At 43.5% G+C, this 71,361-nt stretch overlaps 3 protein-coding genes across 5 annotated transcripts in view; all 3 read left to right on the top strand.

The window, feature by feature from the left end:
* Positions 1 to 999, top strand: part of LOC121456355 (ly6/PLAUR domain-containing protein 8-like) — an 18,101-nt gene extending 17,102 nt beyond the window's left edge. Inside the window, exon 7 of the mRNA XM_041664438.1 lies at positions 602 to 999. Within this exon, the coding sequence (XP_041520372.1) occupies positions 602 to 840 (239 nt within the window). The 3' untranslated portion in view covers positions 841 to 999. The remainder of the gene's footprint in view (positions 1 to 601) is intronic.
* Positions 1,000 to 26,524: 25,525 nt separating this feature from the next.
* On the top strand, positions 26,525 to 32,593 carry LOC121456622 (protein RoBo-1-like). Of its 3 annotated transcripts, none has more exons than XM_041664942.1 (6): positions 26,525 to 26,646; positions 27,814 to 27,903; positions 28,093 to 28,206; positions 28,605 to 28,757; positions 29,904 to 30,035; positions 31,781 to 32,593. In XM_041664942.1, the coding sequence occupies exons 2-6, from the start codon at positions 27,831 to 27,833 to the stop codon at positions 32,020 to 32,022; spliced, it is 714 nt and encodes a 237-aa protein (XP_041520876.1). In that variant the 5' UTR covers positions 26,525 to 26,646; positions 27,814 to 27,830; the 3' UTR covers positions 32,023 to 32,593. The 3 variants fall into 3 exon arrangements, with proteins under 3 accessions (XP_041520876.1, XP_041520875.1, XP_041520874.1); XM_041664941.1 differs by lacking the exon at positions 26,525 to 26,646 and adding an exon at positions 27,159 to 27,284; XM_041664940.1 differs by lacking the exon at positions 26,525 to 26,646 and adding an exon at positions 27,323 to 27,595.
* A 20,187-nt stretch (positions 32,594 to 52,780) lies between these two features.
* On the top strand, positions 52,781 to 57,478 carry LOC121457001 (protein RoBo-1-like). The gene is made up of 6 exons (XM_041665611.1): positions 52,781 to 52,845; positions 53,091 to 53,180; positions 53,369 to 53,482; positions 53,881 to 54,033; positions 55,196 to 55,327; positions 57,234 to 57,478. Exons 2-6 carry the CDS (start codon positions 53,108 to 53,110, stop codon positions 57,461 to 57,463), a joined length of 702 nt encoding a protein of 233 aa, XP_041521545.1. The 5' UTR covers positions 52,781 to 52,845; positions 53,091 to 53,107; the 3' UTR covers positions 57,464 to 57,478.
* Positions 57,479 to 71,361: the final 13,883 nt, after the last annotated feature.

Here is a 71,361-nt window from a genome sequence, read left to right as displayed (position 1 = left end):
AAGCACTGGGCTTGCAGGTGTGCACTACCATGCCCCGTTTGTTCTTGGTTTTTTCATCTGTCACCTCCACAGAAACACAAGATATGGGGCATCCAAGATCCAGCTCCTATTCTTTCTTTAAGCCTAGGTTTGCAACCCAACCCACCTCTCACTGTCTCAGTTGCTTTTGAGGTTGGGCAAGGAGGGGTCTGCCCCCTGACCTCCATAATTCTTGTACTGTTACTGTCTGGTATTTTTTTTAAATATTTATTATGTATACAATATTCTGTCTGCGTGTATGCCTGAGGGCCAGAAGAGCACACCAGACCTTATCACAGATGGTTGTGAGCCACCATGTGGCTGCTGGGAATTGAACTCAGGACCTTTGGAAGAGCAGGCAATGCTCTTAACTGCTGAGCCATCTCTCCAGCCCTGTCTAGTATTCTTAACTCTGGACTTCTTCTTTGAAGGTGACTGATAGAAGAGGGGCTGCTGCATGCTGCTCAACTGCTTACAGATAAACAACACTGCATGGGCTGGGGCTTGGACAGTAGGGTTGTATAGAGTTAAAGAGTTTTGACTGTCTCATTTGTATCTTCAGGCAATGATCTTGTTACGGAAGAGTTGAAAGGCTGTTCTGATATCAGCAATGCTACTTGTGAAGCCCTGGGTGGGAAAGAAATTGGAGGATTCACTTTCCAGACAGTTAACTGCACAAATGCGGCAATAATCCCAGTCACCACCACCACCACCACGACTCCAACCATAGTCACCACGACCCCTAGTACCAGCACAAGCCTCAAAGCTTCCTTCATCTCCTCTGTCTTCGGCAGCCTCCTTCTTCTGAAGCTGCTATTCTGAGGTCCCTGGGCTCTGCCCCACCCAGTGTCCCATGGGTGTCAACGCTCTTTCTGTTCACATACCTTCCAGTTTAGTTGCTCTGTGGGTTGGAAGTCACAGGACTCCAGGCAATGCTAGCAGCCACATTATGTCCTTTATTAAAGTGTTGTTTGACTTCTAGACAGTCTGTCCTGATATGTTTGGTGCTGGGTGTAGTTCAAGACCCCGCCCACCTCTTCTTATCTTGCCTGGAGGTAGGGTCTTTGCTCTGGAGATAGAATCTTCTTTGCCTCAGGACTCAATGATATCCCTGCTCCCGGTCCATATTGTTTCTGAGAAGCGGAACCTGTGGCCTTGCTGGCAGCTTCTGTTAGCATCCCTGTACTCCAGCATTCTACTTGCTACTTCTTGGGCAGTCACATGCAGGAGGGGCCCCAGCTGAGCCTTGTTGTGCCCTGTGCTGCTCCTAGTACCAGCACAGAAGTTCAGCAGCCTTTCAGTCTGGTGCGGCATCATGACATCTGGTTATTCAGCAGTTGTCCAGAGACCCACAGCAGATGAAGAAAAAATGTCATCCCAAAGGCCTGTCACTATGAAGACCCAAGAAAGACAAGCCAAAGGACTGTGGAGGACCAGACTGCTCCCGCTGGCTGCATGATCAAATCTCCAGGAAGACAGAGGACAGAGGAGCTCAGAGCCTGGGATTAGGAGGTCTCCTGCAGTACTGTGCAGGACGGAGTGGGCTGCAGAGCCCTGGTTCCTTCACTCAGAGAGTTAAACCTGATCCTCCATTCCACATCAGACACCCAGGGGGCCAGACAACCACCCAGACCCAGGCTTGCAGGGTTCAGGTTTAATAGTAAGGTGGGCGTTGAGGTAATTTTGGATAAATGGGGTTTTCTGTAATAAAGAAATCAAAATTTTGGTGTAAGTCATCAAGGGTCTTTATTGTAAAGAGTATCTGACAATGACGCAAGAGCAAGCCACCATGAGGGCTATGAAGGTACACATCGCTGCGTCCACTCTGATTTACCTTAGCTCTTTAAAAAACGATTTATTTTTACTATTTCTGTGCACATGGTGTGTGCTCACAAGTGTGCAGTGCTCTCAGAGGCTGGAAGTGGTGCCGGATCCTCTGAAGCTGGAGTTATAGGTGATGTTACAGCCTGATGTGGCTGCTGGGAAGGGAATCCAGGTCCCCCACAAGAGAAGCAAGTACCCTCTCTTACACGCTTAGGACTCTCTCCAGCCCACCTTAGCTCTTTATTTTCAGTTTCATGTTTACCTAAAAGTTACAAGACCAGGAGGGTTTGAGAATGCCTTCACCTGGTGCTCCAGTTTGCTGTCTGCTGCTGTGATAACATAATCTCACATAAAGAGCTTAGGAGACGAAGGGCTTAGTTCAGCTCACAGTTCCAGGCTACAGTTCATCACCCAGGAGAAGCCACAGCCTCAGGAGTCTGATACAGCTAGTCACACGGTGTCCACAGTTAAGGGCAGAGAGAAACACAAGCACACAGCATCCCTTGCTGACCTTGATTTCCTCTCAGACAGTTCAGGACTCTGTGCCCAGGGAATGGCACCACCCACAGTGGGATGTGTTTTCCCATATACTTAATGAAGACAATCTCCCCCACTACGGGACATGTCTCCAGGTTAACCTAATATAGACAAGCCCAATTGAGACTCTCTTTCTAGGTGGTCCTAAGTCAAATTGATAAAGCCAATCATTCTACTTCACCTCTTGCCAACTGGTCATACAACACAACACTTTTAAACCATAATCTTCCACTTCTAAAGATTTTTACTTTTATGTTTTGCCTGCAAGCATGCCTGTGCATCTTGTGAATGCCCTCAGCATCTCCCGAAGCCAGGAGAAGGCGCTGGATTCTCTGGGACAGGACTTACAGACAGCTGTGTACTATCACAGGAGCAGCAGCTACTCTGGACCCAGGATAGCTCATTTTGTCTTCCATTTTAGATCTGTTTCTCCAACCAACAGAAGTGACAGAAACACACAGAGGGAAACACAGAGAGACACAGAGTTAGGACAACCCAGGTGGCCACCACACCGTCTTGAGCCAGGGGGCTCTGGTGACATCTCATGCAGAGCCCAGACACTAGGGCTGGGTCCACCCTATGCAGAAGGTATCATAAACACGCACCTCCAGAAAGGACAGATCCAGGTGACTGTTTAGGGTAGAGGCATCTGGAGCAGAGGTGGGAGAAGTTTCTGGGGCCCTGGAATGTCTCAGGGTGCACACGCCCTAGGAACTGTCAGTTCATGTGCAATGGGTCCAGAGGTTCTGAGGCCTTAGTGTCTCTGGGAAGTTCACTGGGGTCTCTAGAATGTTGCTCCCTTTTAAAGAACGCAGACTCTTTATTTTTTAAAATTATATTTAAACATTTTTTCATTTATTTTGCATACTAACCACAGTTTCCCTTCCTTCCTCTCCTCCCATTCCCTCCCTCTGACTCTCCCTCCCCATCATCCACCCATCCTCAGTCTCTATTCAGAAAGGGGCAGGCCTCCCATGGGCTTGAACATATCACAGCACATGAAGTTGAGGTAGGACCAAGCTCCTCCCCAAGCATCAAGGCTGGGAGAAGCAATCCAGCATGGGGAACAGGTTCCTCAAAGCCAGCTAAGTGCCAGAGACAGCCCCTGATCTCACTAGGAGCCTTACAAACAGACCAAGCTACACAATTGTCACACACATGCAGAGGTCCTAGATCGGTTCCATGCAGGCCCCCTAATCGTTGGTCCAGAGTTCATGTGCTTTCACAAGATCAGGTCAGCTGTCTCTGAGAACATGGACTCTTAAAGCCAATAGGAAGTCTTTATTTGCTGGCTGGAGGGCTACAGGGTAGCTTTCCCAAATTGTGCAACCCTAAGCCTCACCGTTCTTTGTCTTTTAAGCCCCAAAGCTACATCCTCTTTGACACACTTTGGTTAGCAAGAACAGTTAGCAAGAAGTAAAACTACAGAAGCCAAAAATCAAAGTTAGAACATTTGGGGACTTTTCCAGACCTGGGACTATGGACAAGGTCTTTGATGGATTAGGAATTTGTTCCCATTTTGGCAGGTGTGGGGGCCTGCATGCTTGTTTCTAAGATTAGAATGATGCCTATAACATGACATCAGTTGTGCTAAGTTCTTGGGGGTCTAGTAAGGTCTAAGTCCTGTTACACAATCAGATCAAAATAACCCCAAATTCCAGAAGGGCACATACCAAATTTTGTGGTTCCTTTGCACAGTATCTGAAGCTCCTAATGGATTTTTTGCTCCAAATGACTTAAGAAGCCTCACCCCTCCGGCTCTGCCACCTGCAACACATACAGCTTCTCTCTTGGGTTTAGGGAGGCTCCACTCCAGACCTGCAGGTTTATGTGGTCTTAGCATCTTCACTACTCTGGGGTCTCCATGGCAACTGAGACCACCTTCACAGTTCCACACAGGGACTGAATATGTCACACAATGTCAGCCCTAAGATCCTCTCCATGACCCCCTAAATCTTGCGTTTTTTAATGCTTTCCAAACTAGTACCATGTGGATAGCACTTACATCCACAAGCTCTGCTGCCCGTTTAAAATGTAGCCTGCCTCTCTTGGACCACAGCTGTATCAGGATCTGTGTGCTGACTTGAGGAAATGCTTCTATTTTGCCTCACTGAAGCTTCATTTCAGTGGTGTGGATTTCTCTGACAGTCACAGCTGCATCTTCAGTCCCAGCCCAATCAGCACACAGAGATTCTCAGCCCAAAACACCAGAATGACCCGTTTCCTTTCCTAATAAAGTCTTTGATATTCTCTAAAGCCCCGTGTGTTGATTCTTAATTATCTACATTCCTTATAGAATTTTTATCTTCCAAGTTCCCATTGAAATGCCCCACCCCTCCATTTCCAGCATCCAGTGGCTTTTCTAGCCCAGTGTGTCAAATTCTCTCTCATCCTCCTTAGAATATAGTCTGGAGTATAAAAGCCACATGGTCAGGTCTACCACAGCAACGATATCATTTCCTCAGCATCAACTTTTGTTCTGGTTTAATTTCTGTTTCTGTGATAAAATACCCTGACAAAAAGCCACTCGGGAGAAAAGATTTGTTTTAGATCACAACACTAGGTTACAGTCCATCACTACAGGGCAGGAGCTCGAGACAGCTGGTCACACCATGTCCACAATCAAGAGCAGAGAGAAATGTATACATACACTTCACTTTCTTGTTTGCAGGGTCTCTATGGTGGCTTGATAGGTATGACCCCCATAGACTCATGTGTTTGAATGCTTAGGCCATGGGGAGTGGCACTATTAGGAGGTGTGGCCTTTTTGGAGTAGGTGTGGCCCTGTTGGGAGAAGTGTGTCACTGGGGGGGGGGGGCTTTGAGGTCTTATATGCTCAAGCTACCCTCAGTGTGGTATGCAGCCTCCTTCTGCTGATTGTGGATCAAGATGTAGAACTCTCAACTCCTTCTCCAGCACCCTGTCTGCTGGCATGTGGCTGTGCTTCTTGCCATAATGATAATGGACTAAACCTCTGAAATTGTAAGCCAGCCCCAATTAAGTGTTTTCCTTTATAAGAGTTGCTGTGGTCATAGTGTCTCTTCACAGCAATAGAAACCCTAACTAAGGCAACCACTAAAATCTGAAAGTATGGTTCCCAATTCCAAGCCTGGATTTAGGCGAGTGCCTCTTCATGTCTTAGCTTTGCTACCTATGCAGTGGGGACAATGATCTTACCTGCTGTACTGGGTTAGGAGAGATGTAGATGGTTTTGTGACATGTTGTACCCAGGCTATGGCAAAGAATCAGTGTTAGTGGTTAGCAGAGGATGCAGTTTGGAAGCTGGTCCTCCCAGGGACTTCCTTAGCATTCATGATTATAAAATCAAAATATCAACTCTGAAAAATGTTGAAGATGATTTGTGTCCTTCAGTACCAAATATTCAGCCAAAATTTAATTCTTTATGTGAAAATTCTCAAGCACGTTCACTTTCTTAGTATGCAAACCTGCTTTCCTCATTGAGAGACAGCAAACGTTGCTTGGTGTTTTGACAGCAGAGGGGGTCTTTGCCGTTAATAAGGGAGAGTGCCGTGTGTGTACCTCTGACAACTTGGGGATGTATCATCTGTTCTAGACTTTTACACCCAGGTCAAATCTTCCAGATTTTCACTTCAATGATGACTCATAAGTATCATCTGCAGGTCTTCATGGTAGAAAAAAAGTCCCATTTTTAATGTTAATCTTGGATTAAACATGAAAATCTGCTTTACAGCTTCTATGATTTAATGTCTCACTGATAAAATACTTTTTAAATTCTCATGTAGTTATCATGACCCTTTGCTCTCTAAGCTCAGGCCTTCTTGTGTCTCTTTACAAGATGGACTTTCAGTCTCTGCATAGGCAGGGTCCATGTCTCTGTAAGGCCTGAAGAAGCCTTGGTGGGCACAACAGTTAAGAGCACTTGCTGATCTTGTAAACAACTGGAGGAGGTTCCTGGTACTCCCGTGTAGGGGCTCACAACTGTTTGTGACTCCAGTTCCAGGATCTGGTCTCTTCTCCTGGACTCTGTGGGTACCTGCATAAATGTGACACACACACACACACACACACACACACACACACACACACACACACGTATATACACACAAAAACTTACATACACACTTATATATGCACATACACTTATATACACACATATACACATGCAGATACACACATTCACATGCATGCACACACACATACACACATACATTCTTGGGTACACACATACATACATTCATACACATTTATGCATGTACACAGAGGTAATTTTTTTTTGTGTGGCTTTTTGAGACAGGGTTTCTCTGTGTAACAGCTCTGGCTGACCTCAAACTCATTGAGATCCTCCTGCCTCTGCCTCAAAAGCGCTAGGATTAAAGGTGTGCGCCACCACCACTCAACTAGGTAAATCTTTTTTAGAAAGACTCAGAACAAGGGAGTTTCTGTCATTACCAACCCTTAAGATTAAGGGATTCATGTCCCAGAAGGAGAAACTGAGACAGGATAGAAAGACAGGAAAAAGGAAAATTAGATACAAACCATGCTTCTCCTGAAGACATGTATCTTCACTTCCTTGTGACCCGTGCACAGTAACAATGCTGTTGTTGACCTATGTCTTTATATCACCAGTCTATAAACCCACAGAATGCACCTCATAAATGTTATGAGCTCTTATGAGCTCATTTACTAACGAAATGTTCCACAGCTAAGAACAAGCCTAGCAACCCATTTAACAATCTGAGTCCTACAAACAGTGTACTTGAGAACCCACTATGTCATATGTGTATAACCATTATGACGGTGAGTCAATATGACTTCCTTAGCACTCGCATCTATTATAGAGTCACCGTCCTTGTGTGTCTCCATCTGGGTCCTAATGACCTCAAATCTACATTAAAACCTTTTTTAAAAAAATAAACTCTTTGCTTCAAAATTCCAAGTAAGTGGGTGGGGAGTGTGTAAAAACCATTCTTGGTCTGTTGGAGATGCTGAAGGTGAGTATTCCTCTCTCCCTCCCTTCCTCCCTTCCTCTCTCTTTTCCTCCCTTCCTTCGTCCCTTCCTTCCTCCCTTCCTCTCTCTTTTTCTCCCTCCATCCCTCTCTACTTTTCTCCCTCTTTTTTCCCCTCTTCCCTCTCTCCCTTCGTCCCTTCCTTCCTTCCTCCCCCTACTCTTCCCTCCCTTCCTTCCTCTCTTCATCTCTCCCTTCCTTATTCTCTCCCCTTGCCTCTCTTTTTTTCTGGATTAAGTGTTTTTCAGAACACATCCATAATTAGACCTATTATTTTTAAATCTTTCTTAGGCAGCAAACTCTTCTCTCTGGTCACACTGAGTGAGACATCAATACGAGATCCAACAAACCTACCTGGACTCTGACCATTTTCGGACTTAGGAATGACTGGGTCATTTTTGGCAGTGGCTTCAGCTCAATCCCAGTCTTCCTTGCACCCACGCCCCACCGCGCCCAGTTTTGCCTGTCACAAAGCCCTGTCAGCGGGGAGTGACTCAGGGACAAGGCACTAGGAGATAATCTTGAGATGTGATGGTTTTCTATTTTAGTTTACTGTTGTCTGAAGCCCTGACTCCTTCTGCCTTTGAGTCACGCTGCTGTTATCACCCTGTAAACGCCATTTTTCTTTGTTCTTACATTGGTGTGGAAGAGTCACGGGGAGTCAAGCCTCTAGGGGGCGCTATTGAACTTATCAGGGCCACGATGCAGTTTTGTTCTGTTTCCTTTTTTCTCCCATTTGGTTTTTAGTCAACAGTAAAGCCATATTTTCCATACGAGAAATCAAACTATTCAGTTCCTTGGGGGACTTTCTGGGACAAGGTCTCATATAGCTCAGGCTAGCCTCAGACTTGCTATGTAGATCAGGAGGATAAACTTGAACTCTTGATTCTCCTGTCGTTACTTCCTGAGTGCTGGGATTACAGATGTGCTCAGTGGGAGTCTGAATTCTCTATCAAGATGTAAAGTATCTCTGGACAGTTTTGATAAGTTTTCGTATTCCTTTCTGTGAACAAGCCACTAAGATAGTCTTGATTTTCTTGTGGAGACTGGAGGACCCAGCCTTGTGCTATTGACACTGGAGGCTGGATACATCCCTGAGGTGTACACTTCCTGGTGTGTCTCAGGACATGAGTAGCATCCCAGACCTTTTCTCTCTAGGTGCCAGACACTGCCGTGGATCTGACAACCAAAGACAAAAGCATTACCACAAGAAGAAAGATTACGTAAGGGTTATTGGCCGTTGTTCTAATTTGCTTTTTGTTCTTGTGATGAACCCCTTGACCAACAGCAACTTGGGGAGAAAAGGGTTTATTTCCTCTCACAGGTTTGAGTCTATTATTGAGGGCGGTCAGGCTGGAGCTACAGCAGCACATGGCTTGGAGCAGAACTCACGGAGGAATGTGGCTCACTGGCTAACTCCTCATGGGTGACTCAAAGGCATCATGACTCCACAGCTTGCTCTGCCTGCTTTTGTATGTAATCCAGGACCACCTCCCCGGGTGGCATTGCTCACAGTGGCTGGGCCCTCCCATACAAATCGTGTATCAAGAAAATGCGCCACAGACTTGCCTACTGGTGACTCTCATGGAAGTATTTATCAGCTGAGGTCCCCTCTTCTTTGATGGCTCCAGTTTGTGTAGATTCCTTCCTGCAGAACAAAGTACCAATGTGCCCCTATAAAACAGAGCATGCAGGACCCCTGCCATCACTCCATGTAATTTCTAGCAGATCACACGTATGCACTGAGATGTGCTTCTTGCAAATACCAGCTGGAGGCACTGGGACTGTGTCTCTTTTCCCGAGGAGACCTGAACAGTGTCTGTTCGTTTAGAGAGTGCACTGACCACAGACCGAAGGAACAGACCCACCCAAGTCTACCTGGGTGAACCAGTGAGTGTGCTGGGGTTGCTCAGTGAGGAGCACGGTGACTCAAAGGCACTGAAAACTTCACTGCAGTAGTCACAGAGCAAGAGCAAAGCAGAGGTGTCCTCATTGAAGATGCCTGCTGTGGGTTCAGAGGGCGACGAAGAGGCCCACAGTGTGTGTGTGTGTGTGTGTGTGTGAGAGAGAGAGAGAGAGAGAGAGAGAGAGAGAGAGAGAGAGACAGAGAGAGAGACAGAGAGAGAGAGAGACAGAGAGAGAGAGACAGACACAGAGAGAGAGACAGAGAGAGAGAGACAGAGAGAGAGAGACAGAGAGAGACAGAGAGAGAGAGAGAGAGAGACAGAGAGAGAGAGAGAGAGAGAGAGAGAGAGAGAGAGAAAGAGAGAGAGAATATGCAGGCACATGTGCCGTACTGCTACAAGCCGCACATTACATAGCAATCGCTCAGCCATCTTTCCGCGAGCCACTTATCAGAACCAAGGGATCGGATAAAGACTAAAGCAAAAGGCAAGGGTTTTTGGCGTTACTGCTTTGTGAATAAAGTGGCTGCCTTTGCTGTAGATTTTCCATTGTAGCTGACCTCCCTTTCTGTTACATATTTGGAAATGAATTCCCACAATTCTGAACTGTTTCGGGAAAACAGTTTTTCGCTGCCAGGCCTTGTTCCTCTCTCCCAGGTAAGCACAGAGATCTGTCTTCCTGCAATTATCTTTATCAGCAGGCATTTGATTAATATTTAGGGTTCAGGCAAGAGCATGCTGTTTAAGATATTCACGGATCTCCAAGGACATAGAATTACTACCTGCCTCAAGCTGCTGTTCTGGTTTTACCCCACTTAAAAGATTCTTAACCTCTTATGCTCTCTTTCACCTCACTTTACCGATCACTTTAGTTTAGGAAATTCACTTCTTGTGTTTTACTCTCAAGGACCACAGAAGAGATAATTAACTGTAACCCAGAGAAAGACCCACAACACCCACGATCAGAAGGGCCGATAACAGCATAGCTCGGAACTGATAATTTAGAGGCCTGGGTCTCTTTGTTTAGAGCAGTAAGTCTAATTCTATGCCCATAGAAACTACAGTGTTTGGTGTGTATGTTCTCTGATCAGGAGCCATAAGCTTCTCCCTGACTGTTTACGTAGGTTGCCTGGTTACCTGGTAGCCACTATACTTATGGGAAAAAAGAAGAGGTGTGCTGATTTAAACAATCCATGCCCTATTCATAATTTTACTGAAAATAAGCCTTTTAGCTCTTTTATCTACCACCTAATAGTGTAGTGTAGTGCACTAACCCTCCCCTCTAGAATTCCCTGGTGATTTAATTCCTTTCTTAACTAACTTTCTCCATTAAGAAGTTCACCAGTCTTGTACTCCCCCCCCCCCCCCAGTGTGTGTGTATTACAATCCTTATCTGATTTCCTATGGGGCAAAAGAATTCTGGCCCTGGAACCTGCTAGGGCTAGGGAATTGCAGGTTTTAAGGATATATACGACTGGAAACGTTTGTAACAGGTAGAACAATGTAGAACTAAGAACAATGTAGAACAAGGAAGAACAAGAAGGAACAATGAGAAATGATGGATTGAAGAGAGAAGAATAAAGAATTATAGATAGACAGAACCTGTTGTGAGTAGATTTATTTATCCTCAGATCTTTAGCCTACCTTTAGTTCTTCGTGACATCTTTAATTGAACTCTGAAAGGGAGTCTCAAAGTCTGGAGACCTTCAACGGCTCCCTATACCATACATGTCCAGCTTTTATATGGGTTCTGGGGATTCAGACTCAGGTCCTTATGCTTGTGCAGCAAATACTTTACCAACAAGCCATTTCCTCAACCCCAGATCCGGTCTACTTAACCAGAGGCAAATAGATAAGATGCCTTCTGATTGTGTGTGTGTATATGTAGTGTATGTATCTCTCTCTCTCTCTCTCTCTCTCTCTCTCTCTCACAACATATATAAGCATATATATGCATATATACACACATATATGTCTTCATATATATTAGTATACACACATATATGTTTTGTGTTTTGAGACAGGGTTTTCCTGTGTAGCCTTGACTGTCCTAGAACTCGCTCTATAGACCAGGCTGGCCTTGAACTGAGAGATCCACCAGCCTTTGCTTCTCAAGAACTGGAATTAAAGGTGTGCACCTTTAATTAAATAACTATTGCCTGTCTAAATATATATTTTAATGCAATCAAAAAGATTTAATTACTGCACTGAAAGCCAATGATAAACAATATCACTGATTCTGAATTTTATTGTCTACAAACATGCTCACACATAACACGCATCATCACTATCATCCAAGAAAAAGGAAAGTATTTCTCAAAACACAATATGAAGAAGAGATTCCGTGGAATCCATTTTTCTTACTTCAAATTCCATTGCTAAATTGTAAAAACATTTAGCATGGAATCTCTCTCCTCAACAGATTCTTGATGGGGAGGGGGGGCGAGATCAACAATAGGCACCTCATTCATTGCCTATCAGAGCTCCAGAATGCATTCATCTCATAAAAGATTCAAATTCAGGATTTCAGAGAGAAATCTTCACTCCTGTGTTCAGTCAAGACTGTTCACAACAGTCAGGTGCCGTCTGACTTTTCCTGGGGAGACGGGAACAATTCATGTCTAGGGAGTCCATTTATCCTGCACGGAGAACAATGACAGATGAAGGAAATGATTCCACACAAGCATGCCTTGGCAAACCGTGAGTTTATTTTGGTTGCTTCCAGGCACCTGGATGAGGGATCACTTATGCCACTGGTTCTCAACCTTCCTAATGCTGTGACCCTATAATACAGTTCCTCATGTTGTGGGGACCCCCAACCATAAATTATTTAGTTACTACTTTGTAACTGTAATTTTGCTGCTGTTATGAATTGTAATGTAAATATCTCATATGCAGAATGTCTAATATATGTCCCTCAAAGGGATTGCGACCCCTATATTGAGAACCACTGGTTTACATCAGTACAGTTGACTTGAAGGCAGATGCATGGCTGGAAAGTCCATCCTTGCATGGGTAGGGCAGAATTGATATTGTGAAGAGGGCTAGATTACTGAATACAACATACAGATTCAATGCAATCCCCATCAAAATTTCAGCATTCTTCATAGACCTAAAAAAGAGCCACAACATTCACATGGAAGCACAAGGGACCCTGAACAGCCAAAGCATCCTGAGTACAAGGAGCTATATTGAATATAAGAATATCCAATCTCCATAGACATGGAGTTGACATGGCACTGCCACTAAACAGAAATGTCACTAATGGAATAGAACAGAGGGCCTGGAGTAAACCCACGCAGTTACAACCACAGTATTTGTTTTTCGAAACAGAGTCTCTCTGTCTTACAGGCTTGGCTGTCCTGAAACTAGCTTTGTAGACCAGGCTGGTTTTGAACTCATAGAGATCCTCCTGCCTCTGCCTTTCGAGTGCTGGGATTAAAGGTATGCACCACCACAGCCTGACTCAACCACATAATTTTTTGACAAAGCCTCAAAAGCACATATTGGAGAAAGACAGACTCTTTGGCTCTTTTGGGGGAACATGGATTTCCATGCTGTCTCAGTCAATGTTCTAATGCTGTGAAGAGATGCTATGACCACAGCAAAGCATTTAACTAGAGCTTGCTTTCATTCAGAGGTTTAATTCATTATCATCATGGAAGGAAGCATGGAGGCACACAGGTAAACATGGTGCTGGAGAGGTAGCTGAGAGTTCTACATCCTAATCTACAGGCTATAGAAAGAGAGAGAAAGTCACTGATCCCAGCTTGGGCTTCTAAAACCTCAAAGCCCTCCCACAGTAACACACTTCTGACAAGGCTACACCCACTCCAACAAGGCCACACCTCCTAATGGCATCACTGCTTGGGGACCAAGCATTCAAATCTATGAGTCTGTGGGGGCCATTCTTAATCAAACCACCACACATGTGTAGATGGAAGAAACTAGATCCATATCCCTGACCACATACACACAAAACCAATGCAAAATTGGTAAAAACAAAAACAACTTAATGCAAAAACCCGAAACTTTGAAACTGCTAGAGAAAAACACAGGGAAAACTTTCCAAGATACAAACATAGGCAGAGTTTCTGGGAAAAACTTCAACAGCTCAGAAAAGAACTCAAAGATTTAACAAGTGGGGAAGCAGGACATTAGGAGGCTTCCGCACAACAAGGAAATGTGTGGAATATTACTTTAACTATGTGTTACCTTTTTAAAATGTTGCATTTGTTTTAATTATGTAAAACTGTGTTGCATGTGCTTCACCTTACCTGCCCAAGGCACCTGATTAGTCTAATAAAAAGCTGAATGACCAATAGCTATGCAGGGCCGTCAGGCAGAGAGCATAAGTAGGAGAGGAGGAGAAGAAGGGGGAGAAGGACACAAGAGGCCATTCATTGAGTCACCCAATTACCCAGTCAAACAGCAATGGGGGGAGCAGAAAAGTAAGACATACAAAAGGGAAAAAAGAAAGGTAAAAAGCCCCGAGGCAAAATGTAGATGAAGATAAACAGGTTAATTTAAGTTAGAAAAGCTGGATAGAGACAAGCTTAAGCTAAGGCTGAACATTCATAACTAATAATGTCTCCGTGTGATGATTTGGGAGCTGGTGTGTGGCCCAAAAGAAAGCCTGTTACAGGAAACAATCTCCAGAGTGAAGAGATGGCTGCAGGGTTGGGGGAACTTTGCCAGCTACAAATCAGACAGGAAATTACTACTTAGGAAATGTAAAAACTGCACAAGACAGAAACCCATCTAATCAACAAGTGGGCTAACAATACAATAGTTCTAGAATTAGAGATGTCCAATACGTACTTTAGAAAGTATTCAACATCCTTCGCCATCAGGAAAATAAAAACTCAAGCTGCTTTGAGGGCCATCTTACCCCAGTCAGAGTGGCCAGCCCTTATAGCGACAAATACTGGTGAGGGTGTACAGAAAGGAGATTCATTACTCTCTGTTGGTGGGAATGGAAGCTGGTGTAGACCTTAGGGAAACCAACATGGAGGCCCTCAAAAAATGAAAATAGTGCCACTACATGAGCCAGCTATACTAAACCTGGGTATTTATCTGAAGGACTCTAAGTCAACTTACTACAGAAACATTTGTACCTGTGTTTATCCATGTTCCAGACACAATAGCCATGAAATGGAGACAGCCCATATGGCCATAAACAGATCAGTAGCCAATGAGAATGAGGTACATATACGGAATGAAGTTTTATTCAGGCATTGGGCAAGGACATTTGCAGGGACATGGTTATGGCTGGAAAACTGTGTTAAGAGAAATAAGCCAGATTCAGGCAAACACAAGTCATTTCTTCTATGTAAAGCATGGAATCAACGTTATGTGTGTGTGTGTGTGTGTGTGTGTGTGTGTGCATGTTTTTATATGTGTGTGACTATGTAGGTCATCAGAAACAGGATTTTGAAAGGGAATGAAGAGATTTTAAGAAGGTGGGAAATAGCTGGGCAGTGGTGGCGCACGCCTTTAATCCCAGCACTCGGGAGGCAGAGGCAGGCGGATCTCTGGGAGTTCGAGGCCAGCCTGGTCTACAAGAGCTAGTTCCAGGACAGGCACCAAAGCTACAGAGAAACCCTGTCTCGAAAAAACCAAAAAAAAAAAAAAAACCCAAAAAACAAACAAACAAAAAAAAAAAAGAAGGTGGGAAATAGAGATGGCAATGGGATGCATTTATTAGGAAAGTAGATGAGAAGACTAGCCAGAAAAAAAGGGAGCTGTTAGCTGGAGAGAGTGAGAGGGTCACAGACAAGGCAATAGAGAGGGAAAAGAATGAGAACTAAGTCGACTTATGACATCAGTATAAAGATGCCTCGATGGAATCCATTATCTTGTCTGTTGACCTAAAAATAATTTTTAAATAATCTGTATAATTAAAAGAACATAGCCTTGGTCCGGTTGGAATTTTTTATATAATAATGTAGGAGAAAGTTTCCTACCTATAGTGTCAGCTTTAGCCTAAATGCAATTAACAGAAGCACCTGCATGTTCTCCCAGGGGAAGATGACCTTGGTTAGTGATGGAATTACTCTGCTCACAGAAGAATGGTGTGTGGAAAACCCACAGTGTGCAGCGATGCTCAGGGAACAAAGTTAGGAACCAGCATGAAACTATATGAAGTAGATTCCAAGTCAATTGAAAAGGGCTAGAAAAGAGATTTTAAGTTTTAGTAAAGAGATTAGATAGTTTATAATAGTTATTTTCTTTGTTAATGCCTATAAACTTGCTTTTGCATCTACCTGGGCCAGGAAGGTGTTGTGGTTGGTTTATTTTTGGCCTTACCATATGTGCCATTTTCTGTTTTCAGCATCTGTTGGGCTGTACTCTTAATGTTTATGTGGACTTTGGCTCACATCCAACCATAGGACAGATATGACATGAACTGTTGGGAACAATTTGGAAATTTACAGAGCTGGTGAATGAGTGTCCTTATTGTTCACTCCAAGTTCTCTCAGAGCCCTTCTTAGACAGTAGCTGGAACAGATATCCAAATGTAATTGCCATCATCATCATCCTATCTCTCTCTCTCTCTCTCTCTCTCTCTCTCTCTCTCTCTCTCTCTGTCTTTCTGTCTCTGTCTCTCTGTCTCTGTCTGTCTCTGTCTCTCTTTCTCTCACACACATACTGGATTAAAGAAAGACTCTAACACAAATGCTTGTGGGAATCTCTGTTACCCCCTGGGTCTGTAGGATGAATTTTTGGAGAGAACATGCTTTGCTTCTGTGCTGAGTTTCAGTTTCAGTTTTCCCTTTAACATTCTGATACTGTGCTTTAAAATATTTTACTAATGTGTGTGTGTATTTTCTACCCCTAGCTGACTTAAAACTCACTATGTAGCCCAGGCTGGTCTCTCATCATGTGGTAATTGTTTTGGGTCACTCAGAGATTCATTACGACCATGAATAAATTTTAATAAGAATAAGTTTTAATGTAGGTACTGGTACTGGGTATCTGGCACCAGGTCTGCACCTGAGAACATCCCCAAGATACATCATCTAGCCATATCCGTTCAGGGTTTATAAAAGCAAAACCCATAAAGTTACAATTTTGGGTATTGCAATTGTCTTTTTGAGCAGAGTAAGACAAGTTTGATTACAAAAGCAGATATAGCAGTTAGTTTTATGACCTAATAATATCTTGGAAGAACAACAAATTTTACAAGATCAGTCAATTTAAGAAGAATCTTCAAAGTCTGGGAAAAATGTGTGTGGACTGGTAGGGTACAGCCTGTATAAATTAGGTGATTGCAAGTTAGGGGATAACATGTTAGAGGCCTATCTATCTATCTATCTATCTATCTATCTATCTATCTATCTATCTTCCTTCTACCCATCTATCTGTTTTCTATCTATCTAAAAAATCTATGCTTTACTGCAGTAATTAAAACCTTCAAACCTTCAATGTAATGTTAATAACCACATTCTCCCCTTGGAGCTGTATCCTGAGTCAAATCCTTGACTCCCTGCTAGATACTTGTTTGTATTTCTAAAGCCATAGAAATATGGCTTCTGGTAGAGGGGAACTAGTTTCCTTTGGACCTAATATTTCAACTTTTTGTTGACGATAAGGGGTGATGCATTCTCTTCTGTAACAACTTCTCAGCTGAAATTAGGATATCATTGTTAGGACTCAAGAAGGCTGGACTATTGGTCAAAGGCTGGGGGTGGGGGATTCAAGCAATGGGGGATGGGGCACCCATCAGAAGCATCTGGGTTATTGGCCCAGTAGAAGAGACAGAGATTAATCACATAGGCTGGACTGGCTTACATCAGCTTTCATCAAGGTTAGGGCTCTCTGGTTTTAGATCTGTTTGTAGTCTGCAGCTGATTCCTGCTTGGTGTCTGTCAACTAAGTGGAAATTTGGTGGGATAGATATGGACTAGGGGGCAGAAGCTAAAGTTCAGAACCTTAAAAGAAACTTTTTCATTTGGAACTTCCCACTCAGGAATAAGCAGTAGGTGGGAGAAACTTAGGAGTTGGCTGACAGGAGTACTTATCTAGAGTCCATTTGACTGTGATGGGTGTATCCAAGTTGTGATTTCCTGAAGCTTACATGATTTTTTTTTTTTTTGCTGTGTGTGAGACAGGGTATCTTTGTGTAGCTCTGGCTGTCCTGAAACTCACTCTGTAGACCAGGTTGGTATCAAACTCAAAGATCTGTCTGCCTCTGCTTCCCGAGTACTGGGATTAAAAGCATGCATCACCACTACCAAGTTTATAAAAAGATATAAAAGCTTTAGATATATTAGCATTACCATTGTTTGTAATTTGTAATAGAGTTTGTATTGTAGAAAAAGCAGTAGACTCATGTCTTGAGTCATAGTAAAAGCTTGAGGACCCAAAAGATAATTCTAGTTAAAGACCTGAATATGTTTTTCTCTGTCCAGAGGGCTAGACATAATATATACATACATATGAAATACATGTGTGTGTGTGTGTGTGTGTGTGTGTGTGTGTGTTGTGTGTGTGTAGACTGGACAGAGAGTTTTTAGCATAATGAGAAGCATCTTTAAGTCTTTATTTGGAAGACATTTGAAGACAATTCAAATTCTGAGCTTGGGGCTGGAGAGATGGCTCAGTGGTTAAGAGCATTGCCTGCTCTTCTAAAGGTCCTGAGTTCAATTCTCAGCAACCACATGGTGGCTCACAACCATTTGTAATAAGGTCTGGTGCCCTCTTCTGGCCTGCAGGCATACAAGCAGACAAAATAATGTATATATAATAAATAAATATAAAAAATTTCTGAGCTTGTGACTATGATAACAGTAATCAGTGTTTTATCAAGGCTAGATGAATAGTGTATTAGAATGTTATTGATTAATATGTTAAAACTTTGAACTTTGGAAGGTTTAACATTATGTATCGCTTTTAAGTTTTATTTTCAAAACCTTTAATAAATTTACTCCTCAATTAAGTTAATATAAATGAAGTTTTATGTATTATGATCAAAAACTGATCTTTCAATAAAGGACTAAATAACAGGTCTTCTGGATGTCAACTTTATCTCAAATGTCATGAGCTAGAATCTGGCCAGGGTTTTGAACAGACTAAGATGACAGAGATCTGTATTATTCTAAAGGATAACAAAGGCTCAAAAAACAGGTAAATGACTATATATATATAGATATATCTATATATTTATATATCTATATCTGACACACATATATATCTGACATATATATATATATCTGACATATATATCTGACACACACACACACACACACACACACACACACACACATATATATATATATATATCCACAACTATAAGTACCAGAAACTTACGGTATTTTCTTTTTGGTGAAGCATGTAGATCCAACTGTAGACTGTGCTTAGCAAACTCCTCCCTTTCCCTCCTCCCCATGGGTTACTTTCTCTTTTTTATTTTTTAAATGGGAGTGGCTTCTAGGGTACAGCCTGTACAAGTTAAAGACTTGTATATTAGAGGAAATACAAAATTTTATACATCTTAAGCAAGTAATTAAAACAAATATAATGTTAACCATCACAGTACTCTTCTTGCTTCAGCCTCCTGACAACTTGCATGGTAGGCATGTATTTTTGAGACTGACTGCTTTTTATTACTATTACTATTATTATTATTAAATTCTTTCTAAAAGGTAAAATATAATACATGCATATATACGTACATAATAGAATAGAAAATCATCAAGGTCTCTAGACTGGCATGAAATCTGAAGGTGCCTGGCCAGAAGTTGTGTGTCTCAGGTTAAGATGTCCACCGTGGGCTTTGGTGTCTGATCTACTGATGGCTACAGCGGGATAGCAGCCTGGCTTGGGGAGGCAGAGGAGCTGTAGCTGCTTTGCGGTATCTGCATTTAGAAGGGGTTCAGTGAGTAGAGAGCGTTCAGTTTCTTGTTCACTACTGCCAAGACCAGAATGGTGCTTGACCCCACACCCACATCTATTGCCATAGACTAAGTTGATCATGAAGGGCTTCTGAAGAGACTGGAGGTTGAGGTAGTGGCATTCATCTCTAAGGACTGTGTCAAGGGCCTGGAGTCTATGGTGTCACTGGCTCAAGTTGAGGTGTTCTGTTACATCTTGGGAATGAGAGGTAGCATACAGATGTGCAGTTGCAAGAGAGACTGATGGAACCACATCTGCAGTATCTGCCACTATGCTGAGGAATGAAAGTTTCCACTCCGGCTCCAAGGACACCACTTTTGTTGAAGAATCAACCTATGGTGTCCTCATGCTCCCTGCAGGCCCATAAGCTCTCCAGTGCACAGGAAAAGCCTGCCTACTTCTTGGATGATCTTGGGACAGAGTGCTGAGAGGTTGGGAGCAGCTCCAGTCTGCACAACACAGACCTTGTGGTTATTTTTTTCACCACAGTGAGCATCTATTTAGAGCACATAGCCTATTATTAACTACACCATTCTTGTTAATTAAAGCTGAGTTTTATGGGATGATGTGAATTCCTGCTGGGAGATTGGAAATTAGTCTAAACCATAACTTCTTAAGTCATCAGTCATGACCCCAATGAAATTGTGTAATTGAATGTGAGGTTTCTAAAACACACACACACACACGCACGCACGCACACACACACACGCACGCAGGCACGCACGCACGCGCACAACTGTAAAGGCTTCTCATTATATAATGACCAAAAACTAATTCTAAATCTAAAACGCCATGAGTCTGAGTTGTTTGTCCGAGTTCTTACTTGTCCGTGTTGCGCCCCGCATCTTCATTGCCATCTTGGTTCTGAACACACGTGTGTTTTCCTCCTGCTGTCATACCACGTGACGCTAACCAACTCTGCCTGAAACACATCTGCTCAGATTTGAGTTGACTGTATATTATGAATTGTGGTGTTTTCTTTATACACATCAAGGTCCCCACTCCTAGCGAAACAAAATTATTTAATTACAGAGATGAGACTTTTAATATTTTCTACATCATCCACAAGTTTGTAACTATTAAGATAGTCAGTCATTGACTATATTGTGTTATAATACTTAAATTTAAAGAGATTACTGTTTGAGTTTCATAGAAAAAAAGAACATATTTGGTATAGGGCATAATTTCCAATAATTTCTGAAATGACTCTAAACATATGGATTTATGAGAAGCAGTCTTCTCAGAACTTGTGATTATAAAATATTTCTTTATGTATTGAAGATGCTATATGGCCTGCACTATTCATCCAAGATATAAGTCTTAAAAACAAAAAATATTATTGCATGTATGCTCATATGAGTGCATGTATGCCATGATGGTTGTATAGGGTTCTGTGGTGGTTTGAATAAGAACGGCCCCCATAGGCTTCTATATTTGAATGTTTAATCATCAGGGAATGGCACTATTTGAGAAGGATTAGGAAGTACAGCCTTGTTGGAGAAAGTGTGTCGCTTGAGGTGGCTTTCACATGGCTTCTGGGGATTGAACTCAAGTTGTCAGGCTTGTGTAACAGGCACTCTTATCCCATGAACCATCTTGCCAGCCTTATTTAATTTTTATATAAAAATAAATGAATTCAATATTAGAACCCAGACCCTCCAGCTGTAGTCTCTATCTCCTCTCAGAGGGCCAGTGTGACCTCCCCACGAGTCCTTCCAGATAACAAAGCCCTATACGGGGAAAGACTATAGGCAACACAAGTGACCACCGTCGTTTCTCACACTAGCTAGGACACGCTTGTCCAGGAATGTCTTTGGGACTTTTGTACACTGACATTAATCAGAACTACAAGAAGACATAGATGTCTTAGTCTAGTGAACAATGTCTCCTGACTTTGGACCTATTTCTTTATGACATAATATCTTCTCCCTCCCTGGTCGCTTTACAGATTCAGGAAGTTCCTAGTGCCTGATGGTATTTGCAGTAGCAATTTAAACAGTGGGACTTTGTCTTTTCTACATACTCAGAGTCATGCCAACTCAGCCAGAGGTTACTTACCGCTAGATGTGTAAGAGATTTCTTTAGTACACATAACAAAGATGATGCTGGTCCCACCAAAGCTAAGTGCCCACCATAAAAACAGGTGCAATGAGGTAATAGGCAAATCATCGCAGGAGCCACAAACTTAATCTTCAGTTCCTACAGGTCAAACAAAAAAATGCCCTGAAGCATCTGAGGCTGTTGCAATCAAGAACATGTGGCAGGTGACAATGTGCTGGCTGTCCTTTGGCTCCTCAGGCGAACATCTGTCACGTACCTGGAAAAGATTCCGTATCTCAGCTGACCGGAGTTTTCACTCTCCACAGTCCTTTGGAGCCATCTCCATTGCGTGTGTCATTCCAATGACGTCTACCATGGGCAAGAAAGAAATAGAGAAATGGAGGCAGGACCTGAATGTGAAGGAGCAATGGGGTTGCAAAGCCAACTGCTAGCTCCCAGAAGTGACTTCAGGTGGCGTCACAAGCATCAGACGTTCATGCTCTCCAGGCCTTCAGATGTCTTGGATAATTGTCCATTTATCAAATACACACAGTTTGGAACTTCAGTCTGGAGTTCACTTCAGCATCCAAATCCACAAGCACAAGGTTACTGCGGTAGCTTTAGACCTAAATGCTTAGGGTGGGCTGAAATGCTCTTACATGTTTGCACATAGATGCTCTCCTTCCACCTGTTTAAGGGATTGTGGGGAAGTTGAATCTCTAGTCTGCACAATTCTAGGTAGTGGTGGAGCTGGATGGCACCCCAGTTTAATCCCATTCATTGCAGTGAGCCTGTCTACCTTCCCAACCTGGTCCACAGCCTTTTTATCCAACATCTAACCTAGAAATCAGCTTCCAACATTCTGCCCACATCTATCTGTCCATCATCCCATGGCCTGGACCATCATCTAGGAGCTTACAATCCATTAACTGTGATCAACAGCATTAAACCAACCAACAAACTAACCAACCAATCAGCCCAACCAATCAAGTTGAAAACAAACAAAGGAACAATTCTTTCAAATGGAATCTCCACCATTTCCTCTTTAACCTGATCTTTGTAGAGCTCAGCCTGCTGCTGACACAACTACCAGTCCTCAAATAGTATTCAGGCTGTGCTTCATAGTGAACTCAAGTTCTTTAATTTAACTAAAGCTCTTAGATGTTGGGAAGGTGTTGCAGAATCAGTCAGTGCTAGATTTCAGAGTTCCAACTTCCAGAATCATGAGAGTATAAATTCTTTTCTTTTCACCATCCCTTTGAAGGATGTTGTTGATGATAGCCCTTGTAAACTCATGCTTTGATGGACCAGGCAACTAGAACAGACCAGCTGGCAACAAAAGCTAGAGTTCTTAGAAGGATTTCTGGAATGACATCAATGAAAGAGCCATAGGCTAGCCCACAGTCTTCGGATAAGTCCAGTTCTACACCATAAACGCCAATTCTCGGACATGTCTGTCTTGGTTGAAACTGTGTAAGACTCTTCCAGAGCGACAGCTAAGGCTCAGTCAAAGGGAGTTGGCTTTTTCAGATCTGACTGCCACAGTTTTGAGGGAGTTTTATTTTGAGATCGGGTTTTGTTATATAATCCTGTCAGCCCTGGTACTTGGCTATGTGGCATAGTTTGGCCTCACACTTTTGGCAACCCCCTGCTTCAGTCTCCTGCCTTGGATTAAAGATGTATGCCACGAGGCCCATCTAAGTGTCACATTTTAATCCTAATAGCATATTTGAATAATTGGATCTGTTTTTATCTTACTTTCTAGGCTTACATCAGGCCATTTCCATGCACGCGTGTAATGATCTTTCAGCATTCCCTCCATACCATACTACCCTCTCTCACTGGTCCTTTCTTCCTCTACATACTTTATCTTCTGCTCTCATGTCAACTGCACATATGTGATTCTAATTAGTTATAAAATCTGTGGTCTACAATGAAGAAAATATGTGATATTTGTCAATGAGGCTGATATCTCATTGAGTGTGATTATCTCCAGCAAATCTGTTTTCTTGTGGATAATATAACTTCACTCTTCTTAATGGCGGAGAAAGTTCTGGCCACGTTCTCTTTATCCTTTCTTCTGATTTGGGAAATCTAGGTTGGTTCTATGACTTAGCTGTTGTGAACTGTGCTGCAGTGAGCATGATGCACAGATACCTCTGGGTCCCGCAGGAGGGCCACAGCTGGGCCGTATGGTAGATCTAGCTTTAGTTTTTTGAGGAAGATCTACACTGATTTCCCCAGAGACTAGGATATCTTATATTTCCCTCAAACCTCTAGAAGGATTCCCTTTGGTTCACATACATTATTAGTTATTATTTATTTTTTGGATGGCTAGCATTCAGACTGGGGCGTGATGGCATCTCTATGTAGTTCCTTTGTATGGATAGTTTAACGTTTCCTTGCTGGAATCTACCAAGTTAGTCGGGTCTCTACTAGACACTCTGAATCACACTAGGGTGTGTGCAGTCCCAAGGGCGGCGGCTGCTGTTGCACAGACCTGTCTGACTTTTTTTTTTCAGCTAGGCAACCTGCCTCTCCCATTCCAGTTTCTTAAACCTTGGGTGTGTTTCTTGAGAACATATGAGATTTCATGGCTCAAAACATTTACAGAGCTCACAGTGGTTGCTCCTGAGGAGGCAGAACAGATGTGAGAGCTTTTGACAAACTGCACTGGGAGTTCTGCTGTTTGGATGATTTGATCTTGTGTCATAGACTTAGAGACTCACGCTCACTTTGAGTGAGCATGTTGACGCCCAGATTTGAAAAAGACCAGTTTCTTTGACAAGGCCTTAACTGTCAGCTTCTCAGAGATTGTCATGTTTGAGTACTCTGTTTGTGACATAGAATAGGAGTTTATCAAGACCTTGTTTTTTTTTTATTTTTTAAATTTATTTATTTATTAAGGATTTCTGCCTCGTCCCCACAACCGCTTCCCATTTCCCTCCCCCTCCCCCGATCAAGTCCCCCCCCCCTCATCTGCTCGAAGAGCAATCAGGGTTCCCTGACCTGTGGGAAGCCCAAGGACTGCCCACCTCTATCCAGGTCTCGTAAGGTGAGCATTCAAACTGCCTAGGCTCCCACAAAGCCAGTACGTGCAGTAGGATCAAAAACCCACTGCAATTGTTCTTGAATTCTCAGTATTCCTCATTGTCCGCTATGTTCAGCTAGTCCGGATTTATCCCATGCTTTTTCAGACCTAGGCCAGCTGGCCTTGGTGAGATCCCAATAGAACATCCCCATTGTCTTAGTGTGTGGGTGCACCCCTCAAGACCTTGTGAGCTCACCTGTGGTTCTGGATCCCGCACTGTAGCTTGTCTAGAGTTCTCTTTAAGAAAGCCAGTGTTTCTTGGAAGCTATTCTACTCATCTTCTAGTCTGCCTAAGCATGGGCCTGAAAGCCCCGCCACAATGCACCACGTGGGACGACACACAGCACACAGTTCATATGACCCCAGAGGCTGGAAGGGTGGCATCCAGGCTCCACAGGTCTGCTTTCTCCGAGGCTCTGTTCTTAGACTGTAGTGAGCATCTTCCCCTGTCTTTATATGACCTGTACTTGGAATCTGTTGAGTCCTGACCTCTTGTTGGATTAAGGGTCCACAGGAATGACCTTGTCTTGACCCCTTTCTAGGAAGATTGTGGTTTGAAATAAAGTTACATTCTGGGGTGCAGGGATTTTGTCTTCTATGTGTTAGTTTTGGAGACTTGTTTTGTTGCTAACAACAAGCTTAACTCAGTCTTCGTCTCCTGTTCGTTCATTCACAGGAGCCCGTGGGCTGGTGAATATGCCCTGCCCACAGATCAGGGAGGGTCAGAAGGTTTGAAAGGTCAAAACTAGGATATTACCCTTGGGTTAGAACCTGTAATTGAGGAAGAGCTGGAGAGCTCTTGCCTGTTTCCTGACACCAGAGTGGTGACAGTAAGTAGAGGAAAGGTCATAAGACACTCAGATGGATATTTCTATAAAAAGAAGACAATGTGCCAGCATCTGGAGATGAAGCATGTGAGCCGATTTTGCATTATTTGTTCTTCTACTTTATGGATGTAGCTGAGAGCAGAACTTAGAGTTGACTGTGGGACATCCCCTCATTACTGTCTGGGGCCTGGCGGTTGTGTAAACAGTGGGCTGAGTTCTGTGAAGTTCTAGCTGTTGCACAAAGAATAAGTGTTGAGATTGAAAGTCCAGGAAACACCAGCAGAAATGATTCTTTTTATAGAACTTGAAGTTCTCTCTCTCTCTCTCTCTCTCTCTCTCTCTCTCTCTCTCTCTAAGATAGGTTTTATTATGTAGCTCTGCCTGACCTGGAAGTCTTTTTGTAGACCATGTGGGTCTGGAATTCACAAGGCTCTGCCTGCCTCTGCCTCCTGGGTGCTGGGATTAAAGGTGTGAGCCGTTATGTCATACTCACCGCCCCCCCCCCCCCCCCAAGTCTGGCTGAAGTGCTCTGCTAGCCAATGCACACAAAGCCCTGAGCTTTCAGATGGATGAGCTGATGCTTCCTGACCTGGCCATGTGTAGACAAATCGCTTAGATGTGAAAATGCTGGTATTGTTGTCCACTCCTCGATGGTTGGGTTAGATGTAGGAAGAGAACCAGTTTGGGAGGTAGACAGGCTCCTTGGTGTGCATGGGCTTAAACTGAGGCACCAGCCAACACAGCACTGGCTATCGTTGTGTGGACTGGAGAGCAAACCTTCCCACAGCCCATTACACAGGTTGAATGGGAGTATCTCTGTGTGATCATGTAAGGTCATGCCAGCCAGCCAGGGCATTTAGAGTATTGGAGTAGGCCTAATCTGGGCATTTGCTGAGAAGAGCAAGCCGTCCTTGCCTGCCTGTGAATGCCCAGCTGTGGTGTTTAATGGATATTTTGGACAGATGGGTCCCCATCCCAGGCATCTGAAGGCCTGAAGAATATGAACCTCTGATTGCCATGGACCTTGCTGGTGTCACTTGTTAGGTCAGGGTACAGACTGATGCCACTGTCCTCATTGCCCTGCTGTGTTTGTGTTCTGCCTCCATCTCTCTCTCTTTCTTGGGCATGGTGGATAATACTTTTGATCCCCAAGGACAAAGCTCAGCTCTCCTCTCCCCTAGGCTTCCACGTCCCTGTAGAAGTTATAGCCAAGGCTCTACTGATCTCTTTGTCTGGCAAAATGTCTCCTCCTATACCTCCCCACCCTAGCTGCTCCTATAAAAATGATTCATTCCATACTTCCACACCCTAGCCTCAGGGAGTCTGGACAGCCATGTTTTCCCTTTCCTGTAGCCCTAGCATTCTTCAACACTCAACATAGTGGGTTCCTAGGTGGGTTCTCCCTGATCTCCATGCCTGCCACACAGTCCTGGATGTTGAAAAAAAATGCAATCAAGAGCTGGACAATTGCAGAAGGGCAGATGAATTGTGACTCCTTGTTTATCTCTCCTTGCAATCAGGTAGGCTGGTAAAAGCTAGCAAGAGTTTGGCATAAAACCAGGAAGAATGACAAAGAATATGTTGTATAAGGACATACCCAGTTCTTTTCCAGCAGAGAAGCTTGTGGATCCTAAGGTCTGGTTCTGGGTAGGAAGAATGGAGTCTGTGAGAGGGAATGCTGGAAATTTTTACTGAGGAAAAGTGGGGGATGGTGTGGGACCAAGATCCAGCATGCTGCGACTTTCAAATGCCTAGAGTCTCTCTGCAACTCAGTGGAGGTCCAGAACCATTATCGCTTCCTCCTCTTCTGTAATTCAGTGGAGGTCCAGGACCATCCAAACCTTCTCCTCTTCTGCAGCTCATTGGAGGCCCAGGACCCTCATAGCCTCCTCCCGTCCCCACCAGACAGAGGCCAAGAAGAGTTGTCCTCACAGTATCTCTTTGTCTATAAAGAAGATCAGGAAGTATAGTGCACTTGGCTTCATGTCAAGATACTATTTACTATGCCTTAATGACTAGGCAATAGTCCTCTGGACTATAAAAGTCAGAGATAGTGAGGGCAGAGAAAATATTTCTTTCTTCCTATCTCTGGTGAGATCACTGGCCTTCCTCTCCATTTCAAGGCAGTTTTTTTTTCAGAAGAGCAGACTACTTCTTGGTGAGTATTTCCAGTGTGGGCTGTTATACCTGGTGAGGGAGGCCAGCTGTTAGGGAAAAGGTGACTTTGGAGGTGGTGAACCCATGTCCTTAGCTGAGGGGCTGATGGCTCTTGAGCAGCGTGGCCTAGAACTTTCTACCACATAGAGAGAGCCTGCACCTGCTCTCCAGAGGAGCTGTTCTTGACTCAGCCCTGTCAACTGTGGAGAGAGATCTAGTGCCCTCTGGACCTAAGCAAGAAGAATCCTTCCTGAATGAAATTCCTTCCCTGGGAAGACCCTTTCTCTTTCCCATGCCTTGATAGAGGATATGGTATCTTTTCCAGTTTTGCATCCTTCCAAATGGCCACATCTAGCATAAAGCCAGTGTTCAATAATTTTTGTCTTTCTGAAAGAATGAGTGAATGAACAAAAGAATGACTGAATAAATGACTATATAGATAAACAACACAGTGGGGTGTGTGGGTTGCTGGATTACAGGTCTGAGCCCCATAGCTCTGACCCCACTGTCCTCACTTGTATCTCATTCAGTGTTCACAGGAGTCACCATGGCCTGGTCCTCCAGCCCGAAGAGTCTCCTCACAGTCTTTGTCTTTACCAGCTTGGCTGTCAGCTCTGTGGGTAAGACTAAACATGGCATTCCTTTCTCCTTAAAAATGGGAAGGGGGAGGTGAGCAGTCAAGAGCCTTGAGGAAGTAGCCAACCAGATGAGACTCCTATCTAGCCTCTTATGACTTCTTGACTCCAGGAAAACATCAACTGTAAGGCTCTTGGGTTACCCTTAAAATAATGTATATTTCCTTCTTGCAGAGAGTAACCAGTGTATGGTATATACATGTGAAAATGAACAATGTACTGAGGATACAGATGATTGTCTAGACTCTAATGGTTGCTTCAATCAAATACAGAGATTTGACACACCATGTGAGCCAACCCTCACTCCTTGAGCAATCTCCATTTTATCCTTGGTTCCTTTCCAAGATAAGAATGGGGCCTGGGGTTCTGGGAGGTGGTGGAGATGGAGCATGTGCTTGTTGTAGGACCTGGGTTCTACATGATGAGGACCATTCGGGTGTGACTCTTCTTATATTCACACCATCGGGAATCTAACTGAGGGCATCACGCATTCTAAGCAAGTACTCTACCACCAGTCACTCCCTTTCATAGCAAATGGTCCCTCTGTTGGTTCATTCTCTGAAACATATCATTGAGGATGGAGGGACTCTTGGAGAAGTACAGTACTCATGTACAGGGCATGAAGGGACAGGTTCTTTACCACTAACTCAGGAGGAAAATTTACTTAGTGGTTCAATTTTTTGCAGCTCCTGCTACAAACCAAACGATTAAGCAAAAAGGGTGTTCTAAAGACCCATGTAGTGAACTGGAATTCTCAGCCACACTGGGGGAGCAACGGAGATTTAGCTTTGTGAACCGTTGCTGCACATCTGATAGGTGCAATGAAGGTGACTTAACACGTGAGTACAGCTCCGGCTGGGGCCCCACCTGCTCAGGGCTCCTCTGCCCTTCCATGGATGCGTCTCACTTGCCTTCCCTTTTTGCTTGAAGCTTTCCTTTGTAAAGGGTCTGGGTTGGATACGCGCCCCTCTCTTGGGTTTGTGTGCACATAGTTGTGTACACAGACTGGGTGACAGATGGGGAGCAGTAATTGCTCCTGGGTCTATTCTCTAAGTAGGTTCAATGAGTCTCTAGGTTTAAACGCTTTGCTCTGCGCCTCCAGTTGACAGTTCTTCACCTATTTTATTCCTCATCCTGGATTTTTGTATTGTTGAGATGGAGTCTTGCATGTATCCAGGCTTGCATTATATTACTGAGATCAAGCAATCCTCCTTCCTCAGCCTCCAAAGTTGATGCAGCTGGGAGTACAGTGTGTGTGACCAGCTATATAGGCAACTCTGGGGGACCAACTGACATTTAGATAGAACAAGTGATAATATCTATATTGCTATAATACTGATAATCTCAATCAAGAGGACACATGAAAGGAAAGATGCAAACCCCTTGCCCGGGTGGGAGAATGAGTGGCAGTTGAGTGCCATGGATTTGCACTCACTGTTTTCTTTGAGACTATTGATTTAATTGTGTACCCCCAGCCTTCAGCTGAGAGATTTTTCTCACCTATTTAGTCCCTCATCTTTGTTTTTGTTGTGGACATGGAATCTTGCTGTGTTTCCCATGCTTGTTTTGAATTACTCTACTCAAGTAATTCTTCATCCTTAGTCTCCTAAGTAGAAGTATCTAGGAGCACGCACAAGCACACGCACACACACACACCCTCTCTCTCTTGTCACACTGGCACTAATTCCTCACCCTTTTGTCAGCATAGTTTTAGATGGCAGACTGTCTCCTTTCCCAATATCTAGGAATTTTTTTCCTGCCATGTAGACAGGCGAGTGACTGAAGAGAGGCATAGAGAGTTGGGTGCACAACCATCACCACAGGATCTCCGATACCCGTCTCTTGTTTTCTCCTCGTATGGTATTTCAGTTGTATTTTTTGTTGTTCAATCATGAAAGAACTATATGGTTTTGTATTGGGTTAGGTAGTGATATTCTCAGCTATTATTTCCTACATCAGATAAAAACCTATTCCTCTCCATTCAGTACCTCAGGCATCTGAAGAAGCCAATGGTATTCAATGTCTTGCCTACTATGCGGACGCAGGAATGCTGGGTGTCCCAACTCTCCTAAATTGCACGGGAAATGAGACAGAATGCGGTTTCGTTATTGGCACAGGTATGATTTTATTTAGAGGATTTCAGGTTCATATTGTTAAGGGCACAGCACCATTTATCACTACCAATACCACACTTAACAGGGGAAGGCAATAATTATTTATCACCAGTCAGTATCTGAAAGTCTGTACCCTGAGAACAGCATTGCTGTGTGACTATCTTAGGGTGTCTCGTCAAGCTGAGTTCTGCTCTTGGTATAAACTGTAGTCCTTCAGATGCCCAGGGTGTCTTGTAGTTCTTCAGATGGAGAACCAGCTCATTTTTGACATTTGGTGGGTCTCACTTTCACTTCCCATGGCCTCCTTGTAGGTTGCCGGGGTTTTCCTAGCAATCCTCTTGTTTCCCCCTTAGAGAAGTGATGGGAGACAGACACAGATCAATTAGTAAAGCAGAGATTTTTCAAGCCCTCATCTTAGAAGTGACATATCATTTCATCTTGTGCCCTGTTAGTCACATAGATGAACCCAGATGTGACATAGGCGGATTCAATGGATTCAAGGCCTGGGCACCTCTGCCAGGAGATGGGTGTGATGGGAGCAGATTATCTTAGAAACTGTTACTCCTATAGAGCAAGGGCAGCAAGGGGCCGAGTGTTTGGTTGTCCCTCTAAAATCAGATTGAGCCATTTTTTTCAAGTAAAGAGGTGACAGAAAAAGAGGTGAGATAGAGGATGGGAGCTGAGGGAAGCGGGGGTGGGGAATGAACTGCTTCCCATGGAAGAGTCAAATTTGGGCATCTGTGTTGCTGTGATATTCTGGAATAGGACCTTGATCAGAAGTGCACAGAAAGGTGACACTTGAAGCCATCATCAATGTTATGATGACTCAGATCCCATCAATAAGCTGTGAGGTTTTGGTAAAGTCACTGATTTTAGTGAAATATTTATAATTTCCTATGCAAGAGAAAAGTACATGTTTGTTGTGAGGAGCACAGGTACATTTCAGGGATTAACTTCAAAAATAACTGTAGGGCTTTTCTTCCGGACTGTATGCTATGGGGATGAGCTAGCAGCTCCTCATAAGAACATGAAAAGTAGTGTGGAATTAGTGGTGTTTTAGGCACAGGTTATGTGATAGACTGAGAGTCTGACAGGTCTGGAGACAAGCTATGTTTTTATGTGGAAGGAATTTTACAGAGGTTCGGGGGTGAGTAAGGGAAGGGCCCTGTGTCTGAATGAGTTGAGATGAATAAAGAAAATGGGGTGTCACAGAATACAGAGGACGGTTGAAACCATCCTCAGTGGGACAAGCTTCTACCTCAGTGTACCTCAGGAAACAGGCATCCAGTGTGTTCCATAATTATTCTCATAGAGAACCCAGTGCCTTCAGAAGAAGGGATGTCAGTTTCGGGGGGAATCACAATATTTTACTCACGGGAGCCTGGGTAGAGAAGACAGGTACATTAGAGGGGTTTTAGCCAATAATTGAGACCCTGAATCTGGCCTTCTTCCATGTGTAACAAACTCATCTCTCCTAGTGAGTGGGAATGCAGATGCCCCAGTGTTAGCCTTGTGTCTGAGATGCAACCGTCTCTAAATGGTTCCTTCTATACTGGGGAGACAATGGGACCAGAGGACAGTAAGGTTGGGCCTGTGTATGGATGGAATAAAGCTGGGCTCATACATTTAGTCAAGAGGTAGAAGTTGTGGACTCTGGATCATTCTGAGAACAGTTTCCTTTCCCAATGGTTGTGGGTGAGGAGGGCGGAAGAGACAAGAGGAGACTAACTCTTGAGTCTTTTTCTTAGCAGCGGGAAGCAGTCATCCCTTTGCCTTTGTGATGGCTGGAATGGGCTGTGTGACAGAAAGCGTCTGCAACAGGAGTATAACTGTTCTCAACAGCACAAATATCTTTACCTTCTGCTCGAGTAAGTTTGCTGTGTTTCCAACCAACTCATCAGTTCCGGATGAAACTTCTGGCTTTCGACCTGCATCCATCTCAACAGTACCAATGCTGATTGTTCTCCTCCTGCTGAAAGTCTTGCTTTGATCATTCAGGCTCAGGCACACACAGTCCTACACACACGTTTGGACGGATTCCTTCAATGTGGAAGAATTAAAAGTTGGCTTGTTTGTATTATAGTGTAAAAACTCCAGTTCATTTTAAGTTTTACTTAATTTCAAAATTTGTGTGAGGGTGTGCATGTGTGTGTGTGTATGTGTGCAAGCATGCGTGTATGCATGTGTGTATTGCTGGTGGAGTCCAGAAGAGGGTGTCAGATCTCCTTCAGCTGGAGTTACAGGTGTTGTGAGATGCCTAGTGTGGGTGCTGGGAACAGAACTCTGGTTCTATATGGACACAGTTTTAGTTGCTGAGCCCTCTCTCCAGTCCCCTGTGATCCCTTTTGAAATGACCCCTTCTTTTACTCTTCATAGCATGTCTAAGATGTTTGAGATGACATTCGTGAGATTCTCTTTAGTCCTACTGTGGTTTCCAACCATCCCTTGAGCCATGCATCCTGGAACTTATCTTTTCTGAATGTTAATTTCTATTTATATGTGTTTAATTTCTATTTATATTTGATTCTTGTTACGAAAAATAAATTTGAATGAATAATTCAGGACTTTGGAGGTTCATTTTCAACAATTTATCATAGCATAGCTCAAATATTATATAGCCAGTTATGGTGGTAAATAAGCTCATAGCACTCAGGAAGTTGAGGCAGGAGGATTACTGCATGTCTGAGGATATCATGTGCTTTATAATGATTTTCTGGTTAGCCGAACGGCACAGCAAGACCTTGTTTCAAAAAAAAAAATAGAATAAATTAAATAAGATATAAAGAAAAGAGGAAGTTCCAGGTACCCCTGAAATTCTTTCACCTCAGAACCATGAGCATGGAACCATCACCATCTATTCTGCATATTTCTGCATCTTAGAGGAATCAGCCCCAGGGTACAGGCAGTGGCTGTCTGTTAAAGAAGTTATAAATACTCGCTTTAAATTAAAAGATATTTTCCTCAAGATCTCTGAAAGGTGTCCCCTCTCACGGCAGGGCTTGGGCCATTGCCAGCTCAAACAGCCCTTCCTGTGTGCCAGCAAGGCAAGGGGACTCCAGGAGAGAGAAAGCTTGCATGGAACCCAAACTTTACCATGTTCGTATGGTGCTGACCCTGCGCAAATGGACCCTCAGCTCTCAGATTCGGTTTCCAACAGTATCCAGCTCATCTCCCAAGGTTTTAGAAAGGAGAAGAGTGCCCGATGGCCACTTGGTATGTGAGAACTGTCTCTCTGCATCCACCAGGCCCTGATGTGATACTCCTGCTGTAGAATCCTCTTTCCCTCCCGGCACCAGTTTCATGGCTTCTCTAAGCTCACTCTACAGTCCTCTGTATATTGAAGAGAACACTCATTGGTTTCTGGCCTAGGTAAGGGGGTAACCGCCTTTTAGCCTCTACCCTCGGGGCTGTGTGAACACTGCTGTGAGTTGCACTTGACTCCTACACGGCAGTAAAGACAAATCCCAGTGCCATTATCATTGGGCCCCTCAGTCTACCCCAATTGTCAACCACATTCAGAGGGTCCAGTTTGATCCCATGCTCGTTCATTCCCAGTTCAGCTGGAGTTGGTGAACTCCCATTAGCTCAGGCACACTGTCTCAGTGGGTGAACCAACTCCTTGTGGTCCTGACTTCCTTGCTCATATTCTCCCTCCTTTGCTCTTCAACTAGACCTTGGGAGCACATTTCAGTGCTCGGATATGGGTCTCTGTCTCTGTCTCCATCTGTCGCCGGACGAAGGTTCTGTGGTGATATTCAAGATAGTCATCAGTCTGACTCCAGGACAAGGCCAGTTCAGGCACCCTCTTCCCCACTGCCCAGCGTCCTAGCTGGGGTCATCCCTGTGGACTCCTAGGAACCGCTCCAGAACCAAGCCCCTTGCCAACCCCAAAATGGCTCCCTCAATTAAGATGTCTACTTCCCTACTCCCATATCTGTCCTTCCTCCATCTCAACCATCCCACTCCCCCAAGCTCTCACCAACTCTCCCCTTTTCCCCTCTCTCTCCCCCTCTCCCCTTCCCTCTACCCCCACCTCGCCTGAAGGCTCCCAACTTTTGCCTGGCGTTCTTGTCTGCTTCCAATTTCTAGGAGGATCTATATATGTTTTTCTTTGGGTTCACCTTATTACTAAGCTTCTCTAGGATAGTGAACTATAGGCTCAATATCCTTTGTTTATGGCTAGAATCCACTAATGAGTGAGTACATATCATATTCATTTTTGGGGGTCTGGGTTATCTCACTCAGTATAGTGTTTTCTACTTCCATCCATTTGCATGCAAAATTCAAGATGTCATTGTTTTTTACCGCTGAGTAATACTCTAATATGTAGATGTGCCACACTTTCTTTATCCATTCTTCCATTGAGGGGCATCTAGGTTGTTTCCAGGTTCTGGCTATTACAAATAATGCTGCTATGAACATAGCTGAACAAATGTTTTTGTAGTATGATTGGGCATCTTTTGGGTATATTCCCAAGAGTGGTATTGTTGGATCCTGAGGTAGGTTGACTCCCAATTTTCTGAGAAACAGCCACACTGATTTCCAAAGTGGTTGCACAAGTTTGCATTCCCACCAGCAATCCCCTTACTCCACATCCTCTCCAGCATAGGTTATTATCGGTGTTTTTGTTTTTAGCCATTTTGACAGGTATAAGATGGTATTTCAAAGTTGTTTTGATTTCCATTTCCCTGATAGCTAATGAAGTTGAACATGTCCTTAAGTATCTTTTGACCATTTGAAATTCTTCTGTTGAGAATTCTCTGTTTAGTTCAGTGCCCATTTTTTTTAATTGGGTTATTTAAAAATTTTAGTGTCCAGTTTCTTGAGTTCTTTTGCTCTTGAGATCAAAAAGATCTTGAGATCTTTTGGAGATCAGATATTTGTCTGATGTGGGGTTGGTGAAGATCTTCTCCCATTCAGTAGGTTGCCTTTTGTCTTAATGTCTTAGTGTCCTTTGCTTCTTAGTTCAGGAGGTCCCATTCATTCATTGTTGCTTTTATTGTCTATGCTACTGGGGTTATACTTAGGAAGTGGTCTCCTGAGCCCTTGCATTGCAAGCTACTTCCCACTTTCTCTTCTATCAGGTTCAGTATGGTCAGATTTATCTTGAGGTATTTAATCCATGTGGATTTGAGTTTTGTGCATGGTGATTGATATAGATCTACTTTCATTCTTCTATAGGCCGACATCCAGTTATGCCAGCACCATTTGTGAAAGATGCCTTCTTTCTTCAATTGTATAATTTTAGCTTCTTTGTCAAAAATCAGGAGTTCATAGATATGTGGATTAATATCCGGGTCTTCAATTTGATTCCATTGGTCAATGTCTCTGTTTTTATGCCAATACTAAGCTATTTTCATTACTGTAGCTCTGTAATAGAGTTTGATGTCAGGGGATGGTAATGTCTTGGGAAGTTCCTTTCTTATATGGGATTGTTTTGGCTATTCCGGGTTTTTTGTTTTTCCATATTAAGTTGATTATTGTTCTCTCAAGGTCTGTGAAGAATTTTGTTGAGATTTTGATGGAGATTGCATTGAATCTATAGATTGCCTTTGGTAGAATTGCCATTTTTACTATGTTGATCCTACAAATCCAAGAACATGGGAGATCTTTCCGTTTTCTGGTATCCTTTTCAATTTCTTTCATCAAAGACTTAAAGTTCTTGTCAAATAGGTTTTTCATTTCCTTGGTTAGTGTTACCTCAAGATACTTTATGCTATTTGTGGCTATTGTGAAAGGTGATGTTTCTCTGATTTTCCTTTCAGCTTCTTTATCCTTTGTGTATAGGAGAGCTACTGGTTTTTTGAGTTGATGTTGTGTCCTGCCACACCACTAAAGATATTTATCAGCTGTAGGAGTTCTCTGGTAGAGGTTTTGGGGTCACTTATGTACACTATCATATCATTTGCAAATAACGAAAGTTTGACTTCTTTCTTTCCAATTCAAATCCCCTTGATCTCCTTATGTTGTCTTATTGCTATTGCTAGGACATCAAGCAATATGTTGAAGAGATATGGAAAGAGTGGACAGCCTTGTATTGTTCCTGATTTTAGGTGGAATCGTTTTGAGTTTCTCTCTATTTAATTTTATGTAAGCTGTTGGCTTGTTCTATATTGCTTTTATTATATTTAGATATGATCTTTGTATTCGTAATCTGTCCAATACCTTGATCACGAAGGGGTGTTGAATTTTGTCAAATGCTTTCTCAGCATCTAATGAAATGATCATATTTTTTCTTTCAGTTCATTTATATGATGGATTACATTGATAGATGTTCATATGTTGAACCAGCCCTGCATCTCTGGGATGAAACCTACTTGGTCATAATGGATGACTTTTTTGATGTGTTCTTGGATTCAGTTTACCAGTATTTTATTGAGAATTTTTGCATCGATGTTCATGAGTGAGATTGGTCTGTAATTCTCTTTCTTAGTTGAGTCTTTGTGCAGTTTTGGTATCAGGGTAACTGTAGCTTCATAAAAAGAGTTTGGCAATGACCCTTATGTTTCTATAATATGGAACGCATTGAGCAGTATAGGTATTAGCTCTTCTTGGAGTTCTGGTAGAATTTTCCACTAAAACCATCCATCCCTGGGTCTTTTTAGGTTGGGAAGTTTTTGATGACAGCTTCTACTTCTTCGTGACTTATGGGTCTATTTAAATTGCTCACCTGGTCTTGATTTAATTTTGGTATATGGTATCTATCTAAAAATTTATCAATTTCTTTTACATTTTCCAATTTTTTGGAGTACAGGCTTTTGTAGTAAGACCTAATGATTCTCTGAATTTCCTCAGTGTCTGTTGTTATGTCCCCCTTTTCATTTCTGATTTTGTTAATTTGGGTGTTCTTTCTCCACCTTTTGATTAGTGTGAATAAGAGTTTGTCAATCTTGTGGTGTCCCAGATTTCCTGGATGTTTTGTGTTAAGAATTTGTTGGATTTGATGTTTTCCTTGATCAATGAGTCTATTTCCTCTATAGTATCTTCAGAACCTGAACTTCTTTCTTCTATCTCTTGTATTCTGTTGGTTATACTTGGCTCTGTAGTTCCTGTTCGTTTACTCAGATTTCCCATATCCAGCTTTCCCTTGGTTTGTGTTTTCTTTATTACCTCCATTTCAGTCTTCAAGTCTTGAACTGTTTGCTTTACCTGTTTGATTGCTTTTTCTTGGTTTTCTTGGGTATCTTTGGGGGATTTATTAATTTCTTCTAACTTTTTGTTTCTCTTCTCTTCCATTTCTTTAAGGGAGCTTTTTACTTCCTATTTAAAGGTCTCAATCATTTTCATAAGGTTACATTTAAAGTCGTTTCCTTCTACTTCTTCTGGGTTAGGGAACTCAAGTCTTCCTGTTGGGAGCTCACTGGATTCTGGTGTTACCATGTTGCTTTTCAGGATGTTGAAGGAATTCTTGCATTGGCGTCTACCCATCTCTTCTTTCAAATGAAGCCAGTAGAGTCTTGGCATCTTGGTCCAATCTTTGCTGTGGCTGACTGAGTACTTGGGGGTTTTTCTTGGTCTGCCCTCTCTTGTGTCCCCTCAGCACTGGAGCAAGCTGTGTTTGAGGATTCTAAGGACCTCACAGGAAAAGGTGGGCTTGGGGGCAGGGTGCTTTGGAGGAAAGTCCAGCAGCAGGGACACTCTCAGATGACTGGCAAGAAAAGTTAGGGAGTTGTGAAGGGTCCCCTAGGTTCTGGTACACTGGTAAGGTCCTGGAGAGTGGGGCATCCAGCTGTCTAGGCTTGTGGGTGCTGACTCACCTCTCAGATCCCCTCATCACTGACACAGGCTGTGTTGTAGGGTTCCAAGGACCTCACAGGCAAAAAGGCAGGCTTGGGGTCAGGGTGGGATGGGATAAAGAAAGCCAGCAGCAGGAACATGCCCTACCTGATGGCCAGAAAAGCTTAGGGAATTGGGGGGGGGGAGTCTGGAATCTGTCCCCCTGGGAAAGTCTCAAAGAGTGGGACTTCAGAGTGTCTGACCGTGTGGCCACAGACTCACCTCTCTGGTCCCCTCAGCATGGGAGCAGGGTCTCTTGCAGGGTTCCAAGGACTTTGCAGAAGAAAAGGTGGACTTCGGGGCAGGATGGGATGGGAGAAAGAAGGCCCAGTGGCAGGAACACTCCCCGCTGGCTCTCCTGTCCCCTCAGCCCTGAAGTAGGCTGTGATGGGGTTCCAAGGACCTTGCAGACAAAAAGTTAGGCTTGGGGGCACGATGGGATGGCATAAAGAAAGCTACCAACAGGAACCCACCCCGCTGGATGGCCAGAAAAGCTTAACACTGAACTTTTAAAAACTTGCATATTGGTCAGACGGTGGGGTCGCACATCTTTAATCCCAGCACTCAGGAGAAAGAGGCGGGTGGATCTCTGAGTTCGAGGTCAGTCTGGTCTACAGAGTGAGTTCCCGGACAGCCAGGACTATACAGAGAAATCCTGGCTCGAAACGATGACCACAACAAAGTAACTTGCATTTTGTTTTCAATTGTTTCAGGCTCAAAGTTGAGGAAGTAGAAGTGGTGTGTGGGTCCTCCTTGTTTCCCACTTGGTTCCCAAGCATCAGTTGCCTCTCTTTTTCATGACCAGAGAGCTGAATAATGTTACTAGTAAAATTTCCTGGTGTATTGTGGAGGCATTTGATGAGCTGGTCACTGTTCCCAGCAATTTCTCTGGGAATTGCTAATCCTTGCACAGTTGTTTCCAATGTGTGTACTGTCCTCATCCCCAAATGGCAAGAAAGGAAGCAGTTAGTAGAGGTGGGTTGAGCTGTTTTGCTAGTCAACATAGGACTGAGGGTTCAACCAAATCTGTCATTAGGGAAAAGAATCAAGTGACCCACTCTATGGCTGTAGAATATAAAATCTTGGAAGAGCATTTTTGTTTATCTTTTGTTTACTGTTTTGGATTTCTGTTGCAGCCATAACAAATCACAGTAAAACCAGTGGCTTGAAACAGCACAAAGCCACAGTTCTCAGGAGAGTCTGAACCGAGTTTTCCGGAGCTAAAGTTCAGGTGTCTGCAGAGCTGGTTTCTCTGTGGTGGATCACGTGGAGACCCATTTCCGGTCTGTACGGTGGTCAGGGATCACCTGCATTCCTTTACTCTGAGTTCCCTCCTGCATCGTCTACACACACCCTCCACTCTGAGTCTGGCTCACAGCCTCTTCCTCTGGTGCCCATTCCTTCTCCTCCGCGGACCCTGCTAGCTGCTCCGTGTAGTACAGGGCAGTGTTCCCATCTCAGGGTCCTTACCTGCTTCTGCAAAGTCTCTCTCGCCATCTAAGGATGGCACAAATGGTGTCGGGGTTAAATGTGTGCTTATTTAAAGACTAGAACTCAGTTTGATCATAAGACCTACCGATTAAAAATATCTCAACGTTCTGTAAGGTATGCATCAGGGAGACTGGTTGAAACCGAGTGTGGCTCTGCAGATGGTCCGGTACTGGGGACCTTACTAAGGGCTGTGGCCATCTTTGGGAGCAAATTCAGTTGACACAGAGCATGTGAGAGCATCGTGAGAGCAGTCCTTTGACAGAGTTACTGCAGGAGCTTTTCTCCAAGCAGCTCTGGACAGGACACACGTGTGAGGTTTGGCCAAAGCAAAGAAGCTCCCTCCATTGCCTTCTGATGAGGAGAGAAACACCGTGACACACATCATAGACCATCATGCCAAGAAGCACAGTCTGCTTTGGTGGCCTAAGGATCAAGGAAGGAGTTTCTTTGCCTGCAGTTTTCTCTGGTAGTTGCCACTCCTTCCTCTCTGCACTCAGAGCAATGACATGGTAGTGGCAATCAGGAATCTCTTTGTCACTTGGGTGTGTTTCTACAATAAAGGTTTAGTGTTTTGCCAGCTCCAGTCCCACCCTTCTAGCCAATGATACATGAAGCACACAGTTGGGAAGCTCCCTTGGTGCCTGTAGCTATCGCCCCCCACTAACAAACCCATGCCTGACACCATGTGGGGGTTTGAAGGAAAATGGTCCCCATAGGCTCAGAGGGAGTGGCACTATCAGGAGGTGTGGCCTTGTTGGAATAGGCATGGCCACGCTGGAAGAAGTGTGCTACTGGGGGTGGGCTTTGAGGTCTCAGATGCTCAAACCATGCCCAGTGTAACAGTTTTTTCAATGTTTCTGCTCATCTGGATGTAGAACTCTCAGCCCCTCGCCAGCATCATGTCTGCCTGCCTGCCACCATGTTTCCCATCAAGACAATAATGGACTGAATCTGTGAAACTGTAAGCCACACCCAGTGAAATGTTTTCCTTTATAAGTGTGACCGTAGTGTCTCTTTACAGCACTAGAAGCCCTAACTACGGTACACCAGAATCCCCTACCCATTCTTTGCGGCTACCATGCCCGCCTATGAGTATTCCCTGACCAGCAGCCTTGGGTCTGTGAAGACATGGGATGAGCCTCTGTTCTTCGGGAGACAATACATCATCTGCTCTGGCTTCTTCCTGTCTCTGCTGTACACATGCTCACAAGACACTGTAGTCCCTTCTGTGACACTTCAGCTGACTAGCCTTCCTCTCCTCTCCTGACTCCAGAATTCCTCAGTATGGTTGCCTCTGCATTTGCACCATCTGCCTGGAAGCTGGAAAACAATCTTTTGTTTGTATCATGCTGAGCCCCAGTACTTTGTAAAGCCACCTCACAGAGCTTGCAGACACCCAGTTCACAGGTAAGAGCAGCGTAAACCTGGGCCTTCAGCCTCCTGTTGGCGTCTGTGTCCCTGATATCAGGTCTGTTGGCCATATCCTTGCTCAGTTCAGCGTGTCACGTTTGGGAGTCTCAGAACTGGGAGCACACATTTTCAGTTCTTAATTTGCCGTCCTTCAACTGAAAGACATGAAAAATAACTGAGTCTTCTGTTGGTCAGCTTTTCTATCTTATTCAGGCCTCCTGAAAGGTACTTCTCTATCATTGTCCAGAGCCTGTTATCACTTGATGACAGCAACAGTAGAACTTTGTGGACCACCCCATAGTGAGATCAGTCCATCATTGGGAGCAGTAGCTCACAAGAGAATCAAGTAGGAACAGTCATTCCATGGGAACCAGATAGTTCCCTTAAGACATAAAGACTTCCACTAGATGGCGCTGATGGATCCAGTTTTACAGTATCCGCATCTCTCTCTCACACACGCACACGCGCGCGCGCGCGCGCGCGCGCGCACACACACACACACACACACACACACACACACACACAGACACGTAAGTGAACTTTGACTTGGGATTAGGACAGCATTTATGATGACTTCTGTAGTGTCCCTAGACACATTCATATCTTTTATTATAAAAATAAAATATCTGTCAACTCTGGAAAATGCTGAAGTCTCTCTGTTTCCATGGCTGGTTTTTGCTGCACCCAGGCTCAGGTTTCTGGCCTTCCTCATGCTCTAATTATTCTGTGCTCACACCGACTCTTCCCTTCTCCATTCCCTGAGAAAATACAACCTAACCAGTAAGCAAGCGCTGCTACCCAGACCATTGTTACTGTGTAGGGGTAGCAGTGGGTACTTCAGTAGTGTTTGCTGTCTCCACAGCCATTAACGCCACAGCCTTTATCACCCCAAACCCTATGCTACACCATTATACAATGCTGCTTTCCTTTTTTTAGAGATAGGGTCTCTGTATGTAGCCCTGGATGTCCTAGAATTAGCTATAGACTAGGCTGGCCTGGACCTCACATGAACGACCCCCTGTCATATACCCCTGACTAAAACCTCATGTCTCTCTGGAGATTCTATTAGAAGCTATTCTATGCTAGTGTTCTGAGTTTCCCAAGTATTGGTGTGCAAGGACTGTCATCACAGTGCACTGTTGTGCCAGAGTGTGAACCGCCCCCCGCCCCAAACCACCAAGAGACCAGATCTGATGCAAAAGCAAAGAGTCTTCTTAATTATGAGATAATTCGGTTCCTCTGTCCGTCCAACACAGTGGGTGGAGTAGCAGGGACCTGGAGATACAGTGGGGCATGGCATATATTGGGGGTAGAACAAGGAGGGTATCTGGGGGTCTGCTAGCTGCATAGTAACAGCCTCAGAATTGGGACACCTCTGGGCTGAGGGAACCTGTCCTGAGCTGATTGGTCAGCTGCAGCTGCTGAAAGGTTATACCTGTATGCCATGGGAGGGGGCAGTTACTGCATCCCACCATTCTCAGTAAAGCACATCCAGAGCCCACCAGCTAACTTCTGGTTGGTTCTGCACCACAAGGAGGATACCTTGAAGTTTCTTCCCAGTAATCAGGGCAAGGGTCGGGCAAGGCTGGGGACTCAGCACATCCTGCTGAGTCGGGGGCCTACATCTTGCTGGGTCTTTTCTGCAGCCTGTCATGGCTGCTAGCGTAGGTGTGGGGCAGACTGGGTGAGAATCTGGGCCCTTCAATACCACAGATGGATGGCAGAAACATGACCTCACATTCTCCTGATTCTGAATGCTAGAAGTGTGAGTCTTGGTCCTGGGAGAAGGGCTGTTTTCCCTGAAGATCCTGCCCTCAGGTTTTAGCTGACCTTCTTCCTGCATCGTTATGTTGTCTGCCTGCTGCATATCCATTACATGGGCACTAATCTCTGTTTTTTTTTTTTTTTGGAAGGTTCAAGACAGGGTTTTTCCATGTAGCCTTGGCTGACCTGGAATGTGATCTGTAGACCAGGCGGCCACACTTGCCTCAAATTCACAGAGATCCACCTGCCTCTGCTCCCCAAATTCTGGGTTTCAAAGGTGTGCCCCACCACCTGGCCTAGTCTCTGTTCTTACAAGGCCACCTGCTATGTTAAACGAGGATCTATACTAACGACTTCAGGGAAGATTGTCTCCAAGAGCAGTTATGTTATCAGCCATGGGGGCGATTAAGTTTTCAAATTACTTTTCCTGGACTTTGAACCTCTAACACTTCCTCTTTATAGACAGATTTTTACACCTATATATCTGACAGAGGATTAACAGTTACAATTTACAAAGATGTGGAGAGACAGAGAGAGAGAGAGAGAGAGAGAGAGAGAGAGAGAGAGAGAGAAATGGGCTAATAAACTGAGAAGAAATGCAAATGGCATTCAATACCCTTAATCACCATAGAAGTTAGGATTTATACTTTTTTGGACTGCCCTGGTTAGGATGGCTGTTACCAAGGAAACAAATGCTGGAGTGCAGTCAAGGAAAGAAGAAACCTCATTTCTGATCATCAGGGTGGAGCATTTGTTTGACAAAGCTAGGTAGATCCGTATTTGCTGAGTGTGTGTTTAATTCTTCTCTCTCTCTCTCTCTCTCTCTCTCTCTCTCTCTCTCTCTCTCTCCATCCCTCCCTCCCTCCCTCTTTCTTTCTTTCTTAAAAATTTCCACCTCCTTCCCTCCTCCCATTTCCCTCCCATTACCCCCTCCCCCCTCTCCATTCCTAAGAGCAGTCAGGGTTCCCTGCCCTGTGGAAAGTCCAAGGTCCTCCTCCCTCCATCCAGTTCTAGGAAGGTGACCATCCAAACAGTAGGCTCCCACAAAGCCAGTCCATGCAGTATAATCAAAACCCAGTGCCATTGTCCTTGGCTTCTCAGTCAGCCCTCATTATCAGCCACATTCAGAGAGTCCGGTTTGATCACATGCTCGTTCAGTCCCAGTCCAGCTGGCCTAGGTGAGCTCCCATTAGATCATTTCCACTGTCTCCATGGGTGGATGCACCCTTCACGGTCCTGACTTCCTTGCTCATGTTCTCCCTCCTTCTGCTCTTCATTTGGACCTTGGGAACCCAGTCCAGTGCTCCAATGTGGGTCTCTGTCTCTATCTCCATCGCTAGATGAAAGTTCATATTCATCTTTTTGGGTCTGGGTTATCTCACTCAGTAAAGTGTTTTCTATTTCCATCCATTTGCATGAAAAATTAAAGATGTCATTGTTTTTTTACTGCTGAGTAAAACTCTAAAGTGTATATGTGCCACACCTTCTTTATCCATTCTTCAATGGAGGGGCACCTAGGTTGTTTCCAGGTTCTGGCTATTACAAATAGTGCTGCTATGAACATAGTTGAAAAAATGTTTTTGTAGTATGATTGGGCATCTTTTGGGTGTATTACCAAGAGTGTAATTGCTGGGTCCTGAGGTAGGTTGACTCCCAGTTTCTTAAGAAACCGCCACACTGATTTTCAAAGTGGTTGCACAAGTTTGCATTCCCACCAACAATGGATGAGTGTTCCCCTTACTCCACACCCTCTCCGGCATAGGCTATCATTGGTGTTTTTGATTTTAGCTATTCTGACAGGTGTAAGATGGTATCTCTAATGCCCTTTTGATGGATCATTTTTTCAGTTGGAATGAGGTGACTTTTATCTCTTCTAATATGTTGTGTCTGAGGCTTATTTTGTCAGACATTAAAATAGTGATAGACACCTGCTCAGTTCCTACCTCCATTTGCCTGAAACATATTTTGGGGAAGGCTGGTTGTTCATTCCCAGCTGATCAACCCCAAAAGAAACACACAGAAAGTTTATTATTTAAATCACTGCTTGGCCAATCACTTGGCGCATTGCTAGCTAGCTCTTACATCTTTAGTTAACCCATTTCTATTAATCTGTGTATAGCCATGTGGCTGTGGCTTACCAGCAAGATAGCAGCAAATCTGTCTGTGTGATGGCTACATGATGTCTCCTGACTCAGCCTGGTCTTTCTATATATCTTTTCCAACCTGGCTATATTCTGTTAAGCCATTGTCCAAGAGTAGCTTCTTTATTCATTAACCAATTAAGGCAACACATAAACAAAAGGACTTCCCACACCATTTCTTCTTTTCTCTTTAAATAAAAAAGAACATTTTAAATTTAACAAAGTATATTTACATTTAACAAAACACAGATCAAGCAATAATTATAGTTACAACATTTATATCTACTTTATCTTTTATCATAACTAAGGAAAACCATAATTATAACTATCTATTCTTAATTCCATCAAAGACTCCAGAAAGATACAATATTACTTAAGTAAACAGGAAGTGCATTATAAGCAACTTCCAAAACTCTAGAATTGACAGAGATGTCTCACCACCTGGACAGTCACCCAGTGTTCTTCTGTAACATTGGGGGACCCATCTTCAGCCTATAGGCTCATGGTATTGAAAAACTTTTCCATGAAGCAGGAAATTTGAATATCTGTTCTGCCTTGTAATAGTAAAGTTTATCAGCTGTTTTCTTCTGTGTCCTGCAGATTGTTTGGCAGACTCTTTCTGAAGCTGGAACCCCAAAGGACTGTCTCAGCTTTAGGCAGTTTCAGCAGTCATGTCTCTGTGGTTCCTGCAAGTCCAGTTCATACAGCATAACATCAAACAGTCCAGGAAACAGGTTTCTTGCCAAAACAGCTAGCATACTCCATAAGGAGCCTCTTTAATGTCCATCATTCTCTTGAAGTAGATTGGTGTTGCCAGGAGTAGATATGTCTCACTGTAATGAAAAGTTCTAAATTCTTAAAATATTTTAAATGCCATATTCTGTTAATCTTTGAAAGATTTGAAGATTATCTATCTAACTAAAATGTATCTCTATTTATCCAGAAAACCTAACTAACATGACTACAAGTTTGACTATTATAGATGATTATCTATTAACCTACATTGCTTAATTATACATTACATTTTTAAACGAGCTACACAAAGATAATACCTTAATGAAGATCAGAAATATACATATAACACAATTGACCTAAAATTTGCATCAATAAAATTAAATTCATACCAATGCATACCCCCTTTAAATATAAACAAATATCTGTAAACAATATTTTGGAAATTTGGGCATAGTTCTCTCCAAACTGCTTCCTGCTTTTTGTTGGGTAAAGTATTTTTGGGGATGTTCACAGAAACCTGTCAGGGGGTCTTGGTCCATCAAACCATGCTATAGAGATGAGTAATTGGTTTTGGTGTAGATCTTGGTTTATTGATACAAATTTAAGGCCAATTTTGTTCTATGTATATGTATTTCTTGTCTTGCCTAAGGTATTATGTTTGTATAATTCATTTAAAAATGTAATGTATAATTAAAAAACATAGGTTAATAGATAGTCATCTGTAATAGTCAAGATTGTGGTCATGTTAGTTAGGTTTTCTAGATATATAGAGATATATTTCAGTTAGTTAGGTACTTTTCAAGTCTTTCAGAGACCTTCAGAATATGACATTTAAATGTTTTAAAAATTTATGACTTTTCATGACAATGAAACACATCTGATCCAGATACCACCAAGCTACTTCAAAAGAATGATAGGCATTGAAGAGGTTCCTTATGGAGTTGGTTAGCCATTTGGGCAAGAAACTGCTCTTGCCTGGACTGCTTTACTGGACATGCATGACCCGCACAGAGAAATGACTGTTGAACTCGTCTAAAAGTGAGATGATCCTTTGGGGTTCGTGCTTCATAAAAGAGTCTGTGAGACATTCTAGAGGATACAAAAGAAAGTGACTAAATTGTCTTTAAAATTTCCTGCTTCATGGAAAAGTCTGCTGGATACTATGGGACTGTAGGCTGAAGATGGATGCCCCAATAGTACAAAAACTTTGGTGACTGTCCAGGCAGCAAGATGTCTCTGTCAGTTCTAGCATTTTGGAAGTGCTTATAATGTACTTCATATTTACTTAGGTAATATTATAGCCTTCTGGAGTCTTTGATGGAGTTGAAAATAGATAGTTATGGTTTTACTTACTTATGATAGAAGATAAAGTAGATATAAGTATTGTAACTGTAATTCTTGCTTGATAGCTGTCTTGTTACATGTAATTTTACTATTAAAAAAGTTAAAGCCTTTCTTTTTGTTTAAACAGAAAAGGGGAAATGGTTTAGGAGGTCCCTCTGTCTTTGTGTTGCTTTTATTGGTTAATAAAGAAACTGCTTTGGGCCTGTTGATAGGGCTGAACTTAGGTAGGTGGGGAAAATGAAAAGGAATGCTGGGAGAAAGAAAGCAGAGTAAGAGAGATGCCATGGATCCACTGGAGACAGATGCTAGGAATTTTACCCAGTAAGCCACTGCCACGTGTTGACACACAGATTAATAGAAATGGGTTAAATTAAGATGTAAGAATTAGCAAAAAGAAACTAGAACTAATAGGCCAAGCAGCGATTTAATTAATACAGATTCTGCATGGTAATTTTGGGTGTAAGCTAGCCAAGCAGCCAGGAAGAACAAGTGGCTAAACCACACTAGTGTGGAAGCAATCCACAGGTTCTCATCTTTGTGGAAACAAAAGAAGACCTTTTTTCCAAAGCAACATAGCCTTAGACTCAAATTTTGAAGTCAAGAAACCTTTAAAATATATATTTTGGTTTATCTTAGCAGCCCAGACAATGAAATGTCTCTCTTTACTTAGCACCTTCACAGTCAAAATTTTCAAAGAAAAAACAATAATATACATAATCCAGACTCTCTGTGTATATTCCATCTTTACACGGCTTATTTTTCTTACTCTATTCCTTTATACTTTTTATATTATATTTAATGTCTCTTTAATCTTCTTCTTTTCTCTTTCAAGCCTACATACATTTTTCTAAAAACACACTGTGTCTCATTTAGAAGTCTTGATGTCTGATTCTGTCCTATTGTATATCTGAAATAAATTTTAGTCCAGGGACACTTCTTAAAATGCTAAACATATGGTTAATTAAGAGTACTGGTATTAAGAGGAATTACTGGATGCATTGATTTTGTACTGATCATTTTGTATGTACTGATTTTGTATTGATCATTTTGTCAGTTTGGTATTGTTTGATGTTTTCTTCCTCCTTTCTTGTTTAACTTCACTTTCCAAATGTGAGGAAACTTACAGATGTGATTTTACTAAAAATATTTTCTCTTTCTTTAGAATAATTTTTCCCCTTTTCTACCCGTGATTCCCAGATTTGGTCTTTTCACAGTGTCTCATCCATTTTGAAAGCACTGCCTGTAATAGTGGCTGGCAGCCTCCACCACAGGATGAAAGTATCTTCCCTCAGCTGTGACAATGACAGCAGAACCTTTATAGAAAAATCCTAATTTATTGTACTTTCTCACCTTTTCAGGGTGAATTATACAGTGTGTAAATTATATCAATAAAAATATTCAAAAAACTTTGTTACACTGTGCAAGTGAAATATGCAATGATAGTGAAAAAGAAAAACCACTGCCTAAGCAGGTTTCAAAGACCTGGCCTGTTTGTAAAATGTGAGCCCATTCCTTGCATATCCAAGAAGCAACAAAGTTCAGTTTTTCTATTTGTGTGTTTTAGGTACCAGCTTCCCAGAGCTGAGGCATTTTCAGGAATGGCCAAGGATTCCACAGGTTCAGGAATTTTCTCCATATGCGGCACCAGCACAGCCTGGATACAGAGACTGGGGGGTGCTGGGATTGAGACACAGAGGCTTCTTTTCAGGTGGAAAAACAGCAGTCTTTATTTTGCTCCAGCTAAAGTCTTTTATACCTTTAAGTAGCTGACTTGAGAAATGCTGAGCAGCCAGATGTCAAGATTAGGGCATTGTGTACTGGGAACACTTCTGTGGAAAACCACCAGCCAGAAAGAACACAAACATCCTTGTCAATTACAGAGTACAAGGAAGTTCTGCTGTCTGTCAGGGGGAGTGAGGGCAGCCAGATCACAACACTGGTATCCTGAACATTAGCGTAAACACTGTAACTTTGGCCTTTGTATGTGTGGGATTTAACCTGAAGCCTTCATGCTGAAACTTGGGGTAGTCAGCTAGGTTTCTACTAGATGCTTTTAAAATCACACAGAGGTGTGCACAGCCCCAAGGGTTGATGTTGTAACTGCACAGTCCTGACCGTTAATTCTTCTGCCTTCCTAACCCAGTTTCCTAAACCTTGGATATGTGTCTAGAGAACATTTTGGGTTTTGTGATTTACAATACCTTTGAAGCTTATGCTGCTTGCCAAGGTCACTCACATAGAGGCAGGACAGTTGTAATGGTTGTCAACAAACTCAGAGCCTTAAATTCTGCTGTTTGGATATTGTGATGTGGAAACACAAAGAAACCCTACAGACTCACACTCACCATTGGGATGAGAACATGACTGTCAGTCTTGAAACAGCCTAGTCTCTCTGGAAAGGTTTTATCTGTCAGTCTGGAATAGTCTAGCATGGCTTCACTAAGGTGGACCTGTCTTTGAGTACTCAGATTTGGGATGGTGAATAGGAACTTACCAGGACCCTGTGAGCTTGCCTTGAAAGACCCCCCGCCCAGCTTGTTAAACGACTTAGCACGGGTAATGCCATTTTACAAGGCTTGTACTGAATATTCAGGGTTTGAACAAAGGGCAGTTTAAAAGCTGCCAAAACGAGCTAGAGACACCTGTGGCTGGGCCAGGGGAGGAACGGGAATACCGAGAATGTGGCTAGGCGCCATCTGTCCCAGGCGGGGAGGAACGGTGAAGTCTGCCCTAGATAAGAGCCAAGGCAGCCCATATCTGAATTCTCGGGAACTAGAGACTAGAGACCTTGTCTCGACCTGAACTCGGCCACATTCAAACTGACCAATGAAAACCCTGTAACTATGCTTCTCGCTTCTGTGCCGCGCTTTTTGCTCCCCAAAACATATATAAACCCATTACCCCGACCTAAAGGCGCACAAGTCCTCCGAGAGACTTTGTCGCCCCAGGTACCTGTGTATCTGAATAAACCTCTTGCTGTTTGCATCCGTACAAGTGGTCTCGCTGTTCCTTGGGAAGGGTCTCCCCAGAGGAAAGACACTCGTGGAGGGGCTTTCAGCCTGTGGTTCTTTCTTTGATTCTACGTTGTAGTTTGTCTAGACTTCTCTTAAAGTAAACCCAGTGTTTTTGTGAAGCTGTACTATTCCAGTCTTCTGGTCTACCAGAATCTGAGTGTGCAACTCTGCCATAGCAATGCACCACAGAGGGATGCCCAGCAGGGTCTCTGTCCTTTGATTCTGGCACTTCTTGTTTCTCTGAGGACTCTAGGTGACCATCACTTCCTCTGGCTTCATATGGTTTGCCCCCTGCCTAACTCAGGTCCATGCCTGTTGTTCTTGTTGTTTTGGATGTGGCCCACACAGATAGCCTCATTTTGATTTATTTCTTGGGAGACGGTGCTCTCAAATACAGTTACATTCTAATATATGAATGTTTAAGTACTTAAAAATGAATTTGAAAAATGTACTCTATCCCTGATAACAAATAAAGCTTATACTCCCTGCTTCTAGTCTGTTCACAAGTTAGAACATTGGTCTATAGGCTTGTGAATATGCTCTGTCTGTTCACAGCCGTTAGGAACATTCAAAGGTTTGAAAGCTCAAGACAGGGGACACCACTTTCAGTTTAGAATCTATATCATTAGGATGGTTGAGATCCACTGAAGGCTCTTAAATCAGGCCAACAGACATTACTGGAGGCAGATGCTCCAGTGTTCATGGGGAGGAGGAGCGTGGCTGATGAGGCAGTGTCTGCCCATCTCAGTGGACCTAGCTGAAACCAAGAACTTGCGTTGGCTATGAGTCATTTTGGAGCCTGGTAGCCATGCCAACCTCAGACTGAGTAATTCGAAGGTCTGCCTCTTCACTAACAGAAAAAGCAGTTCATTTATGGGAGCTCAAATTTGATTGAAATGTTTTTTTTAAAGCTATGCTAGAATTTTCTGAACGCTACATTAGTTCATGATCAGAAAGCTGTGACCTCCCGGAAGGATGATCTAGTGGCCATGGACTGGGCCATGAGCTGATGAGCAGGCTCATGTAACAGGAACCCTAGATGTTGGTCTGAATCTTTGATGATTTACTGGGTTAGGTGTAAAGTGTAGATGAAGGGGTCTGTGGACCAGGCTGTGAAGGGAAACAAGTCTCTGATGTGCATGGGGCTAAACTGAGGTACCATTTTGCATGGAACTGCTTACACTGGTGCAGAAAAGGGAGCAAACCTCCCTCTAGATCCTTATACAGATGGAGAGAGAGAGAGAGAGAGAGAGAGAGAGAGAGAGAGAATCTATGTGAGAAAGTGTGAGAGCATTTCTGTCACCCAGCATTTTGGCTATAGTGACTGTAACAGTTTTGAACATGGGAATTTCCTGAAGTGGGCTAGCAGTCCAGGCTGTGGTGCTGAACTGTATGTATTGGATGGCCCAGTGATCCCAGTCATGTGACAGCCTGTGGAAGATGATCAGATACCTGTGTCTTCTGATGATGTCACAGGGAGTGAGTGACACCTCTGTTTGTCTCTGTTGTTCCTGCCTCTGTTTAGTCCTGCCTCTGCATCTCTATTCTTGTTAGTGGTGCACAACATTTTGGTGCTGATTGATGCCACTGTCCTCATTGCTCTGGTATATTTGTGTTCTGCCTCCATTTCTCTCTTTCTTGGACATGGTGGAAAATACTCCTGACCCTCAAGGACAAGCTCAGCTCTCCTTTCCCCTAGGTTTCCATGCTTTTTCAGGTGTTACAGCCAACGCTCTGCTGATCAGTGTCTGTCAGATGTTCCCTTCCATACCTCCACACCCCAGCTGTCCCTGTCAAAATGACTCCTTCCATACTTCCACACCCTAGCCTCAGGGAAGCTGGGCAGCCATGTTGTCCCTTTACCGTAGCCACAGCAATTTTCAACACTCAACATAGTGGGTTCCTAGGTGGGTTCTCCCTGATCTCCATACCTGCCACACTGTCCTGGTTTTAAGAATTTGTAACCTTATCGGGACAATTGCAGAAGGGCAAATGAGTTGTGACTCTCTCTTGTTTCTCTCTCCACTGCAAATAAGTAGACCGAAAAAGAGCTAGCGAGAGTTTGGATAAAAACCAGGAAGAATGACAAAGAATATATCGTAAGTAACATACCCAGTACCTCTCTAGCAGAAAAGTATGTGGGTCCTGGGGTTTGGTTCTGGGTAGGAAGAATGAAGTTTGTGAGACGGAATACTGAGATTTTTTTCCACTGAAGGAAAGCGGGAAATGGTGTGGAGCCAAGATCTTGCATACTGCAACTTTAAAGTCCCTAGAGTCTCTTCAGTAATTCAGTGGAGGTCCAGGACCATCATAACCTCCTCCTCTTGTAATTCAGTGGAGGTCCAGGGCCATCATAACCTCTTCCTCTTCCGTAATTCAGTGGAGGTCCAGGACCATCCAAGCCTCCTCCTCTTCTGCAGCTCAGTGGAGGTCCAGTACCGTAATAACCTTCTCCTCTTCTGCAGCTCAGTGGAGGTTCAGCACCATCATAACCTCCCCCTCTTCTGTAATTCAGTGGAGGTCCAGGGCCATCATAGCCTCCTCCTCTTCTGTAATTCAGTGGAGGTCCAGGGCCATCATAGCCTCCTCCTCTTCTGTAATTCAGTGGAGGTCCAGGGCCATCATAGCCTCCTCCTACCAGACAGAGGTCAGGAAGAACTGTTCTCATGGTATCTCTTTCTCTCTCTAGAAGATCAGGAAATTTAGCACACTTGGTTTCCTGTCAAGATACTATTTACTGTGCATTAATCGCCAGGCAAAGGTCATTTGGGCTATAAAAGTTAGAGGTAGTGCAGACAGAGTGAGTGTTTCCTCCTCGCTCTGGTGAGATCACTAGCCTTCCTCTCCATCTCAAGGCAGTCCTTTCAGAAGAGCAAGACTATTTCTTGGTGAGCATTTCCAGTGTGGGCTGTTATACCTGGTGAGGGAGGCCAGCTGTCAGGGGAAAGGTGACTTTGGAAGTGGTGAATTCATGTCCTTAGCTAAGGGGCCGAGGGCTCTTGAGCATCATGGCCTAGAACCTTCTACCACATAGAGAGCCTACACCTACTCTCCAGAGGAGCCGTTCTTAACTCAGCCCTGTCAACTGTGGAGGGAGATCTAGTGCCCTCCAGACCCATGCAAGAAGAATTCTCTTGGGTAAAATTCCTTCCCTTGGAGAAATACCCCTCCCCATCCTCCATGCCTTGATATAGATATGGAATGTTTTCCAGGTTTGCATCCTTCTAAATTTACTCTAAAGCCAGTGCTCAATAAATTTTGTCTTTCAAAAAGAATGTGTGGATGAACACAGACAATCAACACAGTCGGGTATGTGGGTTGCTGGATTACAGGTCTGAGCCCCATAGCTCTGACTCCACTGTCCTCACTTGTATCTCATTCAGTGTTCACAGGAGTCACCATGGCCTGGTCCTCCAGCCTGAAGAGCCTCCTCACAGTCTTTGTCTTTACCAGCTTGGCTGTCAGCTCTGTGGGTAAGACTAAACATGGCATTCCTTTCTCCTAAAAATGGGAAGGGGGAGGTGAGCAGTCAAGAACCTTGAGGAAGTTGCCAACCAGACGAGACTCCTATCTAGCCTCTTATGACTTCTTGACTCCAGGAAAACATCAACTGTAAGGCTCTTGGGTTACCCTTAAAATAATGTATATTTCCACCTTGCAGAGAGTAACCAGTGTATGGTATATACATGTGAAAATGAACAATGTACTGAGGATACAGATGATTGTCTAGACTCTAATGGTTGCTTCAATCAAATACAGAGATTTGACACACCATGTAAGCCAACCCTCACACCTTGAGCGTCTCCAGTTTATCCTTGCTTGCCTTCCAGGATGAGACTGGGGGCCTGGGGTTCTGGGAGGCGGTGGAGATGGAGCATGTGCTTGTTGTAGGACCTGGGTTCTACATGATGAGGGCCATTCGGGTGTGACTCCCTTCTTATTTTCACACTATCAGGAATCTAATCAGGGAATCACACATTCTAAGTAAGTACTCTACGACCAGTCACTCCCTTAGTAGCAAATGGTCCCTCTGTTGGTTCGTTCTCTGAAACAGACCATTGCAGATGGAGGGGCTCTTGGAGAAGTGCAGTACTCATGCAGAGGGCATGAAGGGACAGGTTCTTTACCCCTAGCTCAGGAGGAAAATTTACTTAGTGGTTCAATTTTCTGCAGCTTCTGCTACAAACGAAACGTTTAAGCAAAAAGGGTGTTCTAAAGACCCATGTAGTGAACTGGAATTCTCAGCCACACTGGGGGAGCAACGGAGATTTAGCTTTGTGAACCGTTGCTGCACATCTGATAACTGCAACAAAGACAATATAACACGTGAGTACAGCTCCGGCCGGGGCCCCACCTGCTCAGGGCCCCTCTGCCTTTCCCTGGGTGCATCTCTCTGCTGATGGGCTGCAGCCGTGACACTTGCCTTCCCTTTTTGCTTGAAGCTTTCCTTTGTAAAGGGTCTGAGTTGGATACAAGCCCCTCTCTTGGGTATGTGTACACACAGCTGTATACACAGACTGGGTGACAGATGGGGAGCATTAATTGCTCCTGGGTCTATTCTCTAAGTAGGTTCAATGACTCAGTATGTTTAAATGCTTTGCTCTGCTCCTCCAGTTGAATGACTTTCCTCACCTTTTTTATTCCTCATCCTGGATTTTTGTGTTGTTGAGATGGAGTCTTGCATGTATCCAGGCTTGCATTATATTACTGAGATCAAGCAATCCTCCTTCCTCAGCCTCCAAAGTTGATGCAGCTGGGAGTACAGTGTGTGTGACCAGCTATATAGGCAACTCTGGGGAACCAATGGACATTTAGATATAACAAGTGATAATATCTATATTGCTATAATACTGATAATCTCAATCAAGAGGACACATGCAAGGGTAGATGCAAGTCCCTTGCCCGGGTGGGAGAATGAGTGACAGTTGAGTCTTTGAGACTATTGATTTAATTGTGTACCCCCAGCCTTCAGCTGAGAGATTTTTCTCACCTATTTAGTCCCTCATCTTTGTTTTTGTTGTGGACATGGAATCTTGCTGTGTTTCCCATCCTTGTCTTGAATTTTTCTATTCAAGTAATCCTCTTGCCTCAGCCTCCTAAGTAGAAGTATCTAGGAGCACGCACAAGCACACACACACATACACAGACACACCCTCTTTCTCTTGTCACACTGGCACTAATTCCTCACCCTTTTGTCAGCATAGTTTTAGATGGCAGACTGTCTCCTTTTCCAATATCTAGGAATTTTTCTCCTGCCATGTAGACAGGCGAGTGACTGAAGAGAGGCGTAGAGAGTTGGGTGCACAACCATCACCACAGGATCTCTGATACCCGTCTCTTGTTCTCTCCTCGTATGGTATTTTAGTTGTATTTTTTGTTGTTCAATCATGAAAGAACTATATGGTTTTGTATTGGGTGAGGTAGTGATAGCCTCAGCTATTATTTCCTGCCTGTTCCTCCAAATAAAAACCTATTCCTCTCCATTCAGTATCTCAGGCATCTAAAGAAGCCAATGGTATTCAATGCCTTGCCTACTATGAGGAGCCAGGCACGCAAGGTATCCTAAGTTTCCTCAACTGCACGGGAAACGAGACGAAGTGTGTTGCGATTATTGGCACAGGTATGATTATCTCCTCAAGGATGTTTATATTGTTAAAGGCACAGAGTATCAGCCATTCATCACTACCAATGCCACACCTAACAGGAGAAGGTAATAACTTTATCACCAGTCTGTAATTGAAAGTCTGTACACTGAGAACAGCATTGCTGTGTGACTATCTCAGGGTGTTTTGTCAAGCTGAGTTCTGCTCTTGGTATAAACTGTAGTCCTTCAGATGCCCAGGGTGTCTTGTGGTTCTTCAGATGGAGAATCTGCTTCCCAGCTCATTTTTGACATTTGGCGGCTCTCACTTTCTCTTCCCATGGCCTCCTTGTAGGTTGCCGGGGTTTTCCTAGCAATCCTCTTGTTTCCTCCTTGGAGAAGTGATGGGAGACAGACACAGAGTCATTAGAGGAGCAGAGATTTTTCAAGCCCTCATCTTAGAAGTGACATATCATTTCATCTTGTGCCATGTCAATCACATAGATGAACCCAGATACGACATAGGCGGATTCAATGGATTCAAGGCCTGGGCTCCTCTGCCAGGAGATGGGCATGATTTTAAATAAATTTAAAATAATTTATTTAACTTTATGTGCATTGGTATGAAGGTGTCAGATCCCCTGAAACTGGAGTTAGAGATAGTTGTGTATTGCCATGAGGGTGCTGGGAATTGAACTCAGGTCCTCTGGAAAAGAAACTATTGCTCTTAACCGCTGAACCATCTCTCCAGCTCCTGGACAGATTATCTTAGAAACTGTTACTCCTGTAGAGCAAAGGCAACAAGGGACCAAGTGTTTGTCCCTCTAAAATCAGATTGAGCCATTTTCTCAAGAAAAGAGGTGGCAGAAGAAGAGTTGAGATAGGGGGTGGGAGCTGAGGGAAAGGGGGGACTGAACTGCTTCCCAAGGAAGAGTCAAATTTGGGCATCTGTGTTGCTATGATATTCTGGAATAGGACCTTGATCAGAAGTGCACAGAGAGACGACACTTGAAGCCATCATCAATGTTACGATAACTCAGACCTTAACAATAAGTTCCCAGGTTTTGGTAAAGTCACTGATTTTAGTGAAGTATTTATAATTTCCTATGCAGGAGAAAAGTACATATTTGTGAGGGGCAAAGGTATATTTCAGGGATTAACTTCAAAAATAACTGTAGGGTTTTTCTTCTGGACTGTATGCTATGGGGATGAGCTAGAAACTCCTCATAAGAACGTGAAAAGTAGTGTGGAATTAGTGGTGTTTTAGGCACGGGTTATGTGGTAGACTGAGAGCCTGATGGGTCTGGAGACAAGCTATGTTTGTGTATGGAAAGAAGTTTACAGAAGTCTGGAGGAGAGCAAGGGAAGGGCCCTGTGTCTGGATGAGTTGAGATGAATAAAGAAAATGGGGTGTCACAGAATACAGAGGACGGTTGATGCCATCCTCAGTGGGACAGGCTTCTACCTCAGGAAACAGGCATGCATTGTGTTCCATAATTGTTCTCATAGAGAACCCAGTGCCCTCAAAGAAGGGATATCAGTTTTGGGGGGAATCACAATATTTTACTCATGGGAGCCTGGGTAGAGAAGACAGGTACCTTAGAAGGGTTTTTACCCAATAATTGAGGCCCTGCATCTGGCCTTCTTCCATGTGTAACAAACTCATCTCTCCTAGTGAGTGGGAATGCAGATGCCCCAGTGTTAGCCTTGTGTCTGAGATGCAACTGTCTCTAAATGGTTCCTTCTATACTGGGGAGACAATGGGACCAGAGGACAGTAAGGCTGGGCCTGTGTATGGATGGAATAAAGCTGGGCTCATACATTTAGTCAAGAGGTAGAAGTTGTGGACTCTGGATCATTCTGAGCACAGTTTCCTTTCCCAATGGTTGTTGGTGAGGAGGGCGGAAGAGACAAGAGGAGACTAACTCTTGAGTCTTTTTCTTAGCAGCGGGAAGCAGTCATCCCTTTGCCTTTGTTATCGCTGGGATGGGCTGTGCGACAGAAAGCGCCTGCAACAGGAGTATAACTGTTCTCAACAGCACAAATATCCTCACCTTCTGCTCGAGTGAGTTAGCTCGTTCTTCATCAGTTCCGGATAGAACTGGCCTTCTGCCTGCATCCATCTCAACAGTACCAATGCTGATTGTTCTCCTCCTGCTGAAAGTCTTGCTTTGATCATTCAGGCTCAGGAAATCCCACAGTTCTACACACACGTTTGGAGGGCATCCTTTAATGTGGGGGAATGAAAAGCTGGTGATTTTCAGTTTTACTGAATTTCAAAATTTGTATGCATGTGTACACGTGTGTGTGCACAATGCATATATGTGTATGTGTGTGCATGTATGCATATATGTGCATGTGTGTGCATGCATGTATGCACATATGTGTGTGCGTGTGTGTATGTATGCACATATGTGTATGCGTGTGTGCATGTATGCATATATGTGTATGCGTGTGTGCATGCATGCCTATATGTGTATGTGTGTGCATGTATGCATATATGTGTATGTGTGTGCATGTATGCCTATATGTGTATGTGTGTGTGCATGTATGCCTATATGTGTATGCGTGTGTGTGCATGTATGCCTATATGTGTATGTGTGTGTGCATGTATGCCTATATGTGTATGCGTGTGTGTGCATGTATGCATATATGTGTATGCGTGTGTGTGCATGTATGCCTATATGTGTATGTGTGTGTGCATGTATGCCTATATGTGTATGCGTGTGTGTGCATGTATGCATATATGTGTATGCGTGTGCGTGCATGTATGCCTATATGTGTATGTGTGTGTGCATGTATGCATATATGTGTATGTGTGTGCGTGCATGTATGCCTATATGTGTATGCATGTGCGTGTTGCTGGTGGAGTCCAGAAGAGGGTGTCAGATCTCCTTCAGCTGGAGCTACAGGTGTTATGAGATGCCTGATGTGGGTGCTGGAAACTGAACTTTGGTTTTCTGTAAGAACACGATTTTAATTACAGAGCCATCTCTCCAGTCCCCTGTGATTGCTTTTGAAATGACTCCTTCCTTCACTCTTTGTAGCGTGTCCAAGATGTTTGAGATGACATTCGTGAGATTCTCTTTAGTGCTACTCTTGCCTCCAACCATCCCTTGATTATTATTTATATTCATATTTGTAATTGAAATTGTAATTGTAATCATGTCTGATTATTATTTATATTCATATTTGTAATTGACTCTTGCTAAGAAAATGAATTTGGATGGATAATTCATGGCTTTGGAGGACGATTTCTCACAGTTTGTCATAACACAGCTCAAGAAATTTATAGCTAGAGGTGGTGATACATGAGCACTCAGGAGGTTGAAGCTCGTAGCACTCAGGAGGTAGAGGCAGTAGGATTACTGCATATAGGAATGTAGGAGGACATCATGTGCTTTATAGTGAGTTCCTGTCAGGCCAGACTATACAACAAGACCTTGTTTCAAAAAAATAGAATAAAATAAAAATAAGATATTACCAGGCCGTGGTGCACTTCTTTAATCCCTGCACTTCAGAGACAGAGGCATGTGGATCTCAGTTCAAAGCCAGTCTGGTCTACAAAAAGCTAGTTACAGGACAGGTCCCAAAGCTACAGAGAAAAATAAAATAAAATAAGATCTAAATAAAACAGGAAGTCAGGTACCCCTGAAACTCTATCACCATGAGCATGGAATCATCACCATCTATTCTGCATATTTCTGCATCTTAGAGGAATCAGCCCCAGGGTACAGGCAGTGGCTGTCTGTTAAAGAAGTTATAAATACTCGCTTTAAATTATGAAGATATTTTCTCCAAGATCTTCAAAAGCTGTCCCCTCTCCAGGCTGGGTTTGGGCCATTGGCAGCTTGCACTGTCCTTCCTGTGTGCCAGTGAGGCAAGGGGACTCCAGGAGAGAGAAAACTTGCATGGAACCCAAACTTTACCATGTTCTTATGGCCCTGACCTCCGACAGAATAACCCTGCGCAAATGGACTCTCAGCTCTCAGATTCGGTTTCCAACAGGGTCCAGCACATCTCCCAAGGTTTCAGGAAGGAGAAGAGTGTCCGATGGCTACTTGGTATGTGAGAACTGTCTCTCTGCATCCACCAGGCCCTGCTGTGATTCCCCTGCTGTAGACTTTCTCCTTCTCCCCTGATACCAGCTTCAAGGCTTCTCCAAGCTCAGTCTAACGTCCTCTGTGGACTGAAGGGAACACGCTTCCTCAGGCCTGTCCACAATCCTTCACACTCTGGATGCTCCCCATCTTCGTGGGGTGGATTTTATGTCCCAGCAGGGGCTGTTTCTGAATATGAGAGAAGACCAGTGCTTAGATTTCTGTTTGAAGGATATACACTTATTTAAACTAGCAAGGTCCATTGTGTGAACCATGGTATGGCGGAAAGATTATATCTATTAGATGGTTTGACTGACCCACTTTAATTTCAATGGAATGCCCAGAGATAGCGGGTCCCATCTGAAACCGCAGTCACTATATGTCCTTAGGAATCTATGGGTTACTCTTGTCTTTTGCCAGGAAGCTGGAATTTCTGTTAGCTTGATTAAACCAGGGGGCATGTAGAGCAAACACACTCACTGGGTCCTAGCCCAGGGAAGGGGTAAGTTTGTCTTAGCCTCTACCCTGAGGGCAGTGTGAACACTGCTGTGGGGTGTGCTAAATTCCTACGCCACTGAGGGTGTGCTGAACTCTACACTGCTGTGGGGTGCCCTTGACTCCTACAGTGCTTTGGTGTGCCTTCGACTCCTACACTATGTGGGGTGAGCTTAACTCCTACACTACTGTTGGGTGTGCTCAACTCCTACACTGTAAAATCTCGAAAAAGCATGTTTTGTTTACATTTTGTTGACTGTTTTGGATTTCTGTTGCAGCCGTAACAAATCACAGTAAAACCAGTGGCTTGAAACAGCACAAAGCCACAGTTCTCAGGAGAGTCTGAACCGAGTTTACCTGAACTAAAGTTCAGGTGTCTGCAGAGCTGGTTACTCTGTGGTGGATCACGTGGAGACTCGTTTCCTGTCTGTACGGAGGTCAGGGATCACCTGCATTCCTTTACTCTGAGTTCCCTCCTGCATCGTCTACACACACCCTCCACTCTGAGTCTGGCTCACAGCCTCTTCCTCTGGTGCCCATTCCTTCTCCTCCGCGGACCCTGCTAGCTGCTCCGTGTAGTACAGGGCAGTGTTCCCGTCTCAGGGTCCTTACCTGCTTCTGCAAAGTCTCTCTCGCCATCTAAGGATGGCACAAATGGTGTCGGGGTTAAATGTGTGCTTATTTAAAGACTAGAACTCAGTTTGATCATAAGACCTACCAATTAAAAATATCTCAACGTTCTGTAAGGTATGCATCGGTGAGACTGGTTGAAACCGAGTGTGGCTCTGCAGATGGTCCGGTACTGGGGACCTTACTAAGGGCTGTGGCCATCTTTGGGAACAAATTCAGTTGACACAGAGCATGTGAGAGCATCGTGAGAGCAGTCCTTTGACAGAGTTACTGCAGGAGCTTTTCTCCAAGCAGCTCTGGACAGGACACACGTGTGAGGTTTGGCCAAAGCAAAGAAGCTCCCTCCATTGCCTTCTGATGAGGAGAGAAACACCGTGACACACATCATAGACCATCATGCCAAGAAGCACAGTCTGCTTTGGTGGCCTAAGGATCAAGGAAGGAGTTTCTTTGCCTGCAGTTTTCTCTGGTAGTTGCCACTCCTTCCTCTCTGCACTCAGAGCAATGACATGGTAGTGGCAATCAGGAATCTCTTTGTCACTTGGGTGTGTTTCTACAATAAAGGTTTAGTGTTTTGCCAGCTCCAGTCCCACCCTTCTAGCCAATGATACATGAAGCACACAGTTGGGAAGCTCCCTTGGTGCCTGTAGCTATCATCTCACAGTAGCAAACCCATGTCTGACACCATGTGGGGGTTGAAGGAAAATGGTCCCCATAGGCTCAGAGGGAGTGGCACTATCAGGAGGTGTGGCCTTGTTGGAATAGGCGTGGCCATGCTGGAAGAAGTGTGCCGCTGGGGGTGGGCTTTGAGGTCTCAGATGCTCAAGCCATTTTCTTCTTGCTGTCTGCTGCTCTGGATGTAGAACTCTCAGCCCCTCGCCAGCATCATGTCTGCCTGCCTGCCACCATGTTTCCCATCAAGACAATAACGGACTGAATCTGTGAAACTGTAAGCCACACCCAGTGAAATGTTTTCCTTTATAAGTGTGACCCTAACTATGGTACAGCAGAATCCCCTACCCATTCTCTGCGGCTACCATGCCCGCATCTGAGTATCCGCTGACCAGCAGCCCGTGGATCTGTGAAGACATGGGATGAGCCTCTGTTCTTTGGGAGACAATACCTCACCTGCTCTGGCTTCTCCCCATCTCTGCTGCACACATGCTCACAAGACACTGTGATCCCTAGCCTTCCTCTCCTCTCCTGACCCCAGAATTCCTCAGTATGGTTGTCTCTGCATTTGCACCTCTGCCTGGAAGCTGGAAAGCTTGTCATGGCTGCCAAAATGGGTGTGGGGCAGACTGGGTGAGAGTCTGGGCCCTTCAGTACCACAGATGGATGGCAGAAACAAGACCTCACGTTCTCCTGATTCTGAATGCTAGAAGTGTGAGGTTTGGTCCTAGGAGAAGGGCTGCTTTCCTTGAAGATCCTGCCCTCAGGTTTTAGCTGACCTTCTTCCTGTATCTTTATGTTGTCTGCTTCCTGCATATTTGTTATATGGGCACTAATTTCTTTGTTTGTTTGTTTGCTTGTTTTTGGGATGGGAGGTTCAAGTCAGGGTTTCTCCATGTAGTTTTTGCTGACCTGGAACTTGATCTGTAGACCAGGCTTGCCTCAAATTCACAGAGACCCACCTGCTTCTGCCCTCAAGTTCTGGTTTTAAAATGTGTGCCCCAACACCTGCCCTAAACTCTGTTCTTACAAGGTGGCCTTCTTATAAGGCCACCTGCTGTGTTAAATGAGGATCTATACTAACAACTTCAGGGAAGACTGTCTCCAAAAGCAGTTATGTTATCAGCTATGGGGGCAATTAAGTTTTCAAATTACTTTTGAAGTATATCTGACAGAAGATTAACACTTATAATTTACAAATAAGGAGAGAGAGAGAGAGAGAGAGAGAGAGAGAGAGACAGGCTAATAAACTAAGAAGAGATGCAAATGGCATTCAATACCCTTAACCACCATAGAAGTTAGGATTTATGCTACTTTGGGCTGCCTTAGTTAGGATGGCTGTTACCAAAGAGACAATTGCTGAATTACAGTTAAGGAAAGAAGAAATCTCATTTCTGATCATCAGGTTGGAACATTTGTTCTACAAAGCTAGGTAGATCGCGTTGGCTGAGTGTGTGTTTAAGAATCCTAATGTCCTCACGGATCATTTTTTTTTTTAAAGTTGGAATGAGGTGACTTTGATCTCTTCTGATTAGTTGTGTCTGAGACTTATTTTGTTAGATATTAAAATAGTGACAAGACACCAGCTCAGTTCCTAGCTCCATATGCCTGGAACATTGTTGGGGGGAGGCTGGTTGTTCATAGTCCCCAAATAATCACACAGAAAGTTTATTATTTAAATCACTGCTTGCCCAATCACTTAAGCGCTTTGCTAGCTAGTTCTTATACCTTTGGGTAACTGATGTCTATTAATCTGTGTATAGCCATGTGGCTGTGGCTTACTGGCAAGATAGCAGCACATCTGTCTGTGATAGCGGCTACATGACGTCTCCTGACTCAGCTGATCTTTATATCTTTTCCAGCCTGGCTATAGTCTGTTATGCCATTGGCCAAAAGCAGCTTCTTTACTCATTAACCAATAAAAGCAACACATAGACAGAAGTCTCCATACCATTTCCCCTTTTCTGTTTAAATAAGAAGGAAGGTTTTACCTTTAACATAGTAAAATTACATCCAACACGTATCAAGCCAAAATTATAGTTACAATAGTTATATCTATTTTATCTGTTATCATAACTCAAGAAAACTATAATTATAACTATTCTTTAACTCCATCACAAACTCCAGAAGGATATAATATTACTTAAGTAAACCGAAAGTGCATTATAAGCAACTTCCAAAACTCTAGAATCAACAGAGACATCTTGCTGCCTAGACAGTCACTCAGTGTTCTTCTGTAACATTGGGGCACCCATCTTCAGCCTATAGGCTTATAGTATCCATGAAGCAGGAATTTGAAGATCTCTTATGCCGTGTATTGGCAAAGTTCATCATTTGCTTTCTTCTCTGTCCTGCAGAATGTCTGGCAGACTCATGAAGCTGGAACTCTGAAGGACTGTCTCAGCTTTAGGCAGGTTCAGCCGTCATTTCTCTGGGGTTCCTGCACGTCCAGTTCATACAGCATAACATCAAGCAGTCTAGACAACAGCAGTTTTTTGAGCAAATGGTTAATAAACTCCATAAGGAGCCTCTTCGATGCCCATGATCCTCTTAAAGTAGATTGGTGCTGCCAGGAGCAGATAATTCTCACTGTAATGAAAAGTCCTAACTTCTTAAAACATTTTAAATGCCATATTATGTTAGTTTTTGAAAGATTTAAAGATTATCTATCTAACTAAATTATATCTCTGTATATCCAGAAAATCTAACTAATATGACTACAAGCTTGACTATTATAGATGATTATCTATTAACCTATATTTCTTAATTATACATTGCATTTTTAAATGAGGTGCACAAACACAATACATTAATCAAGAGCATAAATATACATATAACAAACCGACCTAAAATTTGTATCAATAAAACAAGATTCATACCAATGCAAAGTATTGATCTCTATATAACATCCCCCTTTAAATGTAAACAAACTTTTATAAACAATATTTGGGGAATTTGGGCATAGTTCTCTCCAAACTGCTTCCTGCTTCTTGTTGGGTGAAGTATTTGGGGGCTGTTCAAGGTGACCTGTCAGGGGGTCTTGGTCAACCAAACCACATTCTTCTGGAAGCAACTCACAGGTTCTCATCCTCTATAGAAGCAAAAGAAGACCTTTTTTTCCCCAAAGCAACAGATCCTTAGACTCAAAATTTGAAGTCAAGATACATTTAAAAAATAGATATGTCAGTTTATCTTAGCATCCCATATAATGAATTGTATCTCTGTATTTAGCTCCTTCAGTGTTAAAAAATTCAAAGAAAACACAATAATATACATAATCCATATCTCTGCTATATTCCACCTTTATGTGGCTTATTTTTTCCTCTATTACTTTTCACTTTTTATATTACATTTAATGTTTCTTTATTATTTTTCTTTTCTCTTTCAAGACTACATATATTTTTTAAAAATGCACTGTGTCTCATTTAGAGGTCTTTGATGTCTGAATCTGTCCTATTGTATATCTGAAATTAATTTTCTGTCCAGGAGCACTTCTTATAATGCTAAGCATACCTACTAGGCCTAAGGTTGCTTTGCCTTTTGGCTCCACCCAGTATAACATGGTGGAGGTCTGTTCAGTGTGAACCATGTTCACAGCTTTATTTTCAGGCACACAGCAGGTCTAGGCTGCCATTAAACAAGTTGTAGCACTCTGCTCACAAACCCCATTTAAATGCTTGGCCTCCAGATAGAGGCAGTGTTTGTGCTGGCAGCACGGACCAGGAGGCTGGCGTTTAGAAACTATGCAGTTTTTTATTTTCATTAGTGCTGAATTAGAAAGACCTGTCTTAAAAGCGTTGTGGCAGGTTTCCAGCAAACAGAACAAGAAGCTGTGTCAAACTCTGTTTTTTTTTTTTTTGTGTGTGTGTGTGTCTAGAATTTCTTTTCAAGCTATATCAGGTTTTATGTGGATTTGCCTAACCACATGTTGGGTGCCAATTTGTTGGCGGGAGGTTGTTAGTTTGTTTCCAGCTGATCATCTCCAAAATAATCACAGAGGAACTATTGTATTTAAATGACTGCTTGGTCAATCACATAAGCACATTGCTAGCTAGTTCTTATATCTTTGGGTTACCCATTTCTATTAATCTGTGTATAGCTATGTGGCTGTGGCTTCCTCGCAAGGATGCAGCACATCTGTCTGTGGTGGTGGCTGTATGGTGTCTCCTGACTCAGCCGGCTCTCTCTCTATATCTTTTCCAGCCTGGCTATATTCTGTTAAGACATTGGCTCGAAGCAGCTTCTTTATTAATTAGCCAATAAAAGCAACACATAGACAGAATGACTTCCCACACCAGAACATCCTTTCCATGCTTCCATTCTAAAAGCAGAGTTCATTTTTTTTCCCTGAAAGATGCATGTTCTCTGAGGTAGCAAAGTTATGAATTCATTTTATCCCAACTGGATAGATTGCTATTTTTAAAATATGGTTAATTACGAACCCTGGTATTATGAGGAATTACTGAAAGGCATACATTCATTATGTACTGATCATTTTTTATGTATTGATTTTGTATTGATCATTTTGTTGGTTTGGTATTGTTTGATGTTTTCTTCCTCCTCTCTTGTTTAACTATCACTTTCCAAATGTGAGGAAACCTACGGATGTGACTTTACTAAAAATATTTTCTCTTTCTTTAGAATAATTTCCCCCATTTTCTACCCGTGATTCCCAGATTTGGTCTTTTCACAGTGTCTCATCCATTTTGAAAGCACCGCCTGTAATAGTGGCTGGCAGCCTCCACCACAGGATGAAGGTATCTTCCCTCAGCTGTGACAATGACAGTAGAACTTCTGGAGAGAAACCTTAATTTATTGCATCTTTCTCACCTTTTCAAGGTGAATTATACAGTCTGTAAATTATATCAATAAAAATATTCAAAAAACTTTGTTATACTGTGCAAGTGAAATATGCAATGATAGTGAAAAAGAAAAACCACTGCTAATTAAGTTTCAAAAGTCTGGCCTGTTTGTGAAATGTGGGCCCATTTCCTGCATACAAAACAAGCAGCAAAGTCCACTTCTGCCATTTGTGTGTTTTAGGTACCGACACCCCAGAGCTGAGGCATCTTCAGGAATGGCCAAGGATTCCACAGGTTCAAGAATTTCTCCATGTGCCCTGGTATCCTGAACATTAGCATAAACACTGACTTTGGCCTTTTCTTTGTATGTGTGGGATTTAACTGGAAACCTTCATGCTGAAACTTAGGGTAGCCAGCCAGATTTCTACTAGATGCTTTTGAAATCACACAGAGGTGTGCACAGCCCCAAGGGCTGATGTTGTAACTGCACAGTCCTGACCGTTAATTCTTCTGCCTTCCTAGCCCAGTTTCGTAAACCTTGGATATGTGTCTAGAGAACATTTTGGGTTTTGTGATTTACAATACCTCTGAAACTTGTGCTGCTTGCAGAGGTCACTCACATAGAGGCTAAATAGTTATAATTGCTGTCAACAAACTCCGAGCCTTGAATTCTGCTGTTTGGACGTTGTGATGTGGAAACACAAAGAAAAAAGAAACCCTACAGACTCACACTCACTATTGGGATGAGAACATGACTGTCAGTCTTGAAACAGCCTACTCTCTCTGGAAAGGTTTTATCTGTCAGTCTGGAATAGTCTAGCATGGCTTCACTAAGGTGGACCTGTCTTTGAGTACTCACATTTGGGATTTTGAACAAGAACTTAACAGGACCTTGTTAGCTTGCCTGTGGTTTCTTCCCTGAATCTACGTTGTAGTTTGTCTAGAATTCTTTTAAAGCAAACGCAGTGTTTTTGTGAAGCTGTACTATTCCAGTCTTCTGGTCTACCAGAATCTGAGTGTGCAACTCTGCCATAGCAATGCACCACAGAGGGATGCCCAGCAGGGTCTCTGTCCTTTGATTCTGGCACTTCTTGTTTCTCTGAGGACTCTAGGTGACCATCGCTTCCTCTGGCTTCATATGGTTTGCCCCCTGCCTAACTCAGGTCCCTGCCTGTTGTTCTTGTTGTTTCGGATGTGGCCCACACAGATAGCCTCATTTTGATTTATTTCTCAGGAGACGGTGTTCTCAAATACAGTTACATTCTAATACATGAATGTGTAAGTACTTAATAATGAATTTGGAGAATGTATTCTGTCCCTGATAATCCATAGAGTTTGTTCTCCCTGCTTCTAGTCTGTTCACATGTTAGAACATTGGTTCATGGGCCGGTGAATATGCTCTGTCTGTCCACAACCATTTGGAGCAGTCAGAAGGTTTGAAATCTCAAGACAGGGGACACCACTTTTAGTTCAAAATCTGTAATTGAGGGAGAACTGGATAGTTTTATCCTGTTGTCTCCATGGGGGCAGTGACAAAGAGTGGAGTAGTAGTTCTCAACCTATGTGTCTTGACCCTTTTGGGGGGATTGAATGACCCTTCCACGGGGGTTGCAGATCAGATATTTATATTAAGATTCATAATAGTAGCAAAATTACAGTTGTGAAATAGCAATAAAATAATTGTATAGTTGGGGGTCACCACAATATTAAGAGCTGTATTAAAGGGTCACATCATTAGGATGGTTGAGAACCACTGGACTGGAGGAAGGCTTTTAAGTAGGGGCAGCAGATGTTATTGGAGGCAGATGCTCCAGTGTTCATGGGGAGGAGGAGAGTGGCTGATGAGGCAGTGTCTGCCCATCTCAGTGGACCTAGCTGAAACCAAGAACTTGCGTTGGCTATGAGTCATTTTGGAGCCTGGTAGCCATGCCAACCTCAGACTGAGTACTTCGAAGGTCTGCCTCTTCATTAACAGAAAAAGCAGTTCATTTATGGGAGCTCAAGTTTGATCGCAATATTTTTCTTTTAAAGTTATGCTAAAATTTTCTGAATGCTACATTAGTTCACGATCAGAAAGCTGTGACCTCCCGGAAGGATGATCTAGTTGCCATGGACTGGGCCATGAGCTGATGAGCAGGCTCATGTAAGAAGAACCCTAGATGTTGGTCTGAATCTTTGATGATTTACTGGGTTAGGTGTAAAGTGTAGATGAAGGGGTCTGTGGACCAGGCTGTGAAGGGAAACAAGTCTCTGATGTGCATGGGGCTAAACTGAGGTACCATTTTGCATGGAACTGCTTACACTGGTGCAGAAAAGGGAGCAAACCTCCCTCTAGATCCTTATACAGATGGAGAGAGAGAGAGAGAGAGAGAGAGAGAGAGAGAGAGAGAGAGAGAATCTATGTGAGAAAGTGTGAGAGCATTTCTGTCACCCAGCATTTTGGCTATAGTGACTGTAACAGTTTTGAACATGGGAATTTCCTGAAGTGGGCTAGCAGTCCAGGCTGTGGTGCTGAACTGTATGTATTGGATGGCCCAGTGATCCCAGTCATGTGACAGCCTGCGGAAGATGACCAGATACCTGTGTCTTCTGATGATGTCACAGGGAGTGAGTGACACCTCTGGTTGTCTGTTGTTCCTGTCTCTTTGGGTCCTGCCTCTGCATCTCTATTCTTGTCAGTGGTGCACAACACTTTGAAACTGTATATACAGTTGGAGAGGGTTTATGTGACCGTGTAGGTCAGAAATTAGAGCATCATCTGAGATGTGATGCTTTCCCAGGAACACACCAGATGTTTTTCTGTGGAGCAGGGCATCTCCGCCTCACACAGTCCTTTATTTCAACCTAAGGGACCTCAAGATTTGTTTTTGTATAAACTACAATACTTGCAGATCAACCTCATGCCTTTTCAAAGTATTCAAATCTTGTTTGATTACTTAAATTCTCAAATTGGTGAAAATAGCTCCTATACAAAGTCAAGGATTCCCTTCTTACTCTCCCTTTCTTGAGACTTTCCCCCCCACAATCAAACCTGGTCTAACACTTGCTGAGTATCTGAGAATGACTTTGAACTTGTGGTCATCCTCCCTCTGCCTTCCAAGTGCTGGGCCTGTGCGTGCATGTCACCATGCCCAGGTTTGTGAAGTGCTTAGAATCAAACCGATTGCTTTGTGCAGGATGCCCGTGCATTCTACTGACTTATATCCACTCTGGCTCACTCCCCTTCCTTTGGTGACCTTGTTGATAAGGCGGCTGCTGTAGACTGAAGATGCAGTCTGGCCACAGCTGGTGCTCTCCGATGCCTTTGTCATCCCTCTGCCCTCAACCCTTTGTCACTGTCTTTCATATACACACGTGTGTATATATCATGTGTATGTTTTAACAAATGAAAATTACTTATACTTCCTGAATATGATGGTTTATTTCTACAAATGTCTACATTTTTAATGGTTAAATCTCAATAATAATGTTTATATCCTCAAATATTGGTCATTTCTTTGTAGTAAGAATATTAGAAGTCTTCCTTTTTTTTTTAAAAAAAAAATCTCATTTCCCAGATCATTATTTCACAACTTTTTTTCTTGTTTCGTGAGCTTTTTCTATTTCAAAATGCATCTGTTGACACCAACTTACCCACATCCTTCCCTCCTTTTTCGCTCATGACTGTCGATGTTTGTGAAGTTTGTGGCAACTCTCAGGGCAGTTGGTGATCGATATCACTTCTGTAGTGACAAGGGCAGGTGCTACACAGTGTGTGCTCGTGTGCACGTGCGTCCATGCAGGGGTGTGTGTACATACATAATTTCATCTATTATTTTGCTTTGACACATTAAAAATGAAACAGAATAGAATACCATTTTCTTTGGGGAGACACTGACCTTCTGAGAGCTAACAAGTTCTGAGAGACAGCAAAGCGTCATCATCACATAAAAAAATATCTGTGAGACGCAAACCAGCAGAGCAGCATGTCCTTTGTCTGGTCTATACATTCAGGGAGGGGAACGTGTCCATCTTAATCGTCACAGGTCAGGTAGGTATCAGGCCACGAGGGAGCATTCTACAGCTTGAAGCCCACCGCCGTTAGTGTAACCTGCCCATTTCTCACTGCCCGCACAGCCTATGTGACCTTCCTATGTGCCCTGTGTGGCAAAGCACACCCTTGTCATTTTAAGACCTAGGAGCACAAGAAGCAGGAAAGAGGAGGAATAGGGAGGCTGGGTACCACTCTGGGGCCTGACCTATTTCATCCCGATGAGGCAGCAATCGTCTCCCAAGTATAGAGTGACGTCATGCCTAGTACCATGCACCCAAAAGTTCACACAGGACACTGAGGGAACAAACTTCTCTCAGAGAAACACGCATATAAAACTTTTCTTTCTCCATAACCCGAGTGATCCCAGCTAGGTGTGGAAGGGCTTCAAAGTGGGACCCAGGGGCACTTCTCTAGAGTTCGCTCCTGTGCCCAGTGACTTTCCGAGACACAAGATTTCAAAATATGGCCAAGAAAGAGAGAAGGCAAGAAGACCACAGAGTCTGCAGCTGCAGGACTCCATCCAGTTTCAGTAAGCAGAGCAACCACCTAGAAGCCAGGAGCTGGGCAGGGTTATTTAATCATCGAACCTGTCCTTATCTGAGTGTATCACTGACCCCAGGGCACAGGTACCTGACTTGCTGGAAGCCTCACCTTTCTGCTGCTTTTGTTCTCACCTGCTGTCAGTATTTCTCCTGGGCCACAGGCGCTGAACCCAAGAGAGGGCCTTTCTGCCTCTGCTGCTCACTCTGACTGGGCTGTGTCCCCATCACGCTGCTCTCTCTCCCCTGCCCTCTCTCCTCATTCCCTGGGAATCCACTGTCCATTAAAACAGGTGAAGTCTTGGATGAGTGGAGTTCTAACCTCCAGCCACACATGCCAGTGTAAGCGACCTGCTGGGTAGGAATGATGATGTTCTAACGAGGTGCTTGGAAACTGCCTTCCAGGAGAGGTTGGAGCCTAGGCAGTGATGGTGGGGTCGCACTTCAGCCAGGACTTCTTCTTTAGGCATATGTCTGGCGCTATACTGAAGCAGAAACCTCATGCCAGGATCCTAAAGATGGTCCTGGCGGGTAGGTCACCAAACCTCTTTGTCTCTCTTCCCAGTGTGGCCACTTTGAATAAGACACTGTTGGATGTTCTTATTATTACTTGTTTGGTTGACTTTATTAGTTGAAGTCAGACCTGGTTATTAAAGCTGTTAAGCTTTGAAGTCTGTGATTTATACCCTGCCACTCAGTAGGCTTAGCTCTGGCATCCTGGAAGTCAGAAATCTCCTAAGATCAGGCAAGCCCTCTTCTATTCCTGCTCAGGCTGCTGCAGACTCTAGGCCCATGTATCAGC

Source organism: Microtus oregoni, unplaced genomic scaffold, assembly GCF_018167655.1.
Source record: "Microtus oregoni isolate MIOR12 unplaced genomic scaffold, Mior012 000015F_ref0000493, whole genome shotgun sequence".
Lineage (NCBI taxonomy): Eukaryota > Metazoa > Chordata > Mammalia > Rodentia > Cricetidae > Microtus > Microtus oregoni.
Note: the sequence above shows the minus strand (reverse complement) of the source record. Positions and strands in the feature narration are given on the sequence as shown.

Bases quoted from the DNA above. Each gene is read 5' to 3' on its own strand.
- LOC121456622 (XM_041664940.1), top strand. From the start codon at position 27,538: ATGAAATTCCTTCCCTGGGAAGACCCTTTCTCTTTCCCATGCCTTGAT. The intron at 27,904-28,092 runs GTAAGACTAAAC...TCCTTCTTGCAG, and splicing joins CTTGGCTGTCAGCTCTGTGG to AGAGTAACCAGTGTATGGTA. The intron at 30,036-31,780 runs GTATGATTTTAT...TCTTTTTCTTAG, and splicing joins CGGTTTCGTTATTGGCACAG to CAGCGGGAAGCAGTCATCCC.
- LOC121457001 (XM_041665611.1), top strand. From the start codon at position 53,108: ATGGCCTGGTCCTCCAGCCTGAAGAGCCTCCTCACAGTCTTTGTCTTT. The intron at 53,483-53,880 runs GTAAGCCAACCC...AATTTTCTGCAG, and splicing joins ACAGAGATTTGACACACCAT to CTTCTGCTACAAACGAAACG. The intron at 54,034-55,195 runs GTGAGTACAGCT...CTCTCCATTCAG, and splicing joins CAACAAAGACAATATAACAC to TATCTCAGGCATCTAAAGAA.